This window comes from Fusarium phalaenopsidis (assembly GCF_050370095.1).
Source record: "Fusarium phalaenopsidis strain FUZ10S chromosome Unknown contig_32366, whole genome shotgun sequence".
NCBI classification, from domain to species: Eukaryota; Fungi; Ascomycota; class Sordariomycetes; order Hypocreales; family Nectriaceae; genus Fusarium; species Fusarium phalaenopsidis.
In genome coordinates, this window is record NW_028145384.1 from 1 (window position 1) to 58,206 (window position 58,206).

Here is a 58,206-nt window from a genome sequence, read left to right on the forward strand (position 1 = left end):
AACCTAACCTAACCTAACCTAACCTAACCTAACCTAACCTAACCTAACCCTAACCTAACCTAACCTAACCTAACCTAACCTAACCTAACCTAACCCAGCGCCGTGCGCAACGTTTTCTGTACTGTACTGTTCGCACTGTACTCTGCCACCACCACCACCACCACCCTTTCTTACCACAACAGCGTTTACCTCCAGCCCTACTCAGCCCTTGACCCCGTCAGCGCTTACCTCCCGCCCTGTTTAGCCCCTGACCTCAGTAGCGCTTGCTCTTGTCTTACTTACTTAACTAACCACTTACACCAGCGGTTCACCTCCGCCTGCCTTACACCAACCCTTACGTCAGTGGTTAGCCCCTTCCTTCCCTCTCCCACAACACTTTTGTCTTCACTCCTTAACTCCTTTTCTTACCCCACACCTTGCCTTGCTTCTCTCCCGCCCACTAGCGGTTAGTTTTACCTTCCTACCCCTCGCCTCACACCCTCTGTCCTTTTCTCTCCTTACCTACTTAACTAGAACTTACTAGCACTTAGCTTTACTTCTCTAACTCCTCTCTCCTAGACAGTAGCGGTTAGTTTTTACTTTCCAACTCTTCTCCCCCGGACAGTAGCGGTTAGCTTTACTTTCCAACTCTTCTCCCCCAGACACCAGTGGTTAGCTTTGCTTTTCCAACTCTTCCCTCCCGGACACCAGTGGTTAGCTTCACTTTTCCAACTCTTCCCTCCCGGACACTAGCGGTTAGCTTTACTTTTCCAACTCCTAACGCCAGAGGTTACTGCCCCCGTCCTCGTTTCCCCCTTCTTTACCCCTACAAACCGACAAGCCTTGCTCTCCAGTAACCTTCACAACCTCCCGCTTACCTCTCAACTTTCCGGCTCAAACGAAAACCCAGGGTTAGGGTTAGGGTTACGGGTAAACACCACCACCTTTACTACCCTCCACGAGCCCTTACAAACACCCGCTTCTCTCTTCACCCCTTTCCGCTCTTAACCCTTCACTTAAACGTAACCCTAACCCGACATTGGGTTAGGGTTAGGGTTAGACAGGGTTAGACTCAGGAGTTAGACTCAGGGTTAAGGTTAGGGTAACAGCTAAGCAGTCCTTTTCTCTCCTCGGTCTAGCTCTCTTAAACACCCGCTAGGCTCTTACCTTCCCTGATTAAACGAAAATTTGACGTTTTGCTTTAGGGTTAGGGTTAGGGTTAGGCCTAAGTTGGGTTTTTTTTTTTTTTTTTCTTTCCTCAACTAACCCTTAAAACTGACCCTTTTAACTACCTGCTTTCCTCTTTACTTCCTAACTTAAGCGAAACCCAAGGGCTAGGGCTAGGGTTAGAGTAGCCCTCACGGTTGGACTCAGGCTTCTTAGAGACTGCCTTAGGCTTACAGGTAAACACCACTACCTCTACTTCCTACAAACCCTTGCAAACACCCGCTTCTCTCTTAACCCCTTTCCGCTTTTAACCCTTTACTCAAACGTAACCCTAACCCGACATTGGGTTAGGGTTAGGGTTAGGGGTAGACTTCGACTTCGACTTAGACTTAGAGTTAGACTCAGGGGTAGGCTCTGGCCTTCACTTACTCTGGCGTTCCCCGTCACCTTTACGCCCTGCCTTTACTCCTCACCCCTCCACTAACCCTGACATTCACACTCACCACTGCCAGCTACCCTCTGGACTTCCCAGATCAATCCAAAAATTTGCCTTTTGGCTTAGGCTTAGGGTTAGGGTTACGCCTAAACTCAACTTCCCTTGTGCCTCTCTCGCCTCACCTGCTCGGCCTAGGGGTAGCAGTACGAGGATTTAGAGCCCGGCTGAAAGTCGCAGCCGTACCCGAAGGAACCGACCGCTTGGCCGCCTCCAGAGCCTCCACCGTTGATACGATCTGATCAGCTCACGCGAGACAAGATCCCAGACCCCCGAGTAGAAACACGAAAGAAAAACAGTGCAAGATACCCCAGACTGTTCCAACCTCAACCCTGCATCTAAGAAAACCGTCCACTGTAGATCCCTTAACTCGCCTGGTTCCCACCACCAACGGATAGCTACTTCTAGCCCGACTAGAAACGGGTCCATAAAAGAGACGAGATACGCAAGCACGGCCTATCGGAAAGGACAGCGGAAGGAAGTGTCGAGTCGAGAAGCCTCTCAGATCAATCATCGACTCATCGACTCTCACACCACCAACCCGGCGAGCACCCTCAATGAGCTCCTTACATATACCACGCACCCTGCATCACCGTCATCATCATTGTCATCATATCACCACTAATCCAATCGCTCCCCAAATCCTGCTTATCGTCTACCTCGTAACCGTTGTCACCGCTGCAGTTGATCGCCGTCGTATCGCTTGCTCGATGCAGTCGCGCTGCCTATCTTACTGACTTGTCTTTGAGCCCCTCTTCATTAATGTCGTCGAGAGTGGAGAAATTGCCCGCCCTAGATTATCGACGGGCCCACCAAATAAACCTACCCTAAGCTAAAAGCAATCCTAGCATCATCGTGGATCTTAAGACCCTAGCCATCTTTTTCATTAACTACTCACTAACCTCGATACCTTTTTAGTAGTGCACTTATGTTGATCTAAATGACCAAATGAAGGATCATTAGATTTACTGCGTCTCAACCCCTAGTCATAAGATTATTCGATACAATCCTCAAACCCCTCCATATTACCGTCGTCATCATCTGTTATCTCCTCGATGTCATCATTAACGCCATCTAATACATTATTCTCACCCTTCGTTGTTGCTTTAAAATCTCCCACGAGCTCTAGCGCCTTCTCTAATCTTTCTCCCGCTAGCATTCCATACTTCTCATCCTCCTCTCTCACGCGATCCATGGCCTCCTGCTCCCTCCGATCCAGTTCAGCCCGCTGCTTTGCTATTACCGCTCGAGTCTTCTCTAGCCGTAACTGTAAAAACTGCTTATTCTGCCTGAGCTCCGCGAGTGCCGACTCAGCATTCGACCGTAGCTGAGATATCGCATTCGCATATACTGTATTCCCTAGAGCTCCGGCAAGGTCTTCCGCATCAGCGAGAAACCGTTCCAATCCGATCGAGCTTGTACGTAGCCGATGAACAGCTGTGTGTCTAATGTTTGCAATCGAATGCAACAGTTCTTTCAAGGGCTTGCGGGTGCTGTCCCGTTCCACCGCCAACCCCTCACGCTTCAAGAGTTCCGTCCATTTGTTGAGTTCTACCGATTCGGGACAATCCCAGCCACGCTTTCGCATAATATCTGGCAGAACTCGAGCCCCAAACTCGTAACAAACAAGTTCCAGAGTCTTTTGCAGTTTTTCCATAAGCAGATGTTCCTTGGGAAACGGTAGATAAACCGGGAACAACGATGAACTGTTGACCTGGCTGTCCGTAACGTTATTCTCCGTGTCTGATCACACATCATTAGACTGCTGTAGCTTATATCAGCCATTGTTGGACCTTACCACGTAAGCCAACTGTGGTTCCCCCAATCTAGTACTTCCTGATCGTCAGCCCATTCAGCTTGAATAATATCATCAAGCGCCGCCTCCTCGCTCCTGGTAGCTTCTGCCTCTAGCATATCCCTCGCTGTGGTCTGAGCCACGGATGGTTCGAATAGATCCGGGAAACGACGACAGGCGATTAATGTTGATTCATAGACCCCATCAGAGAGAAGCTTCAGCACGGCCTGAAGTATGGCTTCAGCGCCGTATTGGGTCACGTATTGCCGGACCAAAACGTTCTTCTTCGAAGAGCTCTCGATAGATCTTCGTACCGGCGCAAGTTTTCGGAATTTAGCTTTTGGACCCACGAATATATCCTTTGTCGCTTGATAGATGGCCCGATCGTCCAGTTGAGTAATCACTGCTGAGTCCATATTGGAAAAACTGGGAAAGAGAAAAGCAAGTTATAATGGATAACGATCAAAATTCATGAGGATGAGGGCGATGCTAGTGGATTCCTAGGAAAACAAAGTCTAGCTTGAATCCTTGGTGATGGTGCGGGGGTAGAATCGTGTTGACAAAGCGGATTTGAGCCTGAGACCAATCAGTTACATAAACCGATGCATGACGAGATCCTACGCGGCGAGACGCCCTACAGACTGGCATAAACCCACAATCAATGGTCAGAAGCTTTATCCAAGCTAACGGATGGTAAGTAGTAGATGTGAATGAAGGCTTATGCATAAATCTCATGTAGCTATGATATTATTATCCTAAACGCGTGACCCGTTCTTTGCACGGGACTTTAGGGTCGAGAGCAAGTAATATTGGCATATGCTGATAGACTAAGGTTGTAGACCATATGCGTGCCCCAGTATAACTGCTCCATAACCCTACTGGTAATAGAGCGTAGCTGAATCACCGCTTCCGCCTACTACCACATACCGCTCGCCGACCTTCCATTCCCATATTGACGATATGTGTTCTGATAGTATTGACGTCGGGACTAATGAAAAGGGTGTTGATGCTGGATGATGAAGGGCCGCGACTCGCGCGAGTCAGGAACGAGATAGCTGAGCACCAATGCACTCCCCGGCTGGGTGTGTCATGTCGAGACTCTTCGCTTGATGGTTGGAGAGTCAGGTCACGGCAAATGCTGCATAGATGCCTTGGTGCCTGAGTATTGAATCAGGCTCTGCGGGCCAGCAAACTCTGTCCGTCTATCCAATCAACCTTACGCCTTTTTTTCTCCCAGGCCAACAGGGCACCTGCTGACCGTAGAGCCGCCTACTCCTCTTTACAGTGCGGGCAGATATTTTGCAAGCCAGAGAACACTATCCTCCGCAAACCAAAAGTGATAAAGAAAGCTGTTCGGCGACACCGTCTCACTGTTTCTTATTTCTTCGAAGAAGACCTCGCTCGAATCTTGCGATGCTTGCTCAAAGAAGGCGTGTTCGAATCGAAACGTAGAGCTCAGTCCATCTACTCAAAGCTCTTTCCACCGCCTGCGGTGCATCAAGAAAATGGAGCAGGTATCTAAGCTATCTTCTGTGCCTAGCCAAGGCATTTCAATCATAGAGGAACAAAGACTATGTCTGCGCAGGCAAGTTAATCTAGGTATAATTCACGCCAAGGACCTGGTTCTAAGTAATTCATCAGGCTCTATATTACCGGCAAGTATTCAGACATCGATATTATATCAAGCAACAAGCTATACAAAGCCCACCGCACGGTCGTGTGTTCCTGGTCTTCCGTTATAAGTCTATCTTGCGAATTCAACGAAGCAAAGCTTATGAGGGCCAGGCCAGAACCAAGCGAACCCGGCAGCGGCACTACCAAATCTTCATTTAATTTTGGAGATGCCGACCCCCAGGCGGTAGACTGCATGGTACAGTTCTTCTATCTATGGGACTATAAAGTCGCCCCCCTGCTTCAGGCGGCAATATCAACCATGGCGTATTCTATAAGGAGGACGCCGACGACTCACCTGCCGCAGACGATGTAACCATTCCCGAGGGTCCGCTACTGACCCTCCACTCCAAGGTCTTTACGCTTGCACACATATATGACATCCCTCGTCTCAGAACGTTGTCTGTCAAGAAATTCCAGGCAGTAGCTCGGTTGGAGTGGAGGTCTAGTTGTTTGTTGGATGCGGCACGGGAGGCATACACTGCTACCCCATCTGCCGTCTCAGAAATGCGAGGGGCTATCGTAAAGACATTCTGCGAGCATCGGCAGCTACTTGACGAGGGCCACATCAAGGAGTTTCTGCTAGAAATGCCTCACCTAACTTTGGATATACTACTGTACATAAACAAGCCTCCGCCACCATTAGGGTTCCCCAAGGCACGTAGCCGCAACAGTGCGAGTCGACAGTTGATCCTTCTCACTGAAAACCAGTAGTATAGTTGAACGATGGTGTTTGGATTGCCTGTTATGTTTCTTTATTTAATCGTGTCATACTTCGTTCAACATAACGTCGAATAGCAAAGACCGCGAACATCGCGACTTGTTAGACACTTCCTCCTTACCCTGCACTGGCATGGGCTAAAGAATGCTAACTAGCACGAACGTAAGTAGTCATCTTAAAACAAAGGCTCGACGAATCTCACGGCGTTGGCGTTACCAAAGCGAGCAGGCATGCCTCTGCGCACTGAGCATACAATGCGTTGCACCAAAGGAAGCTTGTTCCCATCGTGTATGGCCCGGTAGCGAGGCAAGCCATGAGAGCGCCAGCGCACCCGGCCTCACAAGCAGCTAGTGAGACAGGTCCTGCAATAACAACTGGTGCGAGAAGGAAGAACGGGCGCATTGCGGACTGTGATCGATTAAGTTAGAGCGCAGAACGACCAGCAGACATATAGGGCAGAGTCGATTGATGTTCTGATATCGTTATCGAAACTTACTGGTTCTAGGTATTACCGTAAAATGGCGGTGTTATGAGCGGCTCGCGTTAAGCCTGTATGGATAATAGAGGAGTGCACTGAGTTGAGTCCGTGGTAGTTGACGCTCTCTGATATACCCAGTCGGAAACAGCCAGCAGAGGGCGTCATTATATAGAGCTTCTTGTTGCTTTGGTATCGTATCTGACCACGAGAAGACTGCCTCGATCATCCATTTAGTGGCTTGGTATCCTTGCTGCCATACAGCGCAGATGGTCAGCTTGGCTATGCTCCAACTTGATAATGGCCAATCATGAAGGCAGCACCTAAGCCCGAACACAGAACAATGTCAGGCTCTGAGCACTCAAGTGCCCAGCCAGCCAGTGGTAGACAAGTTCCAGTGGGTCCTTTTTTCGGACTAATGCATTCGAGTTTTGTATGTAGCCAGTCATCCGAGCTGCATCGCTAGCGAGGTGTGGTGTGTGGCAATGGGTAGTATAGGTGGCGCCTTCTCGTTGGTAGCATTTGTCTTCCTGTCGCGAATGATCTAGCCACTGAATCACATCGAGCAGGGCCTCAGCATTTACGCCACCAATCGCATGTGAATGGCCTGGAAAAACCGCAGATCCATTGCACGGGTGAATAACAGATCATGTGAAGCTTGACCCTTACGGACCAACAATCTATATAGTGACCTATGGGGCTCACTTAGATCTATGTTACTAGCCCCAGCTCAGAATCATATAGCTACGATCTTATTCCACTACCCACCCTATCGATTACATTTGCAGCGTTAGCTATCGAGCGCTTTGCCAGACCGTTCAATTCATACCATCTCGAACATGGCCTATCAGCAATACCATGATAATGACTGGAAAAGGATGCGGCCTATCATCGAGGATCTTCTCTATTCGGAAGCAAAAACATATGATCAGACGGCCTCGATTCTCAAGGGCCACTATGGATTCAGAGTCAGGTATGCTATAAGCGTCGCATCACATCACATGATAGCATCTGATAAGGAAATAGACCAAGCTGGATCCGAGATAGAGTTACTCGGAAGTGGGGGGGTGGAAAGAACTTCACAAAGAAGCGCACCAAGCATTATCTCGAATCAGATGCCTACGAGACACCCAGCCTAGACTTATCATCTGGAACTAGGATGATGAGATCCGCGATCCGACACAACCTCAGGGTATCCGCTTCTCACCTCCACTGCTTGGCAATCATTCGTGACCAATACCTGACCCCGTCTCCTCTGGATTCCCACAAGCAAGTGCTCTTCTCTTCTGTTTCAACCTATGTAACCGGAGCCTTCGACAACCAAGAATGGAAGACCGAGACATTTTCCAACGGTATTATAGATGATTTCGAGCAATGGACGTTTGACAACCCTCCCGGCGTCTTCAAGACGTTCGCATTTCTAATTTGCGCGACTCTGTGCTGCCAGCTAGGGATGCATGTTGGGGCCCAGCTTCTGCTGGAGTCCGGACTTAAAGAACTTCCGACCTATCTCAACGCTTATTCACCCGAAGCTCTTCTAACCCTTATTGTTTTGTTGGGGTTTTTCAGTGATCGCATGCCTACAGAGCGCAAGAAGCTTCTGGATTACTGCATCTCTACGGTCGAAGAGGCTAATCCTTTGGGAGTTGTACTTCGTCGTATACGTGACGCAGAGCACGCAGAGCACGCAGAGCATCAAAGCCCGGATAGCGACTTTCGGGCAAGCTTGCTTCATAACGTCGCGACCATATTCTGCAACAAATTGAGAGATCGACTAGGGCCCGATAAACTTGGTTATGCCATCTTGCAACCCTTGCACGTTACTGGAGAGAAAGAAGATTTCGAAAGCCTCGCATGGGACGACCCTGGATTAGTCCAGAAAAAAGATCAGAAGTTTTTCAACTCTGACCTAAACATCAAACGCTTTATCGTCCTGGCTGTTGAGAGATTCGGTGTGCGAGAACTCCTCCAGATTGAGGATACACTGAAGCGGCAGAGAAGTCTAGCAGAAACCAACAAAGACCTTGAGATGATAGACCGTTATCTGACGTCTCTTCAGCGGCCAATCCAGAGGATAGGGTTTCGGGACTGTTTCGATGACGAGGAGCTATTTAGGAAATACTGGAAGCGAACAACTGGCGACTGGGAGTCGAAGCAGGAACCCCTGTGCCCTAACCATATTATGGATATGTTGCAAGGTATTGGCAGGTTCGAGCTCTGGGGAGATACGACCGAAGTAATGATGATTAGAAAACACCTAGATCATGTCTTCTTGGCTCTAGCAACGGACCTAGGAAAGCGCTATAGGATGGTTGAAGGTGCAAGTCTCTATGGAGTATTGCAGGAAAGCTGAGATAATAGCTCGTGGGGTATATTATACCTCAATTTCAATGATATTTCTACTCAAGTCCACCCCCAGGCCCACATAGATCCACGGCACTCTACCTTGAGTCCATCGCCGTCAAGACCATCTAGTAAAGTGTTGTTTTGCTGATCCCTAAGGCTCGTCATTGCTAACCAGTTAATTAATTAAGCCTCGCAGGACGCATAGATAGTCAATTCTAGGGGTAAAGGTAAGAGGGATAATAGTAATAAAGGCTTAAGGACTATGATGGGCACGCATAGACACTTACCCCCAGGTTTGAAGGGATTCCAAGACCAGCAGGATGCAAGGTCTCTAGAGTCGCGCCGGATGCTGTGTATAGAATTCACTTAAGCGGCGATGTTCTTCGCCGAATTTAGTAGCCAAAACCGCGGCACTCAGACTTATTATATTATTCTTCTTCTTAAGGCAATAACTAGTTAGGCCTTAGATACCTTTGATTACTAGAGCGCTAGGATAGGAGAATAATAGATCTATAAATTATTTCCCCTCTACCACCCTGATTAGGTAGTGCTTAGTTTACGCCCAACAATCATAAACCCTAGGCCGTTTATCCCCTCATACCTACCCTATCGCATTAGCTAACATTCGCAACCTATATATCGCCGTCCTCTGCTTCCCCCAAGATGCTTCTTCGTGTGTTCAGCTATGTGTGCCACCACGGACCGCCACGCATCCGTCGAATATACCGGCCCGCCATCACCGGGTGGTCCATCTGGCCTAGAACCCCCTCGTCGTTGATCCATTCGATACTCACCATATTCAGCCTGCTCTGCACCTCCATCATCCACCCTGATTCTTCCGGCCAGGTCGAGAAGGCATCGTCGAGCACAATGACCTTGCTGTAGTGCACTATCGCTCGCAGCCGTTCCCCGAGGTCGATATCCATCGGCATCGGGTTCTTGTGGAACCGCCCTCGGCTGATAAAGTCCCTATCGCCATCATCCCCCGACACCACCGATCGGGCGAGGACCGCAATCCACCACACGAGCGGGTTGTTCCGCGGCGTCGACTTAGGCTTCCTCAACGCCTTCATAAGCAGCAGCTGGATCGGTGCCCAGACGCCCTCGAACCCTCCCTTCTCCCGCCTCCGCGCTATCGCCTTGAGATCCACCTGCCAGACCTCTTGCTCGATATCTAGAATGTCGTCGATCTGGCTCTCCGTCAACCGCATACCCATCTCCTCCAGCGTGCCCTCGTCTTGCGAATGACAGATGAACCCCACCAGGCTCGTCCAGATGGACTGGTATCGTCGTCGCCGACTGAGGTCGCAGACGGCCGCGAGGCTCTCAAACGCACCTCGACCCTCATCTTCCCCGCTCTCATCCATGCTGTTCAATGCGGCCCGCGCCGCCCGTGGCCATCGCTCCGTCATGGCCTCTATCCCGTCCAGCCCGTTCCAGAAGGCCGACTGGATGATCATGCGCCTCTGACGATCCTGGACAAATCTGCGTCTCTGCTCTCTCGCATCCTCGCCGCCACTCCTGAACTGCACAACCTTGCGGTTCGGTGCCAGCGCTGCATCCGGCGTGGGGCTCGTCGCCGATAGGTATCCGATCCAGTTTCTCTTGATCCTTTTCCAGACTTCATCGTCCTCTGCCTCCCCTGGGCGGAGGAAGTTCATCTCCTGGAGCCATCCCTCGCAGGCTGCGCGGTCTGTATCTGATAGCCGTGCCATGCGGTGCGGAGCCTCGTTGTGCTCTGTTGGTAGATCTGGCTGTGTGGACCGCTCAAGCGCGATCGTGTAGAGTTCTGTAGCCGTCATGACTGGATATGCCGGATGTATGCGTTGGCCGTGAGTGTAATTCTGCTGTAATGTTAAGGTAATTGGTATTTGCCGTGAAAAAGGAAATTTGTGAAGAACTATTGAGAACCTTGCTCTCTCCCTCTGACTACTGCAGGTTATGGTTCTATATCACGTGACCTTTGAGATTATGCTACCTACCCTGCTGCTGCTACCTATCCTCAAGCTTGGCTGTTGCCATGTAATATGGAGGCCGCTAGTTTTCGGTCTTATTACTGGACGATCATGAGTCGATCGAGCCAGCCGAAGCAGTTAAGCCACTTGAAGTCCTCACTTAAGAGATGTCAAGGCAATAGAATGATTGTTCTACACTGAGAAGTTCTGGCAATTTATAAAATGGCCTCGTAGTGATGGTAATTCAAGTGCAGCATGCTTTTGAAGAATTTGTTTACTTGTAACCCTGTCTTAGCTACCTATCATTAATAATAGCCGAGCATCTATCTACCCATTCTTCCTTATTACTCTTGAATACACTGCCAATAAAACTCCTCGGCTCCTTCATGAGAAATATTAGGTCGTTACGTAATTTGAAGAGCTCGTCTTTAGGCGTGAGACGTGACTCGCAGTTGCGTGGGCTATCCCGATTGCCCTTGACTTTAATCCAACCCAGTTCTCGAAGCATTCGGTTGTTGACCCCTTTGTGCTCTACGGTTACAGACGGTTAGGTAATCAGTCATCCTATTTCGTCGACGTTGAACGGGACCGTGGATATGACTCACCGATTTTCTTCGTCATCTCAGACACCCGCAGCACTGAATCACGGTCTTTGTCCCATGGAAATGCCTCCGGCCGCAGGAACCAGAGCATTCTCGTCACCATGTTGGCTGCTAGAAGAGCCGGGTCCCTTCTCCTAGTCGTCACGTTGAAGGCCTTTGTATTGGGCCGAACCTCGGGGGTTGCACTCGACGCTGTGATGGTTAACGTGAGCATGAGCATAAGATCACATAATGGATCCTCGAGGCATTCTGTCAGACAGCAGTACGCCACACAGTAGTGGGATAGTACGCCCTGATCTCCTTTCGCGAATAGCCGACGTATCTCGGTGAAGCCTCTTTCCACAATATCTGGGATCTGCTTGAACGGTATCTTACAGCCTAGATCGATTCGTGGTCGGATCCTCGCTCGCTTGACGCCAACCGAATCGACCGACCTACGAGCCTCCGCCTCGAGCGCCCGCCTCTTGAGGCTGTCGGGCCGAGCCGCGAGGACAGTGGCGGATGCAGCTGCTCCGACGAGTTGTACTACCTGCTGATGCGTCAATCTCCGGCGATGAGAGCCAGGTACCCACTCGATACTCGCAGATACCATAGCAGCTGCGATACCCGAGACCCACTGGGCCCTCGTTGCAAAGACGCCTCTGGTGTGTTGGATGGCGGCCCGGAGGATAGAAGGCCATGTCGAATGTGTCGGTGCGATAGACTCAACTCCTGGGTGACCCTTCCTGCCGCCCTCCATCAGAGCAACGAACATCTCTTCTGCAAAGTCGCGTCTCGTCTTTAGCACCATCCTCGATTCATCTGTCGGACGGTCATCGAACTTGAGTACTTGCGCTGATAGTTTTTCGAAATTTCTGTGATGATGTCAGGAACGCTGGGGAAGCTAAAGAGACTCCTGGCACGTACGATGTTTTGAAGGGACTGTCTTGCGCCTCCCAGGCCTCTAACGCAATCATCGCCCGAGCACTCTCCTCGTTACCCGTGTCGGCATCACCATGCGATCCAACGCCGTCCCTACCGCCACTACGGATACCACGGTTCAAGCCACGACGAACTTGGCGCGCGATAAAAGCGGCCGTCTCTGGTACCCATAGATCTCGGAACACCTCGTGGAGAAATGTCGTCATCCTGTCCATCCCGTCTATCGATCGACCCCCAAGTTCAGCAAACCACAATTGACTGTGTCGGTTGGATGCCACCGTTCTATCGTAGTGATACTCTAGCGAGGCAACGTGCATCAGAACGGGCCGTCCGTTGCTCAACTGTGGCCATCCCACAAGGTTGACGAGTCCTCGCCCTTCTCGGATGTCCAGCATTCGCGGCGATATGAATGGCCATCCGCATGTTCTTAGACTATCAATCGTACCGAGAAGCCTCATAACTTTGGTAGGGAGCACCCTCGGGTCCCCGGTGAAGCAAAAGTTGCCCAGTCGATCGAGCGCAGCGACACCCTCGGAGAGAGCCATGCCCAGTCCTTTCGACCCAGCCTCGCGGAAGCGGCGGTCCATTTCTGCTATGGCTGCCTCCATAACCTTGGCGAAAGCCACCATGACTCCTGGGAAGATATCAGGAGAGAAACGCCGGAGGATACCTGCATAAAGCTGTTTCTCTTTGAGGAAGAGTCGCATGAGCTGGAAGATGGGCTGTAGTACGCTACTGAAGTTTCGACGACGGCGCACGAGTCGTGGAGCATCGATGGAAATAACCTGCTCGAATCGGAACGCAAACTCATTCGCCTGCATGGCTGCCTCAACCCTTTGTCTCTCCCGCGCAAAAGGTGTCGATGCGCCAGGGTTGTCAGGTGTGAGTCGCCCCCGCACCTGGGCCAGTAGCCGCTGTTGCTTGTCCTTGAGCCGCGCCGTGCGCTGAGCCTCCGTCGAGGGGATGGTGAGAGCAGCTGTGGCGAGACCGTGGCTGGCTAGCAGGTCGTGAGGCCCATGACGGATAGACCGTTTCAGGTTGGAATAGCCCTGGAAGAAGCCGAACGAAAGCACGTCGGCACCCTGGTTCTGGTGGCTCATGTTCTCCTTCATGACAGTAAACAGGTCACTATCCAGGAAGGCAGGTGGACGATCCGATGTGAAATTGCCGTACGCTGGGTGGAAGCCGAGTGGGTAGAAGGTATAGTTGCTCCCGTAAAACTCCCCAGCCACCCGGTTACGGTCGGCAAGTAAACATACAGGAGGACCTGGTCTTCCTTCTGCATCGGGATGCTTGTTTGCTGCAGTGCAATGAACGTCAACAGCCAGGGCATAGGAGACGTGGCTGATGTTGTCGAGGTTATACTTCGCCTCAAGGGCCTCACGCAACCGCATCAGGCCAGGACTATACAACGCATCATGTTCTCTCTGGTCCTCCGTTGCTGGTACAGATGCTGATGATGGAGGTAGACTGGGTGGCGAGACGTCTGGCGCTTGCCTTGGACGGACGTCGCCACTACCGTCAGTATCTGGGCTCAACGGCTGCTGCTGGGAGTTGTCTTGCCCATCGTATTGATGCTCCTGATCATCTTGTAGCTGAGTCCCGTTATGTTGGCCCACATCAGTGTTCTCGGATTCGTTCATCCATTCAAGGAACCTCCGCTCCCGCTCTTCATCACCATCACCATTGTTGTCGTCGTCACCATTGTGCCTGTTCGCGTCGGCTTCGCCGTCAACAATACCTCGATAATCCGTATCGATTCGCCCTGGACTGAGGCTAGGTGGTATTTGAGAAGCAACATCATCGTCCGCCCTCTCCGACACGAACAGGCTATCGTTGTCTTCCACTTCGACGGTTGGTTGATCATCGTATAGCTCGTCGAGCTCATCCTCTCGTTCCTCCCCTCTAATTCGCTCCCATCCTTGCTGTGTCGCCGGCAAACTATTGTTTTCTCCATCATCATCACCGTCGTCGGTCTCGTTGGACTCGTCGTCCAGACCGTCGAGATAGGCTGGCCTGATGACTGTCTCTTCTTCGAGGTTCGCTATGCCTTCGTTGACTTCTATGTTGATGTTGGCGCCATAGTCGTACGCGTGGAAGGCGGGCTGATGATCGGTCCAGAAAGGGTCGTCTTCTACGGAGAACCTTTCGAGGAACTCCGTCCAGCCATCCATGAATAGTGTCTGGAATATGACCCACTTGTCAAAGGCAATCATCTGCGTCTCCTTGCCTCCGAGGGCCCACCTCGGCTCAACACCTTCACCAAGGAGCTCACCTTGAAGGAAGATGTCCTTGATGTACGATGCGAGTAACAGAGCACGGCCCTGTACGAGGGCAGTCCTCGTATGTGTTGTATCGTGTCGTCGGCGGGGGTGGTTGGTCCCAGCAGCTCTCTGGCTTGGATGCATGACGATGAACCAAGCTTCTCGAGTGGCGCCGGTGGCAATGCGGAAGGTACGGCCGCTCAGGTCGAAATCGACGCCCTGCACATGCTTTGCGACATATGGGGCACTCCAGTGGCGAAAGGATATTGTGATATTGTCAAAGAAGTGGCTAGACCGGCAGATCGGCCGACGCGGTAGACCGACGATGCTAACGAAATCGAGCCGAAATACGGGGTAATAATCGTCGTCCTCGCTCGCCGCCTTTGACCCTGTCTTCTTGCTCCCATAGTCCAATACAACTCGGCGCTGGAGGAGGTCAAGAGCACGTGTCCCGTCGAAGGCTTCGTCGTTCGTCTCGTCGATGAGCTCGTCAGCTAACACGACATGTCAGTCAGGACACCCCAGACAATTTGAAAAAACTAGCAGCGCGTTCTGGCTCAGGTTCTAGGTGGGGAAGAGCGTAGGAAGGGAAAGGAAAGGACTGAAATAAGTCACTGCTCCTACACGCTCTTCGAACAATGCTGTGCCATACCATACATCCAGGAATCACCGGCGCGACGGTCTACCCTCCAGCCTCTTTGAAACTGGTCTGTAGCGTCTTCTGTGCTGACTGCACTCCCTTGGATGCTCGCGGGCTCCTCGAGATAATGTTCATCGGCCGAGAACGGCGATATAAGCTCTCGCGCCTCTTCTTGGTCCTCGCCGTCATCAATGTCAGGACCATCAGAGCGAACATCGAATTCGATTTCTTCTGGAAGCCCTAAGCACGACATGGTAGGCTTCTCAGCGTCCGTCACAACGGTTATGTTGACCAACGAGAGGTGACCCTGATGCTCAGAGGATGCTGACTGGTGACGAAAAGGATATGAATTAACATGAAGGGTACGGGGGGGAATGACAATACTGAGGAATACACACTACTTGTTTCTGTCAGGAATATTCCATCATCGTCACCTGCGAAACTGCTCGCTGATTTATAGGATTCGGCTACTGTGCAAACTGGTACGGCTAGACGCGAGACGCGTCGCTCTGCCTCGTGCTGTCGTGGTCGCAACTGAAGCTCTTTACCAAAGGGACCGCGTCTTCAGTAAGGTTCGAAAGGAGAGCAGCTACCGTACCTACCGCCAGCTTTACCCCGAACACATCCATAAACAACCCGGGCCGGCATACCCAGGGTTAGGTGTCCGAGCGCGCGTGTGGCTGATGTCAAAACCTGAAATATACAGCGCTATCTCATGCATCTTCTTCGAATTATCACACGGAATGACATCAAATCCCTCGTGATGCCCTTATGCAAAGGGTTAGGGCGAAACCCGCGGGAAATGAGGTGGCTTGCTCGTCACAGGCACTATGAAACTCTGCAAGCTTATCACAGTTTAAAACAACAAGGGTACTCTACCCCCAGTCCAGTTCTTTCCGGCCTATCCGCATCTTTTTCCCTGTGTTTTCAACCTTTACCAGTGTCTGACTAGCCATCAGTTCCAGCAGGAGCGTACAAGTGGTCGCGATAGGAACGATTTTGGCCTAGCCTAGCTGTATCAATAACTTCTCACGGGTTAAAAACAATACATTTGGTCAAAAATTATGGCTTTTATTATCATTACTATTATTTTAATTACTGCTGCTTATTGTTTATTTATTGCTGTGCGACTGCCGATGGTTCGCCGGATTGAATCGTATATCTTTTGGTATAGGGTATGGCTCGCTCGTCGTTCCCAGCTGCCGCCCCGCCTGCCCTGCGGAAGGATCAACGCTTACTTCCGGACGTCGCTACAGGCCCATCCATCCAGGATGATCTCTTTTGTGGCTGCGAGCTAAGGGCTTGTTCCTGGTGACGCTGGCGTTGTCGTCTCGCCCTAGTCATCTGGGATTGGCTAGGGCTTGGCCGCCCGTTCGGTAACGTTGTCCTGGTTGCTGGTGATTGGTGGATCCAGCCGTTCCCAACATCTCCCTTTGGTAGTTTCTGCAACGGACGGCCGACTTCAGCTGCAATGTAAGACTTCTGAGGAGGTGGCTGATAACCGTGATCCGCGGCATTCCTTGCATGTGTTCCGTCTTGGTGGCGGGGGGCTTCTCAGTGCCGTCTCCTGGGCTGGAGGCAATCCAGCGAACGGCGGCAACGAAGGTGGCTGCTGTTGAGGATGTCTTGATGGCTGGCGCTGTTGCCGCCGCTGCTGCCGCTGCTGCATTCGGAGTAATAGGTCTTCTTCCATGGCCATTGTGCGCCCGCTGTCACGCTGTGCCCTGTCTGCCGTGTTGATCGGAACAAACCTTTGCGAAGATGGGGGCTCGATGATACGGCACCCTGTTGTTGACGGAGCACTTCATTCGGGACGTGGCTGATACGCTCGTCTGGCAAGTGCCGCTGCTGTTGCTGCTGATCATCGTGTTCGGAAATTGCAGTGGCGGACGTCATTCCTGCCAGGATCCTCTCGTACCCCTGGTATGCCGCCTGGATCGCTTGGAGTGCTTCGCCTGACCAAGGATTTCCTTCGTCAGACTCGTTGCTTTCCACTGCTTTGCGGCATCGATCGGAAGCCCATGCGAGGACAGCATGATCGATATAGGCACCAAGTTCGCTCGAGGCGTACACGCCTCTCAATGCAGGATTCTCCTTCACCTCGGGAATATTTCCCAGCTGACTACAGATAGCTCGTGTGATGGCCGAAGCCGGTGGTCTGTGGCGCATCTCAGTCTGCGGCTGGTGAATCGCGTCATCCGCGCCGATGCGTTCAGGGATCGAATCCTCCCACACCGGACGAAATGCAGGACCAACAGCGTGTTGGACGATGTGAAATAAGCCCATCCAGAGATCGCCGGTGCTGAAGCGTTCTGCATATTGCTCATAATGTTCTTCTGGCATCAAGTCGAGATAGTGTTTCGTCGAGGGATCCCTGAACTCGGTCATATGGCTGCGGACGTAGTCGAGGACCTGCCTTTCCAGGGTCCGTGAACGCAGGTCGAGCCAGGACGCGACATCGTCGGCGCCATCGACATCGTCGTCTTCTCTGAGCCGAGTCCACCAATCGTCTCCATAAGCAGTCGCCTTGAGACTTTTGATCGCAGGCACCAGGTCTTCTCGTCGTAAAGGCTTGTTGTTCTCGTGAAGACCGATGATATCAGCGGGTTGGGTGTTGACCCAGCGCACTACATGGTCCATGACCTGTGCCATGACCTCGCCTTCCTCCTTTTTGATCCGCAATAAAGGCTGCACATCCGGAAAACGAAGAGTAAGGTTCTGTTGAAGATGGCGGCAAAGACTGTCATAGGCTTCCTTGTCAAGCGAGGTCAGAAATCCGGTTCGCCGTGTTGCCTTTGTGCTCGGTTTGCCAGTGGAAGGAACCGATGGAGTGGAGTTGCTATCGCCGCTGCTACTGTCCTCCTTGGGATAAAAGACTTGGTATACATCTGCAGCATCATAGGTGTCGTTTTTGAGACTGCAGGCGAGCATGGTCCAGTCTGAAATCTGAATGGACTCAGAGGCGGAGGCAGGAAGTGCCCTTAAAGTTTCGAGTATCTGATAGAACGTATCGAACCAATACTGCTCGTGCAGGACGATGGTACACCCAAGTTAGCCACATATTATTCTAGGCAAGGCTTGATCCGAGACTGTCTGGGGTGGGAGAGGTGAATGAATAAATGGTAGGTCCATCACGGATGTCAAGGGTGAGTTACTCACATCGTCCAATCTGTACCCTGCGATCTGATACCATTTTGAAATGTTGAATGTGGTTCTCCCCAGAGAGGTTCGACACCAGCGGGTAATGCGAGGTCTCCACCGCTCGCTTCTCCACAGCGTGACGAGACGGCTGATGGGAAAGCGAGCTTCACTTGTCAGGCACAGGATATCCAACATCCTTTTCTCGATACCCTTCTTGTTGACATTTTTCTCGGCAGAAAATAGAGTGGGGTCCCGGTCAAAGGCGGAGGCGAGCTGTAACCAGATCTGACCATGTGTATCGGGCAGGGTGAGATCGCGACGGTTGACACGAAGCTTGATGTCAAGTTCGACTGGTAGAGTGTCTGTGTATAAGGATGAGTATTGTTTGTTATGTATGTATAAGTAGTATATCAGGTAGAGAAGATCTGCGGATTGGGGGTGATTGAAGAGGGGTCACACCTTTGTCGTAAAATTCGCAAATCCACCACAAATCGCTCGAATCAGAATCCGTCTGTTTCACGTAGTCTTTCAGAGCCTCGATGCGATGCTGGCCGGCCATGAGCTCAGGTTTCTCGTCGCCGTTGAAGTCGGCCCAGTTTTTGAAGGATAGCACATGCTGACGTCGGTCTTGGGCAGTGCTCTGATCAGCGTCTGGGATGGCGTCGATCATTTTTTGAACGGCGGCAGCACTGCAGGAGACCTGGACGTAGTGCTGCTCGGCTCGACGTGCGAGGCCGCCATTCTGGAAAGAGCGACAAAGATGGGCGACGTGATTGCGGTCGAGGGGCCTGTTGTTGCCACGAGACCAGGCGGAATGGAGGAGATGGATGGGCAGCTCAGCGACGGCGAGGCGGTAGGGCTCCGCCTGTTTCCTCAGGGAATCGACCTCGGTGAAGGAAGGTGGAGGAGGCTTTGGTGACTTGGCGGGCTTAGGTGGTGATGATGGGGTATCGTCGGGGACGGGAAGTAGGGAGGGAGAGGTGGATAGACGGGGTTCACGGGAAGGGTGGGTAGGGGTAGTTTTCAGCCGTTTGGAGGGCCGGGGATCGGGGTTGGATTTGGGAGGTAGAGGGCGACCAATTTTGATCATTGTTTGTGATGATTGATTGATGATTATTATTATTGGGATTTATTGTTTGTGATTTATTTTATTTGATGTGGGATGTGGAATTGTAAAAGGGTAAGAAGCAACAGGTGGGAAGAGATGAGGGTTCGGGTTATTATATTGAATGGGAGTGTTAAGGTACAGGGGGTGGGGAAGGTGACTAATTAAAAGAAAGGAAGACGGGAGACGGGAGACGGGAGACGGGAGACTTCTGGGCTGCTAGTCAAGAATTAGATGTCGTCAAGAAGTGGCCAAAGGAGCATAGATGGTAGTCAGGGAGAACGAATGAGAAAGGTGGAGGAGAGATGGAGGCTTAGAGGTTTGAGGAGGGGAGGGTGCGCACGGACACCTAAACCCAGGTTTAGGTGGGGAGGGCGTCCAAAAATGGCAAGTTTACTGGTAGGCTTCTAAAATATTAGGGGCTCGTGGTATGGATAGCCCAAAGACGCATAACTTTTAACCCTAACCGGGACCGGTTCGGGGTGATCTTTGACTGCAATCTTATTTCTCTCCCACCCCCCCCCACCCTTTAATTTTAAATAATTATTTTTTTTTTTCTCTTAACTTATATTTTTTACTCCTTTAACCCCTAAAACCCTCTTACCTTTTTTTTAAATTACCTTTCCCTTATAATTAATCTTTCTTAATTACCTTTTACTCCTTTTTATCTTTTAACCTTAACTTTATATACCTTACTTTTCTTTTTTCTTTTATTAAACTTATTTACTCTTACTTATATATTTTATTATTTACCTTTTTTCTTTATTTTAATAATAATAATTCTTTTTTTTTTCTTTTAATTAATATATATTATAACCCTTATTTATCTTTTTATTTATTATTTCTTTTTTTTTTTTTTATTTCTTTTTTTTTTAATCTTTTTTATTATTATTATTATTATTTATATTTTTTATTTTTATTATATTCCTTAATTTTATTTATTTATTTTTTTTTTTTTTTTTTTTTATCTTTAATTTATTCTTTTCTTATAATCTCTTCTTTCTCTTTTCCTCTTTATTTATCTTAAATTTACTTTTTTTTTTTTTTCTTAATTACTTCCTTTTTTTTTATTCTCTCTCCCTTAATCTTACTTTTTATTTTTTTTTTTCTTTACTTATATCTTTCTTTCTTATTCTTTTAACTCTTATTCTTATCTTTATTTTATCTTTTATTACTCTATTAATCTTAATAATATATAATCTCTTTTATTTTTATATTTTTTTTAATAAAAATAATTAAACCTTTTTATTTATTCTTATTTATTTATTTCTATTTTATAACCCTTTAATTTCTACTTATATATATCTATACTTTTATATTTCTTACCTTCTTAATTATTTCTTTTTTTTTATCTCTTATTTCTTTTTTAATCTTAACTTTTTTTAATTTCATTTCCCTTTCTATCTTTTTTATTTTTTCTTTATTTTTATTTTTAAATTAACCCTATTTATTACCCCTAACCTTTACTATAACTACTTAACCCTAACCCTAATCTTAATTACTACCCCTACCCTTTACTATAACTACTTAACCCTAACCCTTAACTTAATTACTTCCCCTAACCTTTACTATAACTAACCCTAACTCTTAACTTAACCTTTTATTTTACTACCCTTATATACTTCTTACCTTAATACTTAACTTAATTATATTACCTTTATTATTTACCCTCCTCTCTAATACTACTTATAATTATTTTTCCTTTTTTTTCTTTTTTTTTTTTTTTTTCTTTTATTACTCTTACTTTCTATACCTATTTACTCTTATATTCTTTTTAAACCTTATTCTCCCTATATTAATTACTACTTACCCTTTTAATATTTATTAACCCCCCTTTATATTCTTTTTCTTTTTTTATCGCTTTTAACTCCTTTTTTAACTTAAACCTTCCTTAATATATTTACCCTCTTATTTTATTCCTATATCTTATTAAATATATAAATATCTCCTCTTACTTTTCCTAATACTTTTTAACTTTATTTATATAATCTTTTTTCTTTTAATTTTATTTACTTTTTTAATTATTTTAATTACTATCCTTCTTATCTTAACTTAATGCGACTATAAAATGCCTATAAACTGCTTTATCTTATTTATATTTCTCCTTACTTATTATTTCTCTCCTTACTTTTTTCGCCTTATCTTATATTCTAATTTCCTTTCCCCTTAACTTAAACTTTATTTTCCTTTCTTATAATCCTATATAAAATATTAAAAACTCCTAATTATATTACCTTGCCTACTAACTTTATACTTTAACTCTATAAATAATACTTTTCTACCTTTCGCTAACCTCTATATTACCCCCCCCTACCCTCCTCTTATCCTTTTGCTCTTATACTCTCCTATGCCTAAACCTACCTAAACTATCTACTAACTCTACTAAACTCCTTATAATAAATACTTACCTTTCTTTTAAATTCTCCTCCTCTTATACTCTAAAACTATAAAATAAATTATATTAATCTTAAACTCTTTATATTTATATCTTTTACTTTACCTCTTAACCATTCTTACTTTCTCCTTTTCTTCCCCGCTCTTAACCCTACGTTAATAATTAACTACTAATAACTCGCTATGAAATAACCCCACCTTGCCTGCTTTCCTACCCTATACTTACTAACCTTTTTCTCCTTAATATAATCTCTTATCTTACTATCCTTTTAACCTTGCCCTTCTCTGCTTGCCTCTCTAACCCTTAACCGAACCTGATACTTGACTATGACTACGTCTACCTTGATGCTATCCTCGCCTTCCGGATACCTAACTCACTACTTAACCCTATATAAACCACTTAAAACTCTACTTTACTAACCTTCACTATATATATATATATATATATCCCTGTACCTAAACTATTTGCTCCTTCTTCGCCCCACTCTAATGCTCTCTTTTTATTTTACTTATTACTTTAACTAAACCTTCCTCTCTCCTCTCCCTGCTATTTTCCCCCTGCTTTACTATATCAAACCCAACTCAAAATAACATTCAAACCTCACACCTACTCCCCTACTAACCTATAACTCCTAATACTCTAATATCTACTTACTATTTATTTGCTCTATATCGTTTATCTTAAACCCCTTACCACTCCATCCCCTAACCCCCGTCCTAACTTAACCTACTCCTTACTTACCTCTAAAAACTACTCTCTTCTCTAACCCTAAAAACATAACCTTAACCCTAACGCTTCTAACCTGACGCTTCTAACCCTAACCCTTAAAAACACTGCTAACCCTAACCTTAATGTTTGCTCCTGCCCCTAACCCTGATATCTAACCCTTGTTCCTCCTTTGTATGTCTTACTATATAACCACTCCACTACTCCTTTTCTTTTAATCTACCTGATTACTTGCTAACTCTATCCTGCCATATTTCCTCGATTACTTCCATCCACCTGATTGCTTGATTATATTGCTTGATTACACCGCCTCTCCCTGATTATATGCTTACCGTGCACTGTCTTGATGACTTGATTACCTCGTCTCCCCATGATTACCCGATTACCTCGCATCTCTTTGATTACTTGATTACCTCGTCTCCCCATGATTACCCGATTACCTCGCATCTCTTTGATTACTTGACCCTATTATACCCTCAATCTACTTGATTACCTTGCATATAACCCCACCCTAAACCCTGCCTAACCCTTAACCCATGCGTCTACACACAATCAATACACTATTATCATATTACTACTGCTCTGCCAATGCCTTCCTTATATTATGTCCATCCGTCCTCAAAATTATAATCCTTACCCTCTGTAACTTGCACCGTATTTTCCGTCTAACCCATTGCACCTATGATCGAAAACCTATCCTATATAACCATTCAACTCCACCTCACCTGCCAATGTGTTTTTCTTCTACGCCTATACATCTCTCTCTTTGCTTTACTCCCTTCACTCAACCCCGTTATATCTCTCAACCCATGCCTCGATTCGTTATACGCTGCTTCATTTTCCCTCTTAACCCTACCTACTCACTCAATCACACCAATATCACAAATCGAATGCGACTACAACCCACTAAAACTCACCTTTATACCTCGACCCCTTACGCCTCATCGCACCGCGGCTCAACCCATAAACCTCTCCTTCTTAACCATTCCTTCCCCAACTTCACTGCCTTTCTCCGCGAACAATTGCCACATCCCCGACCCTTTCTTCGCACACGCATCTATACCCTGCTCAACATCCTCCTCGTCACCATACCCTCCCTCCTTATACACAATGCAACACCTACTTTACTCGTCCAACTCCGCCTCCAAATCCGCCGCATCTTGCGCCTCCTTCATCATATTCAACTCTCGCCCCGTCTCTCTCTGCCGGATCAACCTCCTGCCTCTCTCATAATTCGCCTCCATCTCCGCCGCCCTCGCCATCTCCTCTTCGTATTCACCTTCTCCGTCGGCCCATGATCCATCCCTTCACCCATGCCTATATCTTCATCCTCAACGCCCGCTCGCTATAAATATCGCATTACTCTTCTTCTCCTACCTCACACCTTGCTCGCCTTACTTCTTCCTTTTACTTTACTTCCCCTCCTTACCTTCTTTTCTTTGCTTATCTCCCCTCTTATTATTATCTCACTTACCTCACCTCCTCCTCGCCCTCACGTACGGCAATGGCACTATCACGCTGCGCCTCTCTCTCAACTTCCCGCGCTTCGCCGCCATCGTTCTCTTCAATGTCGGCTTCACCCCTGCCGCCGCACCCTTTAACGTCGCCTTCTTCATCAATCCCATTATCCCCGACAACTGGACGCAACGCAATGGTTACTGGTCTTGTGGCTATGGACTCACTCTGAAATACAAATCAACGCCTGCGACTACTCTGCTTTGACTCTCTTGCGTGACTATTCTATGATGAATTGTGCATGTTATCCCTTGCCTCGGCTCTCTATGGCCGTATCTGGACCTCACTCCCCCCCTAACCTTCTTTGTAATCCCTCCCCCTAACCATATTCATACACTACTAACCCTAACCTTCTTCTCAATCCCTCCCCCTAACCATATTTATCTACTACTCCCCCTAACCTTCTTTTTAAACTATTACCTTACCTTTTTTCTTAAATTTACCTCTCTAATTATATCTATAATTACTCTTTTATATTCAATTTTTATTTATATTTAAATTTTCTTTTTTCTTTATATTATATATTTTATTTTCTCTTTTTTTTCTTTTCTTTCTTTCTTTATTTTATTATTTATATCCCTTTTTATCTTTTTTTTATTTGTATTATTTTATTATTTTTATTTTATCTTATCTATTTACCTTTCCTTTTTTATGTATTATTTTTCTTATATGTTTAATGCCTTAATATATACTTACTTTTACTTACCCTATATATATTACTTTATATTATTTTTCTCTCTCTCTTTTTTTCCCTTTCTCTTTTCCCTTCTCTATATTTTTCTCATCTTCTCTTTTCTCCTCCCTTTACTTCCTCCTTTTCTCTTATCTTCTTTCTTTTCCCTATATTAATACTCACAAACTCCCTTATATCTACCTCTATACCTACCCCTATATTAATCCGCTATAATCTCTCTTACTACCTACTATCCCTTATATCTATTATATATCTTCTTTTACCTTATTTATAATTTACTCCTATACCTAACCTATATTCCTCTTATTATCTCTATTCTTATTTATAATTTACTAATAAATATAATCTATATTCCTCTTCTTATCTCTATATATACTTCTTCCTTCTATCCCTCTATTTACCTCCCTGCTCTATCCATAACTTCTCTATCCGCGTAACCACCTGACATAACCGACTCGCCTGTATCCCTCCACCTGCCTTTCCACCCCATTCGACTAACTCCCCCAACCACCTATACATCCTATCCATCTGCTTATCATCTAACCTCTCTATCCTCTCCCCCATCATCTGCCCCACCTGCCCTAACCACCATCCATCGTCGCGTATAATCTGCATAACCACCATCTGAAATAATACCCCTTTATACTGACATCTCCTTCCTCTCACCCTCCTAAATAACCTCCCGTCGTCGCTCGCTGCCTCCCACTGCGCGCATATCGCCTGCGGTAACCCACATTCGAAACATGCCGAATATGCCGCCAACCGCTTCTTCGTCATCATCTCCTCCTCCGTCACCTCCACCCCTGCCTTCATCCTCTCCCACCTCTCTGTTCCCCTTTCCGGACATGCCGCCATGTCGTGATATACATCGGATAAACCCTCTACCCTGCATACGCCACAACATCCCACCCACTCCGACAACATGTCCTCAAATATGCCTACCTCCCCGGCCTCCTCCATGGCCTGTAACCTCCGCTCCGCTTTGACCTGTCGTGTTAACCGCTGACTCCCCTGATAATCCGCCTCTATTGCGGCCTCTGCTGCCTCCTCTTCCTCCTCTGCTTCTCCCCTATCTCTCGATATATCGTCATCCTTCTCTGCTAACCCCGGTTTTTCCCCACTGGCCTGCCGCCCCTGACATATATCGCATATCTCCTCTCCTTCCGTACACCCGAATCGATCGATATTACCATCCATCTCTCGATCTAATACCTCTCGCCGACAATACTTACCGCCGGCAAACTCGATCACATCTCTATCCCACGCCCACTCATCCTGTTGCCCCGCCTGCTCCTGCCCCGACCCTGCTTCGGTCTGCTGTGTCAACCATGACCGCCGGATGACCACCACCGACTCGCTCTTCCGCCCATCTCGCCCCCCTCGCCCGCTCTCCTGCACCAAACTGACCAACGCCCGCGGAATCCCCGCGTGGACCACCAACCGGACATTCGGATCATCTATCCCCATCCCCAATGCATTCGTCGCCGCTATCCATCCCGCTTCACCCCCCGTGCTCCTCATCCACTCTCCAACCCGCCGCGCCTTCTCGGCCGCGTTGCTAACCCCTCGCCAATATGCCACACATCCCAATCTGTTGGCAATTCCCTGTACCCTCTTGATTGTGCCGCCGTATATGATCACCTTGCCCTCCTCGTGTTCGGCCGTCCATGTCCGCACAATATCGCATACTCGATCGACTACTGCGTCGTCCTCCTCCTCCCCTTCCTCCTCGCCCTCTCCGTTGACGATATGCCTCTCTGCCTTTATTATCCTCCTCTTCCGACCCGTATTTGCTGCTGCCTGCCCGCTACTGCTTCCATCCTCGTCCTCGACCACGTTGACCCTATATTGTATATTCGGCCGCGTTGTCGGCTCGCGAAACATCCGCACCCGTTCCGCTATAAACCGCAACTCTTTGAAAAATGCCCTCTCCTGCGTCGGCTTCAACGTCGCCGTCAAACACACCACTGGCACCCCGAAATCCTGCAACGTCTCACCTAACCGCCCCATCTGCGGCCGGAACGTCTTGCTGTAACCCAATACCGTGTGGCACTCGTCCACCACCACCCGGTCCAATTTCTGCTGCCCGTGCATGCGCTCGACGAATGTCCGGAACCCCTTGCTGACCGCTGACTCCGGCGTGACGAATACCAACGACGCCGCCCGCTGCACCCCCCGGCTCTTCCATGTGTATGCATCGATCCCCATCTTTGCACACCGTCCCGCCATGTCGTCCTGCAACGCAACCAACGGCGTCACAACCACCGTCACCCCGTCCGGCGTGCAATATGCCGGCAACATAAACGTTAAACTCTTGCCGCCTCCCGTCGGCGTTACCTGCACGATCGGCCACTCCCCGCGTGCCACCGCCCGGATCACCGGCTCCTGCAATCCCCTAAACTCGGCCGCCGGTCCCATCATCTGCTTTAACTGCCCCCGCATGTCGGTCCGGTGCAACCGGCCGAACCGCCTCCGCCGCATCTCCTCCCGTTCGTCGTCAAATCCGGCCCGGACCCGCTTACTTCCCAATCGTTCCGTCCGGTCCTCCGCCCCGAACCCAAAAAACCGGTGCCACTGCATGCTGACCTTGCGGAACTGCTCACGGCTGCGCATCGTGCCCAACTCGCCCTGCCCGAATAACCGTGCGTATATTAACCCGGCGATGTGCGACCCGTGCCCGGCCTGTAAATCGTGGATGCTATCCACCAAATTGCCGTCCCCGTCCTCCTCATCCTCATCATCATCCGTTCCGAATACCTTGTTGAAATACCGGTTGCTGATGCCGATTGCGATTTGCCGCCATGCGCTGATGTTTAATCTTTGTCCGGAAAACTGCGTGCTGTACCGCTGTAACGCCCGCCGCACCCGGTCGCTCGTCCACTTCCTCTCCCGAAACCATTCCATAAACGCCGTCTCCTCCTCCCTCTCCTGGGACTCATCCTCGACTTTTTCCGCCCTTACCTTGCTGAACCCTCCTTTTCCTTCCTTGCCTCCATGCTCGCTGACCACTTCGTCGGCCCAAAAAAATGCGCTCCGCCGCCACTTCTGCTTCATCCTACCTTGCACGGCCTGCCAAAACGGTAAAACCAACCACATATACCACACCAATAACTCGCCCACCTCGCGCGGCAAATACCGGTGGATGATCTTGGTGTTGCCTGTCTTGCGGAATCCCTTGTGGTACATCGTCACGAAACATACCATCCCTTCGTGTATGAATATGTTCCTTACCCCGCCGTTGGCTGTGTTCCACATCCGCAACCCCAAAATCTCGGTCGCCCTCGCCGGTTGGCCCCCTAACATATGCATCAACACGAACATCTGCTCCCGGAACTGCTCCATCGCCCGCCCGTACGCCCGCACTGCCTTCTCCTTATACGGGCACTGCTCATCCAACGGCTCCGCCATCCACGCCTTGAACCGCGCCGGCGATGCTGCGATCTGCTGCCTGACCCAACCCTCCCCGGCCTTGATCCACGCTTGATTATCCTCGTCCCTTATGAATGAATGCTCCAATGCGCTCTCGCCGTGTCGGTCCTCGATCTGTGACCACGGTATCCGCGGCAATGTCGCTTCGTCGTCATCGTCCATGACCCGCACTTGCGTCTCCTTTTTCAACATCTTCCTCTTTCTCTTCTCTTCTCCCTCTTCAACCTCGACCTTACCTATCGCCAACCGCACCAATGTCCGCCGCGCTTCCATCACCAAACTGTGCAACATATCGGATAATTCCCCCATGCCTAACCGGACTTGCCCGTGAATGATCCTATCACCCCGCCAATCGATCGTCTCGCTACCCGGTGTCGTGAACCGGATCCGCATTCCGTATGTCCGCGTGTTGATGATCCAATTCATCGGCGTCGGATCGGTATCCTCTCCCTCCGGAACCCGCGTCATGAACCGCCGTACCTTGTGCCGCACGATCCGGAACAACCCTTCGGCCTGCTCCTCGGCCTCTCGGGCGCTCATATACTGCCGCAACTGCATCTTCTGCCCATGACGCTCTAATATGGACTGGTATAACACCAAATACCGCGCCACCTTGATGACGGCCGAATATATCGGCGTGTAATTCGTCACCGATACCCACCCGCCGCTTTCCCGGTCTATACCCATGACGGCCAACGCGCTGATGATGATGCTCTCGTAATGGTTGCCATTCTTGAACGGGTGATCCAAAAACTGCACGACCGCATCTAAACAACTGCGCTGTAACCGCTCCGGCGTGTACCGGCCGTTCCTATCGGCTCCGGTGACGACCTGCGTGACGCCCTTGTCGAATATCTTCCACAATTCTTCCTGTCTGATCGTCATGCGATATGGCGGCCGCGGGCATGGGGACGAACCACCTTCATCGCTGATATCCTCACTGCTGTCGTCGCTACTGCCGTCACTGTTGTCCTCACTGCTGCTGCCGTCCTCGTTATGAACCTTCCACGACTCCAACCGCTTCCAAATCGATATCAATGTTCTCCACCACGCCTTGTACCTCTCCCACGCATCTGGCTCCATTATTCCCTGGAATGGCTTATCTGTCGTGATATGCGCCTCCTTGCGCTCAATCTCAAACAACTCGGCCGTGCCGGGATAACACTGGCTCGCGGCGGCATATGCCTCGTCTAACACGCGCTCGAATATCTCCCACATCCGCTGCAACACCGGCTCGTTGTCGCCGATTGGCTGCAACACGGCCCGCAACTGATCACGCTCGATGCCATCCAAATGGCGCGCCCAACCGCTTCGGCTCAACCATGTCTCGGCCTCCCACTTGTCGTTGGCGTCCTGGATCCTCGCCTTGGCCTCACTCTCGAAATTCGCCTCGTCCTCCTGTTGAATGCGGTTCAAAAACGCGGCCCTCCTCTCGGATTCATCTGCTTCTTGCCGGCCAATCCGGCCAATCTGGTCGCCTCCTCCGTCACGCTCGACCTCAAACCAACCGCTGGCCACACGCGATGGGAAAAACCGCTGGCAACGAACGCCTGTCCTCCATGGAATGGCTTGCTCCTGGTCTATCGCCCCCTTGTTGCATCGGCCGCGTTTCCGTGGATTGATCCATTGATGACGTTCCCGGTAATGCTTCTTGATGCGGCGCTCCTCTCGAACCACATACTGGCAACTCTGGCATGCTAACCCATCCTCTTTTGGCTCTGTGATGATGGGAACACGGGATATCATCGGTGGCGGCGGCGTCCACTCGCGCAACTCCTTCTGATTTCGTATGACGCCTGGTTTCGCCCCGATGGCACGGCTGATCCGTTTCGCCCTCTTCTTTGACACGATGGCACCGTGCTGATTTGTTAAATGACTCAATACTTCCTCGGCCACGCATGCATACTTGCAAACCCTACATATGGGGAATGGGTACTCGGGTAAATAAACAAACGGCTCTATCGCCTCGGCCATCTTGTCGCCGTGCTGGGTGTGAAATGAACTGCACTGCGGAATAAACCATATAAATAAAATAATGCCGGGTTAACTTCTGAACCCCGGATATCGCTATGAATTTAAATATTTCTACCTTATTGCTTTCTTTTTCTTCCTCTACCCCTTAACCTTGCGTGATAACCCTGACTTTTATGGGTTACGGCACGCCACCACCTGAACTTACTCTCAAAACGCTTGCTTACCTACGCCAACCCCGGCAAATATGACCCGCTTTCAACCTCATCAATCCGGGTTGCTCAAAACTTCAACTTGACCGCACAATCGCAAAACTGGGCTGATAATTATGTCAATAATCATGCGGGATCGCTAATGACTTGCCTATTGATACATACCTATATTATATATTTTTTCGGATGGGAACCTAATTGAACTCTACCCCCGGTTTTTAAATGAACTCTACCCCCTGTCTTCAATAGCGCGTTTTCAGTTTGTATGGGATTTTAAATGAACTCTACCTTGAGTTCATTTCTGAATTGCTGTTAGTAATTATTTAACTTAATATCTTATTATCTTATTACTTTTATTAACTTCTCTAATACCTTTCTTTTTTATTACTTATTTTTTTCTAATATACCTTTTCTCTTTTTATCTCTCTCTCTCTCTATATATATATATATTTCTTTCTAGCTTCTTTTCTTTTTTATATTATTAATCCTAACCCTAATCTTTAACCCTCTGCTTTTACCCCTAACCTTAACCCTTATGCTACCGCACCCCTGCCGGGAGCTAATTCTACGGGTTCGGGGGGGCTTTCTTACTATCTTCTTTTTTTTTTTTATATTATTTTAATATTACCCTTTTACTTACCTTACTCTTATTTTAATTTATATCTTTTACTCTTATCCCCTTACTCTATACTATATATTTTCCTTAACTCTCCTTTTTCTTTTAAATTTATTACTATTTTTTTATATATAAAAATTACTAATAATAATAAGTATTTCTAATATAATAATTCTCTCTCTTTACTCTTTAATTAACCTTATTATCTTTATTTTCTTTATTTTATTTTTATTATTAAATTATTTTCTTTTTCTCTTTTTTTCTTATTAACCTTATTTACTCTTTTTATATTCTTTTTCTTTTCCTTTATTTATATATATATATATATATTACTTATTATTATATCTAACCCTAGTTCTTAATCTTATCCCTATACTTACTCTTAATCCTAATCTTACCCTTATTACTACTCCTAACCTTATATTCACTCTTACTCCTAATCTTACCCTTATTACTACTCCTAACCTTATATTTACTCTTACTCCTAATCTTATCCTTAACCCTAACCCTAACCCTCGTGCTACCGCACCCCTGCCGGGAGCTAATTCCACGGGTTCGGGGGGCCTTTTATTTCTATTACCTTCCTTACTATTAACCCTAACCCTCTCTTCTTACTCTTAACCCTAACCCTCTCTTCTTACTATTAACCCTAACCCTCTCTTCTTACTCTTAACCCTAACCCTAACCCTCGTGCTGCCATACCCCTGCCGGGAGCTAATTCCACGGGTTCGGGGGGCCTTTTATTTCTATTACCTTCCTTACTATTAACCCTAACCCTCTCTTCTTACTCTTAACCCTAACCCTCTCTTCTTACTCTTAACCCTAACCCTAACCCTCGTGCTGCCGCACCCCTGCCGGGAGCTAATTCCACGGGTTCGGGGGCCTTTATTTCTATTACCTTCCTTACTATTAACCCTAACCCTCTCTTCTTACTCTTAACCCTAACCCTCTCTTCTTACTCTTAACCCTAACCCTAACCCTCGTGCTGCCGCACCCCTGCCGGGAGCTAATTCCACGGGTTCGGGGGGGTATTTTATTTCTTTTATCCTTTTATTTATATTATATATTTTCTACCTAATTCTCTTTTCTCTTATATATCTATCACCCTAGCCCTAAACTTATCTATGCCCCTTATATTTCCCCTAACCTCTCTTTACCCTATTTATTATTTATTAAAACTACCCGCTTATTATAGCATTCTCTTATACTAATAGCATAATATAAATCTAGCATAATCCTCGCCTTCTTAAATCGCGCCTAATTCATATTATGCTATTTCTCTATCTGCCTCGCCGTCTTTATGCCTACCTAAAACCAATATTTGCCGCCCTTATATACCTCCCAAATAATTTCCTCCCATAATGCATGTGCATTAGTTCCCTTCATCCCATGAAACCGTCGCTCTACCCCTAACCAGCGATAAAAACCCTCCGAGCTGCTCACGGTAACCCCGAGCTGCCTCTTCGCAATATCCCTAACTCGTCGACTCCACAAACACATTAGCACCACCGGTAATAGCTTATCCTTATATCCACAGCCGCCCTCCTCTTCTCGCGTGTCTTCACACCAATCTAGCGGAAGTTTACACGTAAAGCAGCACGATAGCTCCTTGAACCGGATCCTCCTCCGCACAGCATCATACTCCTCGCCCGCTACTCTATCACACCAGTCACCGTCTCGCCCGTGCCGCTGTTCGTCTGGCATGATCCCTAGCTCCGATGCCTTATAATAACGCCGGATATGACACACTGGACACTCGCCCGCGACTTCGTCTAGCCACCGGAGCAGCGTCCTGATCCGCATGCCCTCCTCGGTGCCGAATGCCTTCCAAACCTCTCGCCCCTTACCCCCGTCGTCCTTGTGGCTACTCTCCGCATCCTCTTCTGCCTCGCCCTCGCTCTGACTCTCACCCTCGCCGTCACTGGTCAGTCTTGACGCTTCACATTGATCGCAAAGCTCCGCCCCGACTATATCCTTGCACCTTTCGCCCGCAACCCCATCCATGAACGCCGCGATGACGGCCCTTCGGCATCCTGGAGTCGATGTAAACGCCTCCATCTGTCCATGATTAATGTCATCCACGAAGCTGCGATGTCGATCCTCCCGCTGCGGCCGTCCATCATGCACAATGATCGACTTGACCACTTCCCCTGCCCGCCGCCCTCCTCGACCCGTCTGCTGCACAAAGTCCACCAAGCCGTACGGCTGTTCCATGTGGACCACTGCAATAATCCCTTCGATATCAATCCCTGTCCCCAAACCAGTCGTTGCCACAATCCACCGGCTTATCCGACCCTCGATCCACGCCGTCCGCGCCTCATAGCGGTCCTTTTCATCCATACCGCTATGATGAAACCCACAGCCAATCTCCTCAGCCATAGCTTCGCATTGCCCCTTTGACCGGCAGTATATCACCCCCTTCTGACTGCCAGTCATATGTTCGTCGAGCTCCTGTATAATATCAATGGTATGCCTTTCAATGGCCCCGCGCCCGGGCTTGACTTGATCAACCCGATACCGACAGTTCAACTTCGTCGTCCGATCCCGTACTATCACTGCGGATTGAGCCAGCATCTCCCTGCGGAACCACTCCTCGAGCACGACCGGAAGCGTTGCAGTTAGCAATACTATCGGGCAGCCGTACCGGTGTAAGCTTTGTAGCTCACCTAGCTTGGCGCGATACCCGATATCCATGATGACTGTATGACACTCATCGACGAATATTCGCTGCAGCAAGCCTGCACATAGTAACCCGTCTGCATATCCTGAAAATTCAGCACTGGAAACGACGTCTGCGCTGACGACCACCAGCCGTGCTGCCCGCGGTACGCCCTCTCGCCCGGCATGCAGTGACGACCTGAACCGGGTACAATCGACGCCCATGGCCGTTGCTCGCGTGACCAAGTCATCCATGAGCGCCACGAACGGCACCACCACGATGCTCGTCCCTGTCTCCCGCATCACTGCCGGCAGCATGAACAATATGCTCTTTCCAGCCCCCGTCGGTAGCACGTTGATCGCTGTCTGACCCGTCTTCAACGACATGATCAATTGCATGCTCTCGGCTTGCTTATCAGACCGCCAAGTCGCCTCCGGTCCCAGTAGCGTTCGCAACCCATCGGCCATGTCCTCCTCCACGTCTCGTCCCGCTTTGCCAGTCTTTGCCCGCTTACGCCTAGTCGTCTGAGCCGAGCCGTCAGTACCCTGTTGCCCCTCCGCTTGATGCTTGCCCTTGCCCTTGCCCTTGCCCTTGCCCTTGCGCTTCGGCCCCTTCTCTTCTGCACTCTCCCCCTCTAGAAACTGATGCCATAGCTTGCTGATCTCCTTGAACGTTGCAATCATTTCCGGCTGCAGCTTCCCGGGGAAGCCAATATGTACGGCATAATGCTGCCTCGCGATCCGTGTCCCATGCGTTGACTGCAAATCCCAAACAATATTCCAGCTTCCTCCACAGTCAACCGGCTCGCCTGTCGTCGGATCGATATCGACGTTGTCATCCTCGTCCTCATCCTCTATTCGGCTCTCAAGCTGCTTCGCGACTAGCCCTCGGATTCGTCGTCCCATCTCGATCGCGATCGGCCGGTATCGTCCCACCCCGATTCTCGCCCCCGTGCCTGCCTGCATCACTCGCGCCAGCTGTCTGCTGAGCCGGTCGGTATCCCACACCCGCGAGCTGCCATCTCTCCACATGAATTCCAGCTGCTCTCCGCGCGGCTCGGCTAGCTTACACTTCCGCCGTAGCACCCGTTCAGCCGGTATTAACCACGTTATATATCCAACTATCATACGCCCAATCAGCTCGGGGACGAACCGTGCCACCTTGCGGGCGTTGTCGCGGATCGCCTTCATCTTGTCTCGGTCTGTGACAATCATGACCTGCCCGTCTGTCACGAAGATGTTCCGTATGAGCTGCCACGAGTCGCAGTGCCGCAGCGTTGTCACCTCTGGACCCCGACCCGGAAGTCCGCCCCATGTGTGCACGAGCACTATAAGCACCTCACGAAGTAGTCGTAAGTCTCGAAGCCACTTCTTGACTCCACGTCGCTTCCAACGGTTTCGTGCTGAGTCCCAAATCGACGGTTCCATCAGCCTCATCGCCTTAGCCGGCCCGGGTTCTAGCCAATCATTCTTCGGGTTTGTCGCGAACGACTGGCCTGCCCCTAGCCGTACCATGCTGTCAGCAATCCTATCCATATTGATCTTTTGGCTGACCTTCTCCCACGTCCCTCCAAACAGTCGATCCAGCAACTTCTGCGCTTCAACGACCTGACCACGGAGCGTACGAGTGAAATCGTCGACCATGATCCGCTCGCCGTTATGGAACAACGCCTCTCCGTTCTCGGCCCAGCGTATCGACGGCTGCCCGCCCATTTTCTTGCGCCAGCCTTTCCCATATGCCATCCACCCAATGATCGTGCTGACGACGGTGTGAGTGCCAACACACATCCATGTAGCATGCTGATCCCGAAATGCAAGCACTGCCTCTGCCCCGAGCTCATCTTGATCCCGGGGCTGGTTCTCAAACATCGCCTCTAAAAAAAACAGCCGAGCCCACCACAGCACGGCTGCCAGCATGCCGGTGTATAAGTGCGGCTCTGTGTAACCAAGCGGGCGTGGTCGGATGCCCAGTGCTGCACAAAAGCATAGCAGCGGGTTCGTATATGCATTGCCTCCGACATGAGCTTTGATCGAAGCAACAATAAATAAATAAACAGCCCTGTCGAGCGCTCCATGCTGCTGAGCAGTTATGCCCTCGTCATCCGTTGCCTCGTCGTCGTCCTCGTCGTCGTCATCACTCTCATCCTCCCTGTCTCTACCACTGCAGAAGCCGCTATCATGACTGCTGGGAAATCCATCGCCCTCGAGCTCATCTACTATATCACATAGCAAGCTCCACTGGTCGTCCGTAAAGCGAATAGCCCACCGCTTAAACGCCTCTTCACGTCCGATGCGATATGCTCGCCAGCAAAAGCTCAAGTACCGATGACCAACGGACCGATACTTGCTCATCGATGCCTCTTTGCCTTTTCGTCCAAACGGCATTCCACTCGGACTTGTTGCCGTTATGCTGGCGAGCCATTGAAGCGTCTCTGTCGGCACGCTATCAAGTCGCCAGCAGCAGCGGTCGACCTCGCGATCGAAGCTTTGCCCGAGCCGCTGCAGTAGTTGTCGTTCCCGGACCGCTTGCTCGTCTTCTGGCCGGACTCGCCCAGCTGTCACCGCCTTCGCCCTTATCCACTCGGCTGCTTCAGAAACATCAAGCAAATCCCGGGAGTCAAAGTGCCTCACCCAGCCCAGTCTCTTCACCCATGCCGAATCCCGGTCCATGTCCTCTTCTAAGTCGCCCTTTCGGAGCCGCATAGCATCTTCTGCTTTTAGCTCGGCCTGGCTATCGGCAATGATCTTTTCCATGGCGCTGTCTCTCGTTATGCCGGTACCATCTGACGCATTATCAATATCGTTATGGTCTCGAACGATCCAGTACCGCGCATGCTTTCTACGCATCCAAGTTTGCAATCGAACTTCAGTCCATCGATTCTCTGCGGCCTCATGCCCTGTCTCCCTCCAGTGACGGGTGATGTTATCGCGTGCCGTTGTGAGATACCTGCATGCGGCGCAGCTATAACCATGTAGCACGTCAAGCGGTTCAATTGCCGCACTACCGTCAGCCGGCAGTTGACTGAGCTTTGGATCGGCCAAATCCATAGTACTGTAGTAGTCCTTGATGTCCTTTAGCGTCTGTCCTGTTATTTGATGCTCGTGCCGGAAATGCGACTCGATACCAGCACCGGGCCGAACTGCTGCTCTGCAATCACAGCAGATAAGCATCCGGTGCTCCTCATTGAGTTGGGCAATGTCGTCCATGCTCTACTGTGTTGGCTTTAGCTAATAACTAAAGCTTTTAATGGAACGAGTTGAAAATACCGTCATGGAGTCCTTTTTGACTATGAACCCCTTTCCTCTGTAACCCTAACCCCAACTGGCTGCTAGCTAACCCCAACCCTGGTGTTGGGAAATTTTGGACCAATCAGCGACTCGATCCAACTCCAAGCGATATTACTCCAAAGCACAGACGGCAAAACACGATTTGTATGGGCGATTTTACTTAAATCGCCGGAGAATAATACCTAGGCTCTATAACTAACTATTATTTATCTATTATTAGCAGCGGGTTTCACCCAAGCTCGGCCAACAAAAGCGCTGCTACGCAGTTCGCCTGCGTACATCTACTATCTCCCAGCGAGGCACTTTTACCAAGCCACAACATATACTCTTGACACGTCCTGAATGTCTGGTTAAAATGCTTCAGGAACCAATCGGTACGGCGTGGCCGGCTATAAGCCCCAAAACATAGAGGTATGACCATGTCTGGGAATCGACATGAACCATCTCCGTCATAGTCCGGGTCCGCCGCCCGACAGATCTCCTGTGGCTGATAGCACATCCAACAGACGGCATATAGATCCATCCACTCCTTACCCCGGCTTTTGCAGTCCCGAAGTGCCTTCTGCTTCGCTCGTATCCAATCATGGCGTCGCGCGCACGCTGCCGCTGCATGCTCAAACGGCTTCCCCTCCACCCGACAATATAGACAGCAGCCCATCATTGTCTCAAGATCCCTCTCGTATCGGCTCAGCACCTCATTGCAAACTCGGGCCTGGCGAAGAACCTCACTGGGCCCAGTAAAAACCATCTCGCTGGCCATGGAGCACTGTTCACCCTCACCCTCACCCCCGCTCGCTACTTCTTCCGCCTGGGGCTGCGGTAGATGGAACTCAAGATCGGTCGGCCGGCGTTCGATGTGGTGGTTGGGACAGACGCCGCAAAGCTCATCGCCTTCCATGCACCACCTCCAGTCCGACCGCACATCGAGGAATTGGCTCATGATGCCGCGCGAACACTGCTGCTGCGTGAGGTATAGCTGCATGGCCTCCTGGTCTGCCCCCAGCTGCCGGTCTAGCTGCGGTTGCCAGGCCGCGCTAAGTAAGACGATGGATTCTGCTACTTTGCCATCCCGGCCGGCCCTGCCTGATTCCTGCGAGAAATCTGTCATCAGATTCGGGGCGCCAACGTGGATAACCCACCGGACGTGCGGATGGTCGAAGCCGGGCCCCAACGCAGATGTGGCTATGACAGCAGGCGGATCGGTAGCACTGAGCCACTGCTCGATGACCGCTCTCTTCTCCTCCTCCGTACCAGAGTCAGCCGTGTATGACGGGCACCCCAGCAGGTCAGCGAGCTCCGCCACGAGCTCTTTCGTCTGACAGTACAAGATGATCTTGTCCCGTTCGCTCTCGAAGAGGTCCTTCCGGGCCCAGCAAGTTTGGACAAGACGAGCCGCCCTCTGGCACAAGGTGCCCAAGCCTCGCTCACGCCGTACGATATACCGGATGTTCGGCCGATTCGTCGACTCCCTCACTATATGCGGCCGAACGAGCTTATTATGCTCGATAAAGAGCTCTTGGTAGTCTGGCGGGAGCGTCGCCGTCAGCCAGACTGTCTGCGTCTGAACCCGCCGCACGTACCAGCCCAGCTGCGACATGCACCGCCGATAGTCGTTCGCCGTGATGGTCAGGTGGCACTCGTCAATCACGATCCGGTCCAGCCGCTGTCGGTCCGCAAGTCGGTTGGCATACTCCAGGAAGCTTTCTGTGCAGGCGGCCTCGGCCGACATGATGACCAGCGGCGCCGACTTGGATGACCCTGGCGACCACACGTAGTGTTTCAACTCCACCTTGCCGAGGCGAACGAGCATGTTACCGCGGAGGGCCACCGTAGGTAATATCAAGATGGTCGTCGCAGCGCCTTCGAGCGCAGCACCAACCATCACTATTAGTGTCTTGCCTGATCCGGTCGCAAGGACAACGATGACCTGCTCGGCTGGTCGCGGGCCCAATGTCGCCAGCATGCCATCTCGCTGACCTGGGCGACGTAATTGCAGCCCCGGGTCGTTGTATAGCCTGCGAGCCACCTTCAGCAGGCCGTCCTCCTTCTGGGCCGGCCTTGTGCGAAACCGCGCCTTCTTGCAAGCATTGAGCAACCCCTGCGCCTGCGTCCCTGATACCGTATGCGGCCGCTTCCCCTGGAGAAGTTGATCGACCCGGAACAGGGAGCGCCAGCTCTGCGATGCACGGTAGGCGCGATGGAGCAGCGTGCTCATCGTCAGCGTCGTGCTGCCAGCATAGGCATGGTTGAACGTGCGGTAGCTGTGGTTGCTCATTCCGGCCAGGTCCGCAAGGGCCGCCTCATCCTCGACTTCCTCAGCTGCCGCGATCTCCTCTAGGTCAAAGTTGGCCCGCTCCTTGGCGCTGAACTTCTCCTTGGTGATAGAAGCAGCAGCCTGGCGCCACCACGCCACCTGGAACTGCGGTACCTCGGCGCGTGCGCAGGCCTTGCGGAGGCAGGAAGAGATCGTGGTGTCCCTCCAGACCTCGCCGTCCAGGCTCGACCATAGGTACGGCGACAGCAGGGCGCCGGGCTTTCTCTGACGAAGGAAGACCTGGCGCAGCGGAGGCACCAGAGCCAGATATGTCAAGAGCAGATCTCCGATCGCGCGGGGCAAGAAGCGGATGTTCTCCGTCTCGGCACCAACCTGTTCCTGGCTCTTGTGATACCGCACGTACACCATGACCATCTTCTCCCAGATCAATATGCATCGACGACGACCTGTGTTGGTGTAGGTGACGGAAAGCAGCTCCGGCGCCCGCAATGGAGGAGCCGGCGGAACATGGATGAGCGTCACCATCCGCTTCAGGAACTCTTGCACGTGCGCCTCGTAGCAGGCCATTGCCTTTGGACATAGGCTCAACCCGCCGGCCTGATCGGTCCGCACGTAGACCCCCCGCAGCTCAGCCCTATGCTCGATCTGCCGGAGCAGGGCGTCCTGTGTTCCCTTTAGGATCTCGGCATTCCTCTCATCCGTCAGCCACGAGCCGCCGTAGTCATCGAGGTCCAGGTCGTCATGTAGTCTCCACGCCTCGACCGGGGCAATCTCCTTCGCCCCGAATAGTAGCTCATCATACAGAAGAGAATGCGCCTGGCGGAACTCCGATACGACCAGCTGCGATACCTGTTCCATTTGTAGCCGGGTTCCCATATAGTTGATCGTCTGGCCGTCAAGAGACCAGCGGGCCTGGTTCTTGGCGATAGCAGTTCTGGAGGCCGCAAAAAGGTAGAGCCGCCACTGTAGGATATGACCGAAGGGCGTCTCTGCCATCTGCTGGAAGTACCTTTTGCACATCTTCTCTAGCAGTTCGGGTATCCCATCCTCGTCGTCCTGCTTATGGAAGCACACGAAGTCGAACAGTATGAGCTGAGCAGTCCACGTGAGTGCGGATAAGTTGCTATTAAAGTTGCCTGGTTCGTTCCAGACGCACCGCTTGCGCTGCTCGTCATCATTCGCCTCTCGCCGTGCAAAGGCCTTCTTCCGGCTAAGCATAGCGCAGAAGCTCAGTACTGCGGACCGGAACGGCCTGCTCCCGACCGTCTGACAGATCAGGGATACGTAGAAGTTGCGAATGGCATGCTTTAGCTCAGCGTCGCGCTCGTCGTCATCTTCCTCATCGGCTAATTTTTCCCTCGCCCTCTCGTCTTGTTCCCGCAGGGCGTCAATAATGCCTTCCATAGCCCGCTGCTGCTGAGGTGTTGGTTCGATGACGTCCCGTGGCAACACTTGGTCCTCATTCTCCCTCGTGAAGTGACCGTCCTCGCTAAACACGACCCGATAATAGTAGACGAGAAGCTGCTTCATCCTTCGGAAGTACGAGGTTAGCGAGGATTCGTTCTTAAAGCTGCGGAACCCGCCGGGCTTGCCGCTGCTAGGGTCGCCCGCATCACGGAACTCATTCAACCTCTTGGCCCGCTGCTGTGTCATCTTCCGCTCGAGTGACTTGTCACTGCAGAGCTTGTAGGCGTCCCTGAGGACGGCCTCAGCCGCGACAAGGATGCGGATGAGGTCCGAGTTATCCCCCCCCTCACCGCCACCGTCCCCGTCTAGGAGCTTCTTCGACGGCAGCGAGTACGACGACTGGATCTCGGCATCCCGGAGCCCCCGCATGTGGGCAGGGAACCCGGTATGGACGAGCCACGGGACTCGGTCCGCTCGTGACTCCCCGACGTCCTGCACAACCCCGGCCTTCTCATCCAGGTCGCGGGATGCCTGGGTAATATCTGCCTTTAACCCATTAAATAGCATCCCTTCCTCCTGCGATAACGGCGGCGTGGGTAATACAAGCACTGATGCCTCCCCTCTCGGCGTCGGCGATGACGGCGAACCCTCAACGACGAAGTAGTCGATGCGGCCCTTCCCTGTGAAATACGTCTGGAGCTTGCATGCTTTCCAGAGCGGCGCGTCTTCCCTATGCTGCGATGCCTTCTTCCCGTGCGCCGGCATGTGGTCGTGCATCTTGGCCATCCTCCGTGTGCAGTAACCGCAGTCGTCGTACGTGCAGTAGACGCTACGGTCAAAGACGGCAAGACCCTCGATCGGCTGGCACGGTCTAGTCTTGTCGCTCTTCCACTGCCGCAGCTCCTCCACCGAACGTAGATCATAGCTCGAAAACAACTCGACGGTCGACCTTAGCTCCTCCCCACTCATCCGGTGCGGCTCGGCCCGCAGGTGACTCCTCCAGCTCGTTGCTTTCGGAATCAAGCACGTCCCGCACGGCCGACAAACAATGACCCGGTGGTCTTGGTTGTAAAGGAAGCTGTCTATACCCATCATATATATATATATATATATATATATGATATGGTATAGATATAGATGACGTTATTATTTATTATTATAATCGTAATAACGAAAGAGGAAGAAGAAGAAGAAGAAGAAGAAGAAGAAGGAGGAAAAAAAGACCTGTTTGTAGTGCCGAAAGATAAAATGATGGATATGGATAAGGTCGAATTGCGTTGGCGATATCTAGGATTATAATAAGTCTCCCTCGTTTTAACCATTTGGAACCCCCTTTTCCTTTTTATCTCTTGGTGGCAGCACTCTGCTCTGCTACCGCCACTGATTATCTAGTTTTGCTTTTGTTGCCTCTCCTTTGCGTTTCATCACCGTCGTCTAAGCACTTTCAACACCTAGCTGCATGGTTTTAGTTGGGTTGACCCCGGCCCCTGAGCTGGTTATGTCAGCTATTTCAACCAATCAATTTTTCCCCTTTTACTGAAATCCTCTTTCACTTCACCCGCCTCCCAGCCCTATCGACGCCATGTCATTTCCCACCCAAATTACGCTGCAACAGTTACATCTCAACCCCGTCAGGGGTCTCCTCTTTCACTGAAAGAGTCCCCAGCAATAGTGGCTAGGCCTCATGCCCTGTTTCCCTCCAGTGACGGGTGATGTTATCGCGTGCCGTTATGAGATACCTGCATGCGGCGCAGCTATAACCATATAGCACGTCAAGCGGTTCAATTGCCGCACTACCATCAGCCGGCAGTTGACTGAGCTTTGGATCGGCCAAATCCATAGTACTATAGTAGTCCTTGATGTCCTTTAGCGTCTGTCTTATTATTTGATGCTCGTGCCGGAAATGCGACTCGATACCAGCACCGGGCCAAACTGCTACTCTGCAATCACAGCAGATAAGCATCCGGTGCTCCTCATTAAGTTAGGCAATATCGTCCATACTCTACTGTGTTGGCTTTAGCTAATAACTAAAGCTTTTAATAGAACGAGTTGAAAATACCGTCATGGAGTCCTTTTTAACTATGAACCCCTTTCCTCTATAACCCTAACCCCAACTGGCTGCTAGCTAACCCCAACCCTGGTGTTGGGAAATTTTGGACCAATCAGCGACTCAATCCAACTCCAAGCGATATTACTCCAAAGCACAGACGGCAAAACACGATTTGTATGGGCGATTTTACTTAAATCGCCGGAGAATAATACCTAGGGTTATTTTGAAGGGCCTGAAGGGCAAGAAGGGTTCTAGCCTCTGTATTTGGGTCTGTCATGGTTGGTGGTTGTGGAATCAATTGATCAAGTGGAAAGTTAGGTGTAAGAGGGAAAAGTGCGGCGCATACTTGGATGCGGCGCATGCTTATCATGTACGTTATCGTGGTTTAGAATATTAAATGGATTAAAGTTTGACAAGTTAGTCGCTGACATAAGAAAGTCTTGGCTCACGATTAATTCAATTCGGTATAGCGCGGCGGCTTAGCTAAGCAGGTCTCCCCTTTCAGACGGGTCGGAGCCTGAGCCACGGAAATTCAAGAGTGCAGAGTGCCTTTCGGCCGAAAGAATTTGGCCCTGAGGTTAGTCCTACCGGGCGTAATAAAATCCATTCATGCAGCCGAAAGAGGACGATGTCGCTGCTACCCACGGCGGGCCAAAGAACCATCGAGCTCCAAGTTAAATAAATGGCTGAACAATAGACCCCTAGGGCTATATTGCGCGGGAAGTGTTTCCATTACACCATAATAAAGCCCTGGTAAAGGCGTTTTCTAATGTGTGGCTGAGTTGATGCTTGGGCGTATCGCAGCACGGGCGACCGTGGATTGCCACGGCGGGTATTCTGAATGCTCGGGTGAGCACAACCTATTTTCAAGACTAGCCTTCCCTTGAAAGCAAACTCGAAGGAGAGAGGAAGGGAACTCTCCATCCAATGACTTTAAATAAGAATACATAAACAAATGCCGAACGCCATTGAAGGCAGGCAACCTGAAAGGAAGCCGTGGTTTTTTGCTTTTTCCTCCAGTTATGTAATCTGCAAGTCTGGCAGGTACGCGTTCCGCGTCTCTTATTATTATGAACCCCTTTTTTGGTGCGATCATGGTAGAGATCAAGCGAGACAATGTCTCAATCAGTCCCGAGACGTCGTGGTCGACCCAGAAAAGCGGCGTCTGAACAGGAGCGAGCAGCCCGGAAACGTGCTTTGCAGCGTGCACGATCACAGCGATACTACCAACAACAACATCAGCAAGCCATCAACCCCCATCGCGCGCCAACCGAGTCGCAACAAGCACAATTTATACATCATTACCATCATCAACCTCATCCGCCCGCTATACCGTCGACAACGGATCCGGTCATTGGCCTCCACTTAGAGCCTCGTCTCCAGATCCCCCCACCGCTCGAGGATCCACCAGCGGCCGAGCCCACATACAACCGAAACTACGACGATGACGACGAACCGAACGAGGCCGCAGCGGGTCCGGCCGGAGCACCGTGCAGCCCACCACCTGTGGGGGGATAGCGAGCTACATGATAGGCCATCCCAGTATTACCCGGCCGAGGAAGAACGGAGTCAGTCCGGCCAGGAGATACAGGACCTCCTGCAATCGGTTGAGAAAAGCCTTCACATCTCAATATCACCAGTCCAAGGTACCTATCCATTATTCTATTCCGACTCCCTCGAAGCGGTATCCTGAATCTCGGTTAGGGCCTGCTGACCTGATTTCAAACTATAGCTGATGATGACGTCGATGCCGCCGCCGACAACGACGATGATGAATGCGAAGATGATCGCGGATTTATCAACCAACCTCATCAAAATGTGCCCGTTCCTGAAAACTCGATCTCTACACTCGAAAAGTACCTTGCCCAGGAATGGACAACGCACCCGAGCTGCCCAAGCGAAGAACATGAAGCAGATCATGATAGCTTGGTCAAAACCGGTCACCATAACTCGTGCAACTCTATAGAAGATGTTATCGTTCGGCTGGATGGATTAATCGATGACGACCACGATCATCATCCGCTCCCACATGTCACTGATCCTTCATCTGATCTTCTCGGACATGCCTCTCAACTGGAGAATCTCCACGGTGGCGACCCTCCTTACGATGCGCAACAGCCCATGCGCTCGCACGATCGTAATTTCCGAGCAGCTTGCCAAATCGCTCTTGAAGGATCTTCAAGTGACGGTGCACCACCGAGTCTTTGCCTCCCAATCAGACATCGCCTTGCCCAGCCCTTTACAGATGACTTTATTCAGAAGACCTACGACCTCGATAGCATTTGTAGTTTTCCCTCTTCCTTAGCTGTCGCCAAGTTAGGTATCCAATGGTACCCGCAACCCTATGTCATCTTCAACCATACCGATGATGTACATCTCAGCATTGATATCCCGAGCAGCACTTTTTACCAAAACAACTCTCACCCCCAGGGAACCCGACAGCGACAACGACCCCTACATCATATCCCTAACTATTGCTTAGGACGGATCCAAGGATTAATCGATACATTCATCTGGGTGTTTTTCCCAGCCTTATGCTCTCATTATACACATAACAACCCGCACACGCAGACCTCTCTCCCCAAGGAATAGTACACGCTTTGGTATGAGCAGATCCTACTGCCAGCGATCATCGCAGCAGTTCAAGACCCGAACATCCTTCAATATATACCAAAAAGCCGCCGGATCGCCCAATCCACTTCGCGCGCCCGGCAGGAGAGCATCTCGACTGAGCGCCTCAACGAGGGGAATGGGAATGCTGACGTCCTTGGCCAGGGCACCAGGAGCAACGCACTCTCCTATATCCTTCAACACAGACACCTTGGGGCCATATGGCAAGGGGTTCAATCACGCGCGGCGACGTTTCCCCAGTTCGCTGGCATCAAACTCTACATGGGGGCCAAGAACTTGAAACTTGCCTACATGCATCCCGATATCACTCAAACCATCAGCGACTGGCGCAACCAATGGAACGCCGCCGTCGACGAGAGATTCCTTGATTCTAGTAGTACCTACGTTGATATCGGCCGTCAATATACTCCTCGACCTGGGTCTGCCGCCGAGGCCAATGTACTCCTCTGGCGGCGGTGTTGTCTGAGGCGCCTCTGGCGGCAGCGACGGGCGTGGAGTCGTCGTTATAATGCCCCGGGCCTTGCTGAACAAAACCCGCCCGAGCCTTCGAGAGCCAGTCAAGTCTGGCGTCGCTGCCCTCCGCCAAGCCGAGTACCGGCAGTCATAGAAGCATAGCAGTGGAAATACAAGGCTTGCAGTATAGGGTGTCACATATCAATAATGGTGTTTACGAACTCCATCGATGCCCTACCACCTTACCAACTCCCCGAGTTCATACCAGGATTTATTCGCAAAATTCTATACCACCCAGAGAGCATCCCTTCTAATAGCCTGGTCACTGGCCCCAGAGAGCCCTGAACTGGCTTTGGTCTAACCTCGGCCGAGCCCGACGCCCCAACGAGGAGCCTTTCCTCCGTCTTGGGCGTCATGCACAAGTTGCGACCTAGCAGGGAAGCGCACACATTCGCTGAGTTTATCGAGAATATGGCCAACTCTCCCATCACGCAGATGAATCAGGCCTGGTTCAACCTGCACGAGAACCACGTCCAGACGAACCTGGCAGCCGCACACCAAGATTTTTGGCATTCGCTGCTGGTGCTTCGATTGGATGTTAAGGAACTCGCTGTTGAATGGGGGGTCTGGTTTGAATAGATCTCTTACTTTTCACGAGGTGCCACGACAATAGGCCAGGAGACCAGCCTTCCCTCTCAACGTTCAATATCAATGACTGATTCCTTCCTTGACAGACCCCGGGAACATTGTGTGAGGCCCTAGTCCCCGCGCAGGACTTTGACCTGTTCGTGGAACACATTTCCATTACTATCTAGGCTAGGCTATTGGTGCCTATGCCTCCTTTACAGTCAGCCCATGGTACCGACGGGCACTTGATCGGGTTTGACAACCGGTTGGTCTATCGTCCTACGGTAAGGGGCAGCCTTATCATAACCCAGCCCGCCTTCGGGGGCTTCGCCCGCATCATGCCGCGAGGATCCTACTGGCCGTTAATGACACTCGCAACATCTTTTCTGAGATCCATGTGATCACGGATGCCCTGCAAAAGGCGCAGCTCTAGGCCGCCGTGGCTATTGGCTTGCTTGATGGGCAGCAGAAGCTGGCTGATAACTCATGCATGCCCGATGATAATTGGTTGTTCCATCCGATGGGCCGCACTGCTGACCCTTGACCTGGCGGCCGTTATGCCTTGGGCATGAGGCCAGTGACTCACGTACATGAGCATGAGTCCCGTGGGCCTCAAGGGGCTTGGTTTATCTTGTCTAGTTCTTATTACATGATTACCAACCCCTGACAATCCCCTCACCTGTCTCAAGAACCCGATAATGATATCCATCTCTATATAAACAGCGACGACCGCTCCCTTTTCATAACAACTTGACTTTCCTTCTACTTCTGCATCACATTACCGTACTCCATACTCAGTTGACAGCTGCCGGCATTATCGAGAATGACTACCAACGTCAAGCAGGAGGATGTGCATCCTACTTCCAATTGGGCAAGAGGACTGAGCCAGGCGTTCACGTGAGAATATTCAGGCTGCAAAACCTTGTTCTCCAAGATCTTCAGCCTACTTATGGTGTCTCATGGACTGACCTGGTGGCAGGGCACAGTATCTCTGCCTCGAATATGATAACATTCCCGCCAATACCATTCGACAGGCCCTGGATCGGAGCGGGTACGACCTCGAAAAATCCTACTTTGACCTAGGCCATAATGTCGACTGCTGGGACGTCGACAACCCACCTTTCAAAATCGGGCCTCATACAATAAGCCTGGAGGTAAAAGACGAGCTTCGAGAGCATTTGATAGACATCAACATCGATGAGGGCGACAAACTTCGGATCCGTGCCAAGCTGGAAAGACTGCCGCGACTCCGTCAGAAGCGTTTACGAAAAAGGATTCCTATTTTACGCAATTGCGAATGCTGTTACAACAAAACCTCTCAATTGGATATGGTGCATTGCCAAGCTCAGGAAGGCCATGTAAGCTTCATTCGATTACTGCCTGCACTTTCCTGGGTGCTCTCACTGACTCTTCCCAGTGGTTTTGCAAAAAGTGTTTCTCCGGCCATGCCTGGGAAGTTGCCGGGAAGCTACGGTACGAGATCCCATGCATGTCCACGGACGGCTGCAATGCTGGATTCTCACACCAAGAGCGGAAAAGGGGCCTGGATTCTGATCTCCTTAAAGCATTGGACAAGCAGGAGGCGAGAGCAGCTATTCTTGGTATCGAAGGCCTCGTTCACTGCTCATTCTGTGATTTTGTCGGGTTTTCTGAGCCGCATGAGGCGGTCCAAGAACTTCACTGCCCTGAGTGCGACAAAGTCAGCCGGTTCGGACGCAGAGAAGATACCGAGGGGACCCAGGCCAATCAAGGAGCGGCAGACACGGACTTACAGCGGCAGGAGCAACGACGAATCGAGGAGGCGCAGTCAGATGCTGTCATACGACGCTGCAAAGGATGTGAGTATGCTCCCCTCCCCCCGACATACAAATGATTGACATTGTTTGGTTGTAGGTAAAGTGCCATTTATGAAGCTCGATGGATGTAACAAGATGACGTGCCCCTCCGAGAGGTGCAACGTAGTCCAATGTTATATCTGCTCCGATGTTTGCGATTACAGCCACTTCGACCCCTCACCTGATCGCCGTGAACCAGACAGGTGCCCTCTCTACGACGACACCGAGGCTCGCCACCAAAGAGAAATTGACTTGGCAGAGCAGAGCCTGAGGAAGGAGACACAAGGAGATAAGCCGCCAAGGAGGTAATAAGCCGCCAAGGAGGTAATAAGCCACCAAGGAGGTAATAAGCCACCAATTGATTGTGTATCAGAAACCTTTTAGTGTTGAATGCCGTGGATAGTATAATTTGCCTCGGTAATACGCGTGACTGGTAGGCCTTGCAAAGTTGGGCAAGTGACATGACAGGAGCCCTCAGTGGTTTCTGGTCTCGGATTAAACCACCACCAATCATAGCATGTTTAGTCCGTCGAGGTTAAGGTGAGATCCGAGTTCTGATTGGCTTGAGCTTCATAAGCCTCCTAATCGGGAAATGTCCTTGGGCTACTGAAACCGACAGAAACCCGAGGCCTCAGGCACAGTAAAGGCTGAGGAACGCAGCTAGCTAGCAACTCAGAAACCGGCCGAACGAAAGAGATCAAGGGGCTACCAAGCATATAAGGCAAAGTAAATACATGGCAGGTAGCACAAGAATCAGGACTATTACACCTCATTATCTACCTGTACGCAGTTATATAGCAGGTTGACCTCTTCCCTCTCTTCTACACTTTTTGCCCCTGATATGAGCGTACATTCAATAGGTAATATGTGTTGTATGAGACATCAACATTTGCAACTTTTTTGCAACTGGTACTCTCTGAGCCCGAGTACATGTCGGTTAGTTATTGACTTTCTATTCTTTTACGTGGTGCGAGTCAGTTTGAACCCCCATGACCTTCCCCTTCTCTTCGCTTCCCCCTCATCTTCCTCCTTGTGCAGAAAGGTCATCAGGGCTGATAAGCAGGCAGAGGGCGCCGACCATCTGGGATGGCAACTTTGTCCACTTCTTCCCAAATTCCCAGATACGCTGGCGGTGCATCTTCACTCGTCTAGCACGCTCGATTAGCATAACAGATCCCTCCCACATTGATGTGAGGGCTAGAAGTTCTCGCTAGGTAAGTAGGTTGTTGGTGTGTGGTATGGGTGAGACTAGGCTGGGCTTCCTGCTGGGGTCGGGGCGCAATTTGGTTTTCTGCATCCGCTCTGTATCCAATCGAAATGTCTTTTGACCCTGAAGTCTTACGTTGAAACCCCGTTTTGATTCGCGACCAGGCTGAGGAGTTCCAAGTTGATGGATCGACACGAGTAGGATCCGTCTCACTGGACAGGAGGCAGGTTTGCAGGTTCGTACGGACGCTAGATGCGATAAACTAAGGCAATGGGCCATAACAGCGCCAGGACGAAGGCAGAAACAGCCGCAAGGCCCGTCAAGCTAACATTCCTACGGAGGTGCGGCCATTTCTGAGTAATATAAATACAAAGTTTGCGAGCAGGGAACACGGCAGGTATGGCCAGAAATAGGATCACGACTGTCGCTATAATTGTGACTTTAGTTGGGTGCATGGTGAACGATTAACCCGCAGACCGATTGAGGCGTATGAAGACGACGGTGTAGGTCTCTGTGGTGTTTCCGGACGGATTTGGGAGGGCTCAACGAACTCGTAGGGATCGCAGCGTAGACTGTCCTTTCTCAAGTTACTTTTCAACGGGAAATCGGAAGGCCTGCCTGCCGGCTGACCGTGCAATTGAACCTACCTGGTCATTTTGTTAGCCTAACTTATTTCAGTCAGCCGGCGAGACCGAAATGGGCCTCCTGGGCTCGCCTTGTTGGTTTTGTTTTACCTTTTCTCCGTCATCAGTCTTCTCCGGTTGACTGCCTTACTTTTTAAGCATCAATAATAGCTGCAATGAAGCCCATATCTTCCGTACTTAGTTTGGCCGGTGACCGAAAGTCAAACCTCTTCGCGTATATCCATACGGCCACTAAAGGCCACATTTTTTTACTATCATCCTATCCATTATTCAACTCTTTCTAGACGGTGATTTAGCTCTCTCAAAACAAAGTCGCAACACTTCTCCCGTTGCGGATATCTTCGTTTAAATGCTCCAATGAGCTCATGTACTCTGATTTCCATATTGCGCACGACCTAAGGCTCTCCTCATCTGAGGTAGCCTCAGCTTTATTACTTCCTGAGGTCGAATTTGAATCGCTGTCTGATTGGATCGTAGCGCGATTTTGATGCCTTTTGTGTCGGTTTGAAAGTCTGGGGGCCATACCGAGCCCGCAGCGCCAGTCCGACGAAACGGTCACGCTCTCAAGCCGCTGAGGATAACGCATACTATGGTTGGGAGTCGGATCAGAGTGCGAGCGATGATGGTGAGCTCACTGGGGAGCCCGAAGAGTGGCCTGGTCGTGGGCGCCGCCGGAAACGCAGCTGGGACGAGCATTCACCTCCTGAACTTGTCGGCTCACTAGGACCGCACAGCTCTTCGTCAAGAAATCCCGACCCAAAGATGTTGTAGCTGTTGAACATGACGGAGACTTGCTCTTTGATGCAGTTGTATGCCTTAAAGCGGATGATGCCGGGGTCTCCTTGCTCACGCCGACCCGGGTTTGAGGCCCCACTAGACGTTGCCTTGGACTGATAGTCAGCAATATCTCGAAGAAGGAACCCTTGAAAGTAGTCAGCCTCAAACGAAGTGCTAGGATTGACTTGAGAAAGCTTCTCGTGAAGGTGGTGGTGGCATCGGCTCTTCCACAGGAGAGTGAAGGGCTCTGATCCCGAGGAAGCTTGAGGACCAGGACAGGCGGCATGGTCCCTGAAACCAATATCCAGCCAGCACGAGCGGATGTCCAGATGCATAGGGTCTAAAACTTGAAGTACAGTCTCTTGGAAAAGGCTCAGCGTTTCTTGGAGAGTTTCCCGACCGAAGGTATTTTTGAGATCATGGGACTGGAAAAGCAATCGAGGATCTTTGAAGTATGGAACTGATTCCCTTGACCGATTTAAGATTTAGAATGAGTCAGCGTGCTTAAGAATTGACCGCCAGAAAGGCATCAGATATTGGGTTGGAATCGCATATTGGAGGTGTAAAGATCGACTCTCATCCTCTGCTCTCCATCGCTTATTGCCTGGTTTCTCCTGGAATGAACGAGATTTGGCATATGCGATTTCATATGTTTGAGGCATCTCCTGCAAGGCCGGACCCGGAATTGATTCGCAGGCTGCCGGAATGATGATTCGGTCGTAAAGGTCTTTCTGCCGTTCAAGGCTCAGGGCATTCTTGATTGTCGAGGTGCTCAGACTTGGAGCAGCATGAGGGAAAAAGAGAAAGACGGAGAAGCGAACACATCGTGCGTTGAACGTGCCAAGAAGTATGTGCCTTGTCTTCGCTAATTGAAGTCCATGAGGCCGAATCACCTGGTCGGTAGAAAGGTTGCGAGTAGGACATGGGAGAAAAGAAAGCCGAAAGTCAGTGAGCGGTCGAATCGCCTGAAGACCTGTTGCCCCTATCCAAATGCTATCAATGTCCCAGTGTCGTGATATCGAAACTCCTGACCGCAAAAGCGGAACTTGCGATTTTTGGAAAGATAGGGGTCGGGTTGGCTGATCTGACAGAAAGCTTCGCCACTGGTGAAAATAGTCGTTGGTGTTGAAGGAGACGCTATCGCCAAAGGCCGCTGAGAGGGGCGGAAGGAAGTTCTGCAGATGCTGAGCAACCTCTTCAAGGGTTTGGGCATGCTCTGATTCATTCGCTTCGACCAGGGTCGAGCCTGCAATAAGCTTTTCTTAGTATCGCATGTTGAAAGAAACCTCAGTTGTTGTGTCCGGAACTTAAAAGGACATGTGGGGCTGAAGGAATGTCGGAACACCTGGTCATACACTGCGCTTCCACGCTCAACGAATTCGGGATTATCATGAATTCCCTGCGTGCGTAGAGCTTGGATGAAACATGCCAAGGCCGAGGAACCGGGCACATGTGGATAGAACTGTGAGGGAAGAGCCTCCAGTTGGTGCCTTAAATGGGCAGTTGGCAACGAGTCGGAATGATTGGGCCCTGGTAAAAGGAATGGGCGCGCGTTCTGGTGTGCAGAGCCCAGGTAGTTGGAATCAACGTTGGTAGCGGACAATGGCACGGCTGGCGCTGCCGTAAAGCCGGTCTCAGGTGCCATGACAGACAAGGACGGTAGGGTTCCCTTGCTAGGCGGCGATAATAATTGGGTATGGGATACAGAGTCCTTCTGGCAAACACTAACCCAACAATCAGAGGGCGACTCTGTCCCAATGGTTGTGGAAGACTTGTATGGATCTGACTGAGCGGGGTTACTACTGTACGCAGTCGTGCTGATAATTCGTTCAATTACACTGAAACTGGCCCCTGTACGGATACGCCACGGGGCCGTCCGTGCATACATCTCGTCTTATTTCATTAAGTTACTTCGAATCCAGCCCTTGCACGCGACGCGTCTACCGAGACGGTCAATAGAGGGACGGGGCCCATCCCAATTACTACATTGAGTACTGTAGTATGTAATCATCGACGACTAGGAATTCAAGGTCTGTGCTTAGAGGAAAGCCGACAACGGGGCCATTGTTGGGCCATGAATGCTGGAGTCGGCTAAATCCGGTACCATGCTGTACCTTTCTCTCGATCAGCATTGCCTAAAATGCGTCAGCCGGTTGCTGCCTACTCGCATCCCCAAAACGGCCATATACTTAGCCGTCCAAGTTGCACATTGCCTTCGTCATGTGAGCAACAACACCTTGGGCATCTATCTATTCGAAAACGATCCTGCCCCGCACGTGTGCCTATCGTGTGACCTTGACTTAGCAACTCAGTTTGCGGTCCGCATCGCGACGTAGCAATGGATTCAACCCGCCTTCATGCGAAGCTTGGCAGCTTCGACAGCATTCGACTACTTGAGCTCACACGGTCCGGCCCCGACGACCCGATACAAGGACGTCTCATCCAATCCAGGCTCGATGAAGCCCCGAAGTATTCAGCGCTATCATATGTCTGGGGTGATCCATCACCGAGTGATCCAATCCTCCATGTCAATAGCAGCCAGTTTAGGATCAGGAAGTCTTTATTCCAGGCCCTCGACCATCTTCTATCTGATGTCACTACTATGGCGATTTGGATAGATCAAATATGTATTGACCAGGAGAATGATGCGGAACGAGAGCAGCAAGTCAAGCTCATGTCGAGGATTTTCACACAAGCCCAGCGAGTGATATGCTGGCTTGGACTTCATGAAAAGGATAGCGAGTATGCCTTTGACCTATTGCATATTTTGGTTACGAACACTCCCGACCCAAAGGCTTCTTCAGACTGGGAAAGAGCCGCCAACAACCTGTGGACAGCGGGATACCTGAAGGATTTGTCGAATATGTTCGATCCGACGATGGTCCCATTTTCTGCAGTGGCTGCATTGGCAAACCGCCCTTGGTTCAGCAGGCTGTGGATAGTCCAAGAAGTTGCATTGGCCTCCGAGCTCGAATTCCGATGCGGTGGCTCAACTATCAGGGGGACAACCTTCTTCGCGGCAATGCAAGCGCTGTCGTCCATTATTCACGACCCACCTGCGCCTTGGCTTTTGAAGCCATTTCGACACGCCATGCGACTTGGCCAGCTAAGAGCACAGGTTACGGCTGGAAAGCCCTTTCGTTTCCTCACCTGGCTCAAACCTTGAGCGCCTGGGGTTGCAAGAAGAGCCATGATCGGCTGAATGCACTCTTTGGGCTTGTCTCCCGGAATAGCACAGATCACAGATGGTTTCTACCAAGCTACAGCACAACAAGTCCCGAACTCTACATGAGATTTGCGAATGGGTACATTCGACAGCACAACAACCTAGACGTCCTGCACTTTGCCGGCTGTGGTGATGTCGAAGTGCATTCACTCTCAAAAGCGTACGATACGACCATCCTGACACCCGGTCCTCCTGCAGATGACATACCCTCGTGGGTGCCGGATTGGCGCGTGCAGTCGCGACCTCTCGCACTCTTGCCATATCCCGGAGAAAATATCCAGGCTCAATTTTCAGCGACAGTATCAAGTACCGACTACTACCTCGATGAAAGTTCCCAGACCTTGCGGGTTCGTGCTCTATTGGTAGATGAGATAGCCGTGTGTGGTCCTCCTTACTACGCCTCTCTCTGCAGGAGACTTCAGATCAGCGAACATGATATCTTTGGGATCTGGTTCAATTTGGCAAGGGACAGCATAGAGGACGATGGCTTTGAGTCCATGTTTGCCTCGACGCTTGTCATGGAGGCGAGAGTGACACCCACAGATCGTGGAGCGTTGAACGTTCAACCCGGAGGAAGTGTTCCGCATATATAGCCACTGGGAAAAAAGGAACTTGGACGATACGGTACCCAACAGTACCGAGGACTCCTATGATATTTCTGACGGCTCTTCGCGTTTTGGATACCTCGCCGAAGAGGTATGCCGGAATAGGACTTTGTTCGTCACGAAAGGCGGACGGCTAGGATTAGGCTCGACTCATGTTTCGCCTGGTGCGTCGATATACTTGATCCATGGGTTGAGGACACCATTTGTTGTCCATACAGAGCTGGAAAAGCACATACTTCGTGGGGAATGTTACGTTCATGGCTTAATGGATTGGCAGGTTTCAATCTCAGACCGAGATACTTATTTGAACTTTGCGTAGTTCAGTATCTCGATAGGTGACTCGGAATTAACTACAAGTGTTTCCTATATATTAACGTGTCTGTATCTCTCTTTCAAGACCGTACCAAGATATTCTTATGTAGAAGAGAGTGATTCTCATACCTGGGTATCGATTTTGGAGTCCGCCAGTGCGGCAGGAAGGCGGCTCACGCCGGTGGTCGTCTTCACAGGGAAAACGCTTCAGGGACAGTGGTTTAATAAGGATGATATCCCTGACTGGCATTACGACTGTACGGAGACTGGTTGGTCAAATACTCGGATCTTTGAGAGCTGGTTTATTGATGTCTTCTTGCCCGAGACCGATCCAGGAAACGGCCGGTGGAGGATTCTTATCCTAGACGGCCACAGCTCCCATGTTACTATCCCTTTCATGTTCCTGGCTTGGCTGAGCAAAGTCCAGCTTATTTACTTACCCCTCACTCTTCACATCTCACTCAACCTCTCGATGTGGGCATTTTTAGTCCACTGAAGACATACTTTCGCCAAGAGACAGCAAAATTTGCGGACCTCGAAGCCCGGTCTCCTATCCAAAAAAAAAAAAAAACGCTTCATACAAGCATATAAAATAGCATCGGATAAAGCTTTTATATCAAAGAACATCCGAGCCGGTTTTCATGGCGCTGGCATTATTCCCTGTAATGTTGACAGGGTGTTGCCGGAGCTCATCAAGGCTGACCGTCTAGTCCCAGAATTTCCTCCTCCAAAAACGCCCCCGCAAGAAAACCAACTATCAGACGACCTTTGGCAAACACCAAGGAACGCGCGAGAAGTATCTTCCCTACTAAAACGGGGCAGAAGTGACCAAAATCGCGATGGTCGCAGTTCCCGTATGACCGAGCTGAAGGTGCTCAAGATGACAGACCAGTTTATCAGCCAGAACGTTCTTCTAAGGAAGGAAAACGAGCGCCTACGACTGAAGCTATCGTCGCAGAGGCATACAGGCCGGAAGACTGTTGAGAAGGATCCCAACGAGCGATTTGCTCGGATTGAGGAAATTGCGTACGCGAGCGCTCATGCCGAAGATGCCGCCGAGGCTTATGAGCGCTCTCACGCACCCAATATTATTAATGATGCGATGGAAATTGCGCAGTATAATGGAGAGGAAATGGAGGATGTATTCCAGCTTTCATAATTAAAATTGTATTTATTTTCATTGAGAAATCATGGAATTACACTTGGTGGAGAGATTGAGTGAGGCCCCGCGGACGTGGCGGTCGTGGGGTGCACACGGTCTTAGGGGGCGTGACGTTACTTACGGCATTTAGGCTTTACGGTCAAAAAAAGAGGGAGTAGCCGGCTACGGCTTCATTGTCCACTAGAACAGACTTTCGATCCTTGACGGATCAGGCCGGCAGAGGTCTTTGATGCCGAGGCCACAGGAGCATTAGAGGGCTTGAAGGCAGCTTTGAATCTCCAAGAATCACCAGTACAAGAGATCATAATCTGCTTAGACAACCTGGCTGCGGCCACGGATTCTGCGGGGCACACCGTTAGACTCCTCCCAAGAAGTTTCCTCGAGTTCCAAGCCTTAGCAGCATCCCATGGCGCTACCAAGGTGCGTTGGGTTCCCGGCCACACCAACATTCTCGGCAACGAACGAGCCGATAAACTGGCAAAAGCAGCATCCTCACTGCCCGAGCCCGAAGGCGCTCGACCAACGCTGGCGTACCTGAGAAGAATCGCGAGGCAGAAACCAAAGAAGCATTCGAGACATGGTGGTCTATCACCTCCCCAGAGCAGCATAAGAGATTCAATCTTAAGGCGATCATAGCCTGCCCGCCGGAGCTTTCGCTTCCGCGCGCAGTCTTGCACCATCTACTCGCAGCGAGATCCCTTCATGGGGACTTCGCCGCATATTATGAGAGATTCAACCACAGTGAAGCACGGCTGGTCTGCTCGTGCGACCGACGCAATCACCGGATCACATCTTCTATTGCAGAAAGGTGCTGCCGCGTCATCGAATGAGACCGGTACCCTCACCGAATGCAGTAATACACCTCGCAATAGGGAAAAGACTTCACCAAGTTCGTCAAGCTGTCCAAATCAGGCGTCTTCTTTGATAAGATCTGCCCTCGCTACTAGACGAGACGGACTTGAGACGCACCTGCGTCCCCTCCCTCTCTTGTCTTCTCTTCCTTTCTTTTCCTTTATCACCTCTTCTTCCTACCTAGGCTCGGCTCGATGGGGGATGCAGTAACGCCCTCCATCTGACCGTGACCACGCACGCCCATGGCCCTAACATAGCCATCCTGGTCACAGGCTTGTCTTGCGGCCACTGATTCCAAGCCGCGCCTGGTCATCCCGCTGACAGTTAACAGGCTCCATACGATGCGCCGTCTGTGCCGATGATATGCTGGATAGTGTGGTCTGTTGTTGGTTTAGCATTCCGAGAAAATATATATATAACGTATAAGGGGATTCTAAGGTTGTAGAAATATATAGTTATACGATATGGTTACAATCTTACCTTTGATGCATACTACTTTTGACTATTTTCTGCGGAAATCTTGTGGTCTCTGCTCCTGATTTCATTAGCGTCTTTCTGTTACTATGTGTTTTTCACGACTTTGCTCCTAGAGTCGCGATGGCTAGGGGCGAAGTCGCAGTGAATCTGAGGTAGGCTATGCCGGCATGAGACCGCTTGACTGCTGTCTGGCGACATGGTTGTTATATTCTTGGAATCACGGATTCCTATTATCTAACAAAGCAGTTGTCAACGAACGCAGTAGGATCTCCCATCGAATCGATGTTACTCCTCACAGGGTCTGTGTTCCTGGCGTCTTTGACTACTACTGAGCACCTTCCAGTCGATCGGCCTTCCCTGATCCCTCATCTCCTCCTCAATTGCCCATCAGACTCCCCCAACCTGTGCCTTGCTACCGTCCTCACCTCTCCCTCTAGAGATATGGATGGTACAGTACAAGCTGTCGGTGAACGAGGATGGTGTTGTGCGCATTGATGATAGCGTCCTGACGTTGCTCGGTTGGGATCGTTGGTTGCGTCCGAGCTATGTCTGCGTAGATGGTCACGGCTCATCTAGCAATTGGGGCAAAAAACCGATCGCTTGGAGCCTTAGATGGCTTGGCATCGTCGCCATTCAAATACATCAGCGAGTTGACGCTAGAGTTGGAGCCATAGCCGCAGGCTCTGGTCTTCACCCAAAGAAGCGGATTACCATAACAAGAGCTGTCATCTCCGTTCCTTTGCTGATAACGTTAGGTGTGGCCCCTGCAGACGGGGCAGAAGGCCTGGCGCTTCACCTGAAGGTCGCAATGCGTTCGCTGCCACCGGCAATAGGGACTGATTCGCATTGCTCTCCTATGCAACGGTTTGGCTGTTGGACAAAGGTTG

The 58,206-nt window shown here is 50.3% G+C and overlaps 6 protein-coding genes across 6 annotated transcripts; 1 reads left to right on the forward strand and 5 right to left on the reverse strand.

Moving 5' to 3' along the window:
- Window positions 1–9,330: 9,330 nt before the first annotated feature.
- LRP88_14498 (uncharacterized protein) lies at window positions 9,331–10,449 on the reverse strand (the record flags this gene model as incomplete). Its single annotated transcript, XM_083250840.1, has 1 exon — window positions 9,331–10,449. One exon carries the CDS (start codon window positions 10,447–10,449, stop codon window positions 9,331–9,333), a length of 1,119 nt encoding a protein of 372 aa, XP_083093389.1.
- An 889-nt stretch (window positions 10,450–11,338) lies between these two features.
- LRP88_14499 (uncharacterized protein) lies at window positions 11,339–15,282 on the reverse strand (the record flags this gene model as incomplete). The annotated part of the gene is made up of 4 exons (XM_083250841.1): window positions 11,339–11,396; window positions 11,639–12,058; window positions 12,111–14,883; window positions 15,042–15,282. 4 exons carry the CDS (start codon window positions 15,280–15,282, stop codon window positions 11,339–11,341), a joined length of 3,492 nt encoding a protein of 1,163 aa, XP_083093390.1.
- A 1,301-nt stretch (window positions 15,283–16,583) lies between these two features.
- LRP88_14500 (uncharacterized protein) lies at window positions 16,584–19,260 on the reverse strand (the record flags this gene model as incomplete). The annotated part of the gene is made up of 3 exons (XM_083250842.1): window positions 16,584–18,009; window positions 18,364–18,532; window positions 18,630–19,260. 3 exons carry the CDS (start codon window positions 19,258–19,260, stop codon window positions 16,584–16,586), a joined length of 2,226 nt encoding a protein of 741 aa, XP_083093391.1.
- A 9,006-nt stretch (window positions 19,261–28,266) lies between these two features.
- Window positions 28,267–30,008, reverse strand: LRP88_14501 (uncharacterized protein; the record flags this gene model as incomplete). The annotated part of the gene is made up of 3 exons (XM_083250843.1): window positions 28,267–28,314; window positions 28,515–29,894; window positions 29,949–30,008. 3 exons carry the CDS (start codon window positions 30,006–30,008, stop codon window positions 28,267–28,269), a joined length of 1,488 nt encoding a protein of 495 aa, XP_083093392.1.
- Window positions 30,009–33,460: 3,452 nt separating this feature from the next.
- Window positions 33,461–41,430, reverse strand: LRP88_14502 (uncharacterized protein; the record flags this gene model as incomplete). Its single annotated transcript, XM_083250844.1, has 3 exons — window positions 33,461–33,499; window positions 33,711–36,701; window positions 37,486–41,430. 3 exons carry the CDS (start codon window positions 41,428–41,430, stop codon window positions 33,461–33,463), a joined length of 6,975 nt encoding a protein of 2,324 aa, XP_083093393.1.
- A 14,254-nt stretch (window positions 41,431–55,684) lies between these two features.
- Window positions 55,685–55,987, forward strand: LRP88_14503 (uncharacterized protein; the record flags this gene model as incomplete). Its single annotated transcript, XM_083250845.1, has 1 exon — window positions 55,685–55,987. One exon carries the CDS (start codon window positions 55,685–55,687, stop codon window positions 55,985–55,987), a length of 303 nt encoding a protein of 100 aa, XP_083093394.1.
- Between the last annotated feature and the right edge of the window lie 2,219 nt (window positions 55,988–58,206).